At 35.5% G+C, this 69469-nt stretch overlaps 11 protein-coding genes and 1 pseudogene across 14 annotated transcripts; 9 read left to right on the forward strand and 3 right to left on the reverse strand.

The window, feature by feature from the left end:
* The first annotated feature begins 1182 nt into the window (after window positions 1-1182).
* On the forward strand, window positions 1183-2663 carry LOC110696514. Its single transcript, XM_021873858.1, has one exon. The coding sequence runs from the start codon at window positions 1291-1293 to the stop codon at window positions 2299-2301; it is 1011 nt and encodes a 336-aa protein (XP_021729550.1). The 5' UTR covers window positions 1183-1290; the 3' UTR covers window positions 2302-2663.
* A 2442-nt stretch (window positions 2664-5105) lies between these two features.
* Window positions 5106-8070, forward strand: LOC110722368. Of its 4 annotated transcripts, none has more exons than XM_021901640.1 (3): window positions 5106-5382; window positions 6083-6127; window positions 6812-8070. In XM_021901640.1, the coding sequence occupies exon 3, from the start codon at window positions 7325-7327 to the stop codon at window positions 7802-7804; it is 480 nt and encodes a 159-aa protein (XP_021757332.1). In that variant the 5' UTR covers window positions 5106-5382; window positions 6083-6127; window positions 6812-7324; the 3' UTR covers window positions 7805-8070. The 4 variants fall into 4 exon arrangements, with proteins under 4 accessions (XP_021757332.1, XP_021757341.1, XP_021757338.1 ...); XM_021901646.1 differs by lacking the exon at window positions 5106-5382 and adding an exon at window positions 5390-5653; XM_021901649.1 differs by lacking the exon at window positions 6083-6127.
* Window positions 8071-9254: 1184 nt separating this feature from the next.
* Window positions 9255-12680, forward strand: LOC110684972. Its single transcript, XM_021861451.1, has 7 exons — window positions 9255-9366; window positions 9462-10343; window positions 10516-10609; window positions 10673-11289; window positions 11476-11687; window positions 12046-12255; window positions 12354-12680. The coding sequence occupies exons 1-7, from the start codon at window positions 9255-9257 to the stop codon at window positions 12678-12680; spliced, it is 2454 nt and encodes an 817-aa protein (XP_021717143.1).
* LOC110722397 lies at window positions 11645-19419 on the forward strand. The gene is made up of 11 exons (XM_021901667.1): window positions 11645-13928; window positions 14012-14057; window positions 16095-16265; window positions 16585-16852; window positions 16958-17060; window positions 17156-17283; window positions 17365-17443; window positions 17535-17646; window positions 17763-17941; window positions 18032-18152; window positions 18414-19419. The coding sequence occupies exons 3-10, from the start codon at window positions 16098-16100 to the stop codon at window positions 18114-18116; spliced, it is 1122 nt and encodes a 373-aa protein (XP_021757359.1). The 5' UTR covers window positions 11645-13928; window positions 14012-14057; window positions 16095-16097; the 3' UTR covers window positions 18117-18152; window positions 18414-19419.
* On the forward strand, window positions 12775-14244 carry LOC110685062 (ATP-dependent DNA helicase PIF1-like). The gene is made up of 3 exons (XM_021861556.1): window positions 12775-13843; window positions 14012-14057; window positions 14157-14244. The coding sequence occupies exons 1-3, from the start codon at window positions 12775-12777 to the stop codon at window positions 14242-14244; spliced, it is 1203 nt and encodes a 400-aa protein (XP_021717248.1).
* A 3129-nt stretch (window positions 19420-22548) lies between the features above and the next one.
* LOC110685138 (clumping factor B-like) lies at window positions 22549-23160 on the reverse strand. The gene has a single exon (XM_021861628.1). It carries the CDS (start codon window positions 23158-23160, stop codon window positions 22549-22551), a length of 612 nt encoding a protein of 203 aa, XP_021717320.1.
* A 728-nt stretch (window positions 23161-23888) lies between these two features.
* Window positions 23889-27228, forward strand: LOC110722407 (cytochrome c oxidase subunit 6a, mitochondrial-like). The gene is made up of 4 exons (XM_021901675.1): window positions 23889-24095; window positions 24386-24501; window positions 25401-25443; window positions 26948-27228. The coding sequence occupies exons 1-4, from the start codon at window positions 23981-23983 to the stop codon at window positions 26983-26985; spliced, it is 312 nt and encodes a 103-aa protein (XP_021757367.1). The 5' UTR covers window positions 23889-23980; the 3' UTR covers window positions 26986-27228.
* A 1655-nt stretch (window positions 27229-28883) lies between these two features.
* Window positions 28884-34391, forward strand: LOC110722416 (disease resistance protein RGA2-like). Its single transcript, XM_021901684.1, is given in 1 exon segment — window positions 28884-34391. A coding segment is annotated over 1 exon segment (3666 nt). The 5' UTR covers window positions 28884-29079; the 3' UTR covers window positions 32746-34391.
* A 2373-nt stretch (window positions 34392-36764) lies between these two features.
* On the forward strand, window positions 36765-38832 carry LOC110722424 (cysteine desulfurase, mitochondrial-like). The gene is made up of 2 exons (XM_021901696.1): window positions 36765-37048; window positions 37162-38832. The coding sequence occupies exon 2, from the start codon at window positions 37163-37165 to the stop codon at window positions 38522-38524; it is 1362 nt and encodes a 453-aa protein (XP_021757388.1). The 5' UTR covers window positions 36765-37048; window position 37162; the 3' UTR covers window positions 38525-38832.
* An 8734-nt stretch (window positions 38833-47566) lies between these two features.
* Window positions 47567-49201, reverse strand: LOC110696587 (EPIDERMAL PATTERNING FACTOR-like protein 2). Its single transcript, XM_021873956.1, has 3 exons — window positions 48206-49201; window positions 48063-48121; window positions 47567-47913 (listed from the first exon to the last, which is right to left on the reverse strand). Exons 1-3 carry the CDS (start codon window positions 48270-48272, stop codon window positions 47704-47706), a joined length of 336 nt encoding a protein of 111 aa, XP_021729648.1. The 5' UTR covers window positions 48273-49201; the 3' UTR covers window positions 47567-47703.
* Window positions 49202-51721: 2520 nt separating this feature from the next.
* LOC110722433 (ubiquitin-conjugating enzyme E2 2-like) lies at window positions 51722-54171 on the forward strand. Its single transcript, XM_021901707.1, has 6 exons — window positions 51722-52155; window positions 52250-52334; window positions 52483-52575; window positions 53388-53476; window positions 53621-53706; window positions 53824-54171. Exons 1-6 carry the CDS (start codon window positions 52081-52083, stop codon window positions 53864-53866), a joined length of 471 nt encoding a protein of 156 aa, XP_021757399.1. The 5' UTR covers window positions 51722-52080; the 3' UTR covers window positions 53867-54171.
* A 1063-nt stretch (window positions 54172-55234) lies between these two features.
* LOC110685216 lies at window positions 55235-57192 on the reverse strand (annotated as a pseudogene).
* Between the last annotated feature and the right edge of the window lie 12277 nt (window positions 57193-69469).

Raw genomic sequence — 69469 nt, forward strand, 5'->3', positions numbered from 1 at the left:
AAGAATCTACATGGATAAACATGAAAAAAGAAGAACCCAAATTAATTAGTACGGAGTACATAACTAAAGCTAAATAGATCAACAATTTGTTTTTCAAGATTGAGCTTTCACCTTTTATGCCATCCACCAATCCAGTTCAATCCGTTGACTACACTGCCACACAAAGAAGAAATTAAAATAACTATAACTCAACTTTTTCTATGACCATCCCCCACTCATTTCACTAATATTTAGTTCTTTGGTTTAGACTTCTGCGACACCAAGATGAACATTTCAAAAACAGATTGACAACAATACAGGAATTGAAACAAATCAACACGAAATTCTACATATTTTTCAGATTTTTCCTATATTTACAAATTAAAAATCTTGAACTTTATTTTATACGAGCATATATGTAAATAATAAAATGACACCAAAAATGCTTATAAAATAGCAACATCTCGAAAGAAAATCAACAGCGATCATATGGAGCCAATAGGCAACAATATTTAATTTTTTTTTTTTTTTTAGAAACACAACAATATTTGTATTAGTTGCACATAACACAATTTGATCACTTTTTATGGCTTTAGCTTACAATTTCAATACTCCCTCTCATAAGTCACACACACATTAAGTTTAGACCAAAAAAACAAACACACATCAAGTACTTTTTACTCTAGAAGAACATGAAAACGAGTACATTCTAACGTTTTCACTTTTCTTCACTTATAATTTTTTTTTTTAACAGAATAAAAATGATAGATTAAACTAAAAGAAATTCCCGTATTTAAAAATAAAAAAAATAAAAAATAAAAAATAAAAATAAAAAAAGCATACTACAAATAATGTTCAAATAAAAAGGTTGCAATCTAAAGAAAAAAATGTTAAATTTCTATAATTATACGGAGTATTAATAAGAAAATGGCCGGGTTGCAAACTAGCAACATGGGAGAATAACTTTCCTCCATTTTCCATCACCCATTTCCCACATTTTTATGTTTTAAACTTGCATCCATAATTCAATTAAAATCACCTAAGAAATAAATATATAAATCTTTTTTTTTTTTCTGTCAAAAAAAAAAAAAAAAAAAAAATCTCTTCTATTTTTCAAGTGGGAAATAAATCACCTTTTTTTGGATTTTCTTCCAAATAACTCCACTCCAAACAAATTAAAAACCCCCCAAATTTTTAGTCAATTTCATTTTAGCCACCCCAATAATCCTACCAACAAATCCCCCACAACTCCATTAAAAAATAAAAATCTCCTCATTTTCTCTCTCCTCCCTTTAAATAAAATCCCCATCAATGGCCACAAACCACCACACCAACCACCGTCCACCACCACCAACACGGCAGCACAAAGTCTGCTTCTCGGTCGCCGCCTACGCGAAAACCGTAATCACCTCCCTCAAAACCTCCAACATCCACGTGGCAGCCGGACTCACCAACGACGAAATCACCACCGTAGAATCCGCCGGACATTTAACATTCCCCTCCGACCTCCGATCAATACTCTCCGAAGGCCTTCCTGTGGGCCCAGGCTTCCCCAACTGGCGCTCCTCCTCAACCTACCAGCTCCGCCTCCTCACCGCCCTCCCTATCATCTCTCTCTCCCAAGAAGTTTCTAGAAACAACTTCTGGGTCCCATCTTGGGGCCCTCGGCCCACTAACGAGGATCAGGCCCAGTCATTGGCCCAACATTTCCTCTCCAAGGCCCCGTCCCTTGTCCCCGTGTTTCGGCACTGTTATATTCCGGCTGAGCCCAATTTGGCGGGAAACCCCGTGTTTTACGTGCATGGGAGTGACGTCAGATTATTGAGTGCTGACGTGGGCGGGTTTTTTAAGGAAACGGAGTTTTGGAGAAAAGACTGCGTTTGGAGGACACGGAGGAGTAACAATAAAAATAATACGACCCCAGCGTGGGCCCAAGAAGCAAGACGTGTGGAGTTTTGGACCGAGGCAGCAGCGCGTGAGATCGCGTGTAGTAAATGGTGGACCGACGAGCTGAATGGTTGTATCGATGAGGTGATGTGGCGGTTGAGGGATGGAGGGTGGGCCGAGGATGACGTGAGGGAGATGATGATGATGGACGGTAAAGGTCATGGTCGCGATGAAGGGGTGGTGTCCACGTGCGTGAAAGCAAGTGGGGTGAGTGGTAAGGAGGGTGCTGTGAAGCACGTGAGGAAAATGTCGCGGGAGTTGCTGAGAGGTGGTTGGAGTATAGACGACGTCGTTTATTCGTTGAGTGATGAGTGTGGAGAAATAGAGAGTGGGATACTTGATGATGAAGCTTGGGTTGAGTTGATAACTCCGTGATTTCATGCAAAAAATGATTAGCAAATCATAGAAAAGAATTTGGGGAAAATGTTTGCTTTTTGGTGGGATTTTATTGGGATACAATTTTGTAATATTCTAGGATCGATCATATCATAGGTTATAAAAATATATGGACCCACATGTAGATATAATAAGTCACATAGATTTTTGATGTTTGTTGATTTCGTCTTTCTCTTTTTGTTTTATTTTGTTTTTAAAATTAGATGTAGCTTGTTTCATTGTATCTTTGATATCTTATGAAGTGGCCACTATTACAACTACTGTATAAGCTATCTCATGAGATTTACATGTAGAACAATATCATGATTTTGTAAAATAGAAGATAGTAATCAATAGCATATTGTCTTACAATCTTATTATGACTTCATGATTCATGAATCACATCTCTTTTACTATGGCTGATTTGCAACAGCACACACAACAAACAAATATGGCAATGCAACTAACAAGATTGTATCTAATCTCATATTCTCATCATATATTTGTTACTCTCATAAGTTTACAAGTCATATCTATTCTCATATCTCGTCACAACCTTCCGTGATATTTTGGACTCAAAAGGGCCAGTTGTTTTTCGCAGTTCAACTTAATTATATGGACCATGAATCCATGATCAACTTTACATGTATTTTTGTGGAATAATATATCATGATTTTTTTTTTATATATATATATATTTACTTTTTTTTTGTAAAATGTAAGTAAAAGTTATACTTCTCTCGTTTCTTTTTAGTTGACACGTTTCTTTAGATTAGATTTGAACTGAACTAAATTGAACTGATTGGAGCTGAACTAAACTGAACTGAGCTGAAATGAATATTTTATGAGAGAGGGAAATTAAGAGCTGAACTAAACTGAACTGAACTGATTGGAGCTGAACAGAACTGAAATTAAGTAAATGTGAATAGACCCTTAGTCACGTTTGCCAATGCACAAATTAAATCATTAATATCTTTAATTACCGATAAACAAAAATTATAAAAAGTGAAATTATGAAAGTATACATTATTGTTAGATAATAGGTTAATATTATCTTGTTAATATTCTGTAAAGATATATCTTGTGTAATTAGGTTTCTCATGACTAGATTATTGTAAATCAATATATATTGAATTAATGAGAATGTCTCCGATAAGGAGAATTACACTATTCTACATGGTATCAGAGCCCTACTAGGGTTTACATTTGATTATATTATGATGAATCTAACAATATCTCACTTGATTATATTTTTCCTTACATATAAATCACAAAACATGGTCAAAGAAATGTGTATGAATAGTGCAAAAGTCAAAACGTGTCAACTAATATAAAACAGAGGTAGTTTGTGATTATGTGTTGATGAGTGATGTTTGTTGATTGATTCGTGGCTCACTTTTGATGGTTGATTTGCACAAGAATATTTAAAGGTGGCAATACAATTTACAAGATTCTATTAAAAATTCAAAATAGCTTATCTCATAATTGTAACATCTTACTCGAATAATTAAGTTTATAAATCATGATGCAAACATACAATATATTGTTACTCTAATAATTAAGTTTATAAGTCATGATGCAAACATACAATATATTGTTAAAATGTCGAATAACATATTAACTTCACAATGAAGTAAGGTTGAACTCCATGAAGGCATGAAGAATGTACATATGCTCAGCAAATCAATGTGGAGCACTAAAATCTACAATTTCTCATCCTTCTTTAAAAAAATAAAAATAAACATTGCTTTGATTACTCACTTTACTCTTCTTCTCAACAAAATTAGGTGATAAATACAGATAAGGCCTAATAACTCAACTTAATCTAAGCACGACATAAAAATAATTAGCAAGTTTAAATCAAGGTTCCAACTTGTTTAAAATATTATTAAAATTGAAATGACAACTTCACACAACCTTAAATTAAAACACGACACGAATACAAAACGACACAATTTTTTGCCAGGTATAAAGGTTGACAAGGGTGCCTTAGGGCAAAGGTAAGAACACAAACTTTTAGTTGGACTCGCGACTGGTGGCTGCGCTACAAAAATGAATATTTATTAGGAAAAAAATGAATATTTATTAGAAAAAAAAATGAACATTTAGTAATTGAACATTTACTAGAAAAAAAATGAACATTTCCTAGCTTGGATCGTGAGAGGGGGAGGAACAACCAGCTTTTTCTGAACCAGAGTACTGTAGATTGCATCATAGCTTAGCGAGTTTATAGGCTTGTAGAAGAGCATGACAATGCAAGTATAACAAGCTCATCTATGGGTTCCTTCATAAATCCCAACAGTTAAGTCCGAGAAGATGGGGTCATCAAATTGAAAACAAATGCTACTTTGTCTAATGATGGTTGGGTGGGATTGGGAGGCGTTATTCGTGATCATGATGGTAATAATGTCTTGTTTGCTAACACAAGAAGAGTTAAGGTGTGGTGGTCGATTGAAAATGCAGAAGGAAAGACAATGCCAATGGCTATTCGATTGGGCAAGCAACAAGGTCTCCACATAATAATTTTAGATTCTATTAAAATAAGAAAATAAATATTTATTTTATTACAATGAACATCATACGACATGAAAGATGAACATTAATTTTATAAGAATTCGAGATCTATCGCTTTGTCGAGGTAATGGATACCACTCCTGGCTTTCGCTTTAACCAATGAATATCATACGGTATGAAAATGAACATTTAATTATTGAAATATACAAATCTATAACCATTATAAAACATGAAAAAGTATTCACTGTAGCTGGTGAATAGTTCTTTTGCGTGTTATTACCTAGACGCCCCTAGATTAAATAGAATGTCGAGTTTTCCCTTGCTGTCAATTGCTTTATGTGTTGCCATGTGTGATGAAAAATCCAGCTGTTCTTCATGCCTTTGTTTGCCTGACAGCTAAGGTGCTGGTTGCTTGTACAGGTAGCTTTGTGTGTTGAATTCTTGATTTAGTCTTGCTTACTTGCTTTGGTTTGGGTGTTTTTGCTGGTTTGTTTGGCGAGCTTTTCTGCTTGATGGCTAGGTCTGGAATGGAGTTTTCTTGCTGTGGTTGGAAGTTTCAGAATGGCTGGTATGTTTCCGTTGCTCTTTTTACTATCTAGCCTTTCAGTATTTGGTTTGTTTCTTGCGTTGGAATGCCTTACTTGGGCGCCACTGCAGTGTCTGTGTCAAAGGGAAAAAAATTAATGACTTTGATGTCGGTGAGCTTGTTGACCATAGTCTATATATATAGCTTGAGGGTGTTCTTTTCTTTGGACATGGCAAGCGATCCATGCCCAGTAACAATTTCTTTTTGGCGGTGGGCGATCTGAGTTCCCTGTGCGGAATTGTTTGTGTGAAAGGTGGTACTTTGTTATGGATGATATTATATTACTTATAGTACAGGCTTCATTTGTCCATATGGTTTCTGCTTCGGATTCTCTAGCAAATTGAGCCTTAATTTACCAATAGATTATTATATGTACTGTGATACAATGACTAATATTGAATATACAATTCTACAATGTGTTGGATGTCTGTTATAATTCCCTATACTTATGTGTCTATGCTCATTGAATGTTCATGATAGTGGTGTCAGGTTTGTTGCTGTTCTGCACTCTCTGAGAAATGGTGATAAAATTGTCTTTATCAAGTGGTTTATATAGTGTTAGTAGTGTGGATATCAATACATTAGGTGGATGAATTAGATTGCTGTGGTAATAAGAATATTGACAAATAAATTGATTGATTTGCATGTTCTTATTTTGCTTTTTTTTCCTTTGGCCTTACAGGTTTGCTGCTATTGTTGTTTGTGGTGTTGTTGGACATTTGTTAAGGTACTTTTTCTGCTTCTTTTTATGTGTTTGATGTTGGATAGTTAAGACCCTTTTTAAAGATGTGGTCCTTTACTGGTTGGTTAGCTGCATATAATAGTTTTGGGGTTTGTTAATTAAGTGGTTATGTAGTCTATTTTATGTTCGATTTAAGTAGAAATAGTACTTGTTACCTATTGTATGTAGAGCCAAGGTAATATTTGTTTGGTTGTTTTTATATGGCATAGCTCTTCAGTGTCAGCTACTGTTAGAGTATGAATTAGTGTTCACAGTATCTTTAATGGAGTACACATGGGAGGGGATTAGACATGGACTGGAACAAAGTTGTACATTTTGTTGGACTAATCGAGCTGCTTTCTATATACGCCTCTTCAGATTTAGAGTTCCTTTTTGTTATAGAGCACCAATGGCATGATTGTTCTGTGGTGGAGTGTTTGTGATTTTAAGAATACTTATTTACCTGTGTGTGTGTTTAGTACAAGATATCTGTCCTCTGCTTCTAGATTCCTTATATGATTTGTCTTTGTTTCCATTATAGCTTTCCTATTCTGATTAGATTCTTATTAGTGGAATTAAGTTATATTTTAACAGTCTGGTGTGCGTACGGTTTAGTAGTCTTGTTTAGGAGAGAAAGCCCTTTTCTCTTGTTAGATGATTTGTAGCTGAATATCGTTTTTGCCATTACAGGTTATGGCTAGACGGTCAAACAGAGTTTTTGTCCCTTTTCAGCCTCTTTTGGAAAAGGTTGTTGCTTGGTTGCAGTTCCCTTCGCCCGTTTATGGATTTATAGATGCTGCTAAGAATAATGTCTTTGTGCGAGTTAGTAAGCCAAACTCTCGTGCAAGGTTCATTTTCTACGGTGGAGATGCCAGTTCAGTTGAAGAATCTCGTGAAAGAGCGGCCCACAAAGCAGTGAAGAGATTGATGTGTCGGTTTAGTGTGCGCGTATCTGATTTTACTTATGAGCGCATTAAGATGTATCGCTTGTGTGTGAAATTGTATAAGAATAGATGTGCTGAGTTAGTGCAGGACAGAGAAGATTTAAGTCGTATACGTGCAGAATGTAGTACAAGGGAGGATGCGCTGTTTCATGATGTTCATGTGTCATTGGATTATGCATAGTTTTTGGGAGTTTTAGTTAGGAAGACTGGTGTTTCTGTGACTGGCATTGAAACCACTAGATTAGAAGGACATGGTTATATGTCTTGGTTAATGGTGACCTGCCCTCGTAACAGTATTTCCATGGAGTGCATTTTCAGTGACCCCTGTCCTGAAGTGTACATTGCTGAGCAGCGAGTTGCGAAGAAAGCATGTTTCTTTATAGCTTCTGTTTGCAATGTAGAAATAGTTGATGCTAATTATGGTGCTGCAGCAAAGATTAGTGGAGAATGTTATTTGATAAGGGAGAAGTATATGGTTTTGAAGGGTCATCTTGAATGCTTGGAGAGTAGTTCAAAGCAAATTGATTCTGTTAATGGATTAGGTACTGCTGTATGTGTGACGCCGACTGATGAAGAAAATCAGATTCCAGTTTTAGCCCACCCACCAAGTCTTCCGTCTAAGCGCAGAATTGATAGGAGCGAGCCATCTACCAGTGGTGTGGGAATGCAGATTCCTGACAGTCTTGTTGCTGGTCTGTCTGATTTAGAGACTGTCTATAAGTGTGCTAGGGTTGAATAGCTATGTTTAGTATGGCTACCTGCCTTTTGGATTTAGGTGATTAAGAGTGTGTGAGCAGATGGTGGTCTTTTGTTTAGGATATGCTAGACTAATTAGGCAGCTTTTGTTGATTACCAGTAGACATGAAAAACATATGTAATAGATGGTATCTTGCTGTTGAAATTCTGTACTTGAATATTTGTGTTGTAATGGTGTTCTTACTTAGACTGTAATGCCACTATGGCCTCTTTTTAATGAATGCAGTTCATTTGTGCTTCTTATTTTAAGTATGCCCTCTTTGCCTATGGTCTCTTTAACATGAACTTTTTTGGGTTTTGGAATTTCCTGATTCAGTATTTAAAGTGTTGTTGTTCTTGCCTTTATAGCCCCTTTTACAGAGGCTACCTGTGTTCCTTATTGTCCTACAGTTTATGGTTTTTCGTTTTTACGGGTATTGCAGATATTGTCAAGAGAAGGTTTTGGAGAGTCCTATTACGTTCCAATTCTTCGAGCTTGCTCTGCAGTGGTGGCAATGGGTACTGCCTTAGCTAAACTTACTTCCACTTTGTCTTAGTTAATAGATCTATGTTTTTGTGCCATTTGCTACCCTGCAGTAATTGGTATATGTTGTATGTTAGATTGTCGTCATGGCATTCCTCGTCTGTCTCGGCAAAGCTGTAGCAGATTGAATAGGGCAGCACAAAGAACATCGCAGTCAGCGTTTGCTAGGTATACAGCTTCATCGGATGTTAGACTATTTATCATATGTATTATTGTGTTTGTAAAAGAGACAGCTTTACCTTGATTTGCAGTCCCTCTTTACCAGACACTCAGTGTGCTGCTAAACGCCCTCGACAAAGTTGCACCTCAAATCAACAAAAATGCATGCAGGAACTTAGTGCTCCACATCTACATAGGTACACTATATCCATTGAAGTAGCCATTTTTGTGGTTAGCTGTGCTATGATGCATATAGTAGTATTTTAGTAATTAGTTCAGAATCATTTGTAGGTGTGTTATCATCTTTATGCTAGGCATGTGTGCCCATCAAATGTTAAGAGTAGTTAGGATAGCCAATATTGTGCCTGTGAAAAAAATAACTTGGCCTTTATTAGCAGCCCGTCTTTACTGGACGTTCAGTGTGTTGCTAGACGCTCTCGACAAGGTCATACGTCAAAGCGGCAAAAATGTATACATGAGCTAGCACCGCCGCAGCTAAACATGTATACTGGATTTATTCAAGTAGCTTTCTTTATGCTCATCAGTGTTGTTCTATGTGTGTTGTCATCTTGCTGATTAGTCCAGCATCATTTCTTGTCTTCATATTGGTCATCCGTTGCTGTTTGATTGTGTTAGATATGGCGCTTGTTGATGCTTATAATGGCTATACTGTATAACAGTGGTTAACGCTAGGCATTCTGTAGGTGCCAGAATGCATGTCTGATCTAAGTGGCTGCTACTAGCTGTACAGATGGCATTGTTGTACAGATGCTATAGTAAGACACTATTTGTTCTATGCAGTGGTGCAGCTTCAAAAGTACCTCTCTCATCTAAAAAGAAGGCTAAACAAAGTCATGTAGAAGGTAAATTGGTATACTTATTATGCACCTTGATTTGTTTACTATCGTGATTCATACCGCATTACCTATATGCTTGCATTTTCTTGTGTTCATGTTAGATATTCTTGGTGCTGTTACAGATCGAAAGCTTCCAATTGAACCTTTTAGACTTTCTTTGCCTGATTTTTGTGGCAAGTGTGGTGCAAAGAAATTTATGTTCGAATCTTTGCATTTCTGTTGTGGGAATGGAGATATTACGATAGCTGCAACTGATTATCCTCATGAGCTTGTTTACTTGTTTACTTCAAGAGATGAAAGTGTTGTGCATTTTCGAAAGTATGCTAGATTATACAGCAATCTGTTTGCATTTAGTTCGTTAGGGGGGCATTATTATGCAAGTACTTACAAAGGGATGTATCTATTCAAGCTGCAAGGCCAAATGTATCATTTTGTGCCAGATTTATTTCCTGATGATAGCAATCCCAAGTACCTACAGTTATACTTCTATGATGGTCAGCATGAAGCAGAAAATAGAGTAGGCTGTTTCCCTGAAATAAGAGAAGATATAGTTAGAATTCTTATGCAGGTATCTGAAAAGAATCCATATGCTACCTTCTTTCGATCTTTGCGAGACAGGGCTATTCATGCAGATACAAAAATTGTTCTTAATCGAAGTTCAGTACTTGATCAGCGAGTTTATAATGTTCCTGCTGTTGATGATGTAGCTGTGATCTGGCCAGAAACTTATTCATCGAGCGAAGGCTTGGGCCCTCATATATTAGTCACTGGAAGATCTGATGAATCTCACCGAATTTATCATAGTTATGGTTGTTATGATCCCCTTCAGTATCCACTGTTATTCCCTCGAGGAGAATGTGGGTGGACTCAAGGCCTTAAAAAAAATTCTCATCCAAGTAGGAGGGCAGCAGATTCGATTCCAGATCCTATAATGTCCTGTGCTGTGCATAGTGCAGAAGATTTATTAAGTCAGGAAGAAGCCCGTAAGTGCCTTGGGTTTTATATGTTTTGTTGCATTTCTTTAGCATGAGCTCGGTCTTGATTTTGTTTTCTGTTTTTTTTTTTTTTGATATTCTGTATATCCTGCTGCATATTTGTAATATGTTGTTGCTGTTGCTGGCTCTTGTAACTTTTATTTCGAATTTTTAAGTACAGGTTCAAAGCGGAAAAATACCAAAGCAGATAAGTTCATTTCTGCTAGGGAATACTATGCATACAGATTGCAAATCCGCCCGAACAACATGCTGCTGTGAGCAGGTAGATGCTTTCAATAGTACATAGTCGATATGTATGTGAAAATTGAAAATACCAGGCTTGATTACTTCAGAAACAACCAAGAAACAATAAGGGCTGATTTGTATAAAGGTATATTGGATTCACTGGATTCTGGGGAAACTCTTGGTCATAATGTTGGACGGCGAGTTATATTACCTCCTACTTATATTGGGGGTCCTCGGGATATGAAAAAGAGGTACTTAAGTGCTATGGCTTTAGTACAGCGTTTTGGTAAACCGGATCTTTTTGTGACGATTACATGTAATGTTAATTGGCCTGAAATTAAGGCCGAGCTTGCGGCTGGTGAGACGGCACAGGATAGGCCAGACTTGGTAGCTAGAATTTTTAGGGCGAAGTTGCTTGCGCTTAAAAAGGAAATTATGGAGAAGAAAGTATTTGGAGAGGTTACTGCAATGGTATATGTCGTCGAGTTCCAAAAAAGAGGTTTGCCGCACGCTCATTTTTTAATTGTTCTGAAACCTGAATATAAGCTGAAGTCTCCTGCTGATTATGATAGATTTGTTTGTGCTGAAATACCCATTGAGACAAATCTTACTTTGAGAAGAATTGTGTTGGCGCATATGATGCATGGCCCTTGTGGTGTGTTGAATCCTGAATGCCCCTGTATGCGGAAGAATGGCCTAAAGCTCAGCTGTAAGAACAAGTATCCTAAATAGTTTTGCAATGAAACAACTAACAATAAGGATGGTTATCCTATCTATCGTAGGAGAGAAACCGGGGAAAAGGTTATGATAAGAAATGTAGAGCTAGATAACCAGTGGGTTATCCCTTATAATCCTTATTTGTCTATGCTATTTGATTGTCACTTGAACGTTGAAGTTTGTTCGACAATTAAAGCAGTAAAGTACCTGTACAAGTATGTTCATAAAGGTCATGATCGGATTTCGTACAATGTTGTTGCTTCTGACAGCAATTTTGTAGATGAGATTAAGCAATATCAATCAGGTAGATGGGTATCTCCTTGTGAAGCTGCATGGAGAATATTCAGTTTTGATTTGTTCGAAATGCACCCTGCAGTTTTTCCTCTACAGGTACACTTGCCTGACATGCAGACGGTTCATGTTTTCCCTCATGAAAGGCTCCGTGCAGTTGTTTCAGATTCAAAGCGGTCAAGAACTCAATTAACAGAATTTTTTGCAATGAATGTTGCATCCGAACTTGGGCTGGGGTATTTGTATGGCGAGTTTTGTGAACACTACACATGGCATCAAGGTGACAAAAAATGGAAGCAAAGAGTTCAGAAACCGAATTTCAGTTGGTAGATTAGCGTTTGTCTTTCCTGCAGAAGGTGAACGGTTTTTCCTTAGACTTTTATTGTTAAATGTAAGGAGTCCTAAATCGTTTGAGGATTTACATACTGTCAATGGTTGTCTCCTTCCAAATTTTCAGGAAGCTGCTCTAAAGCTTGGTCTTATAGAGGATGATGATGCAGCTAATTCAACCATGTCTGAGGCATGCGAAACTCATATGCCTGCTGCTTTACGGCATCTTTTTGCTACAGTCTTGATGTTTTGTCAGCCACGCGATCCTCTTGCTTTATGGAATGCCTACTACACTTTTCTTGCTGAAGATTTTTCTCACAGATTTCCGAATCAGATGGTGAAAATACAGCAACTTATTGTTAGATCAATAGAACAGCATCTGAAGCAATGGGCAAATCTCTTTCTTTTTTTGGTTTGGACCAACTAATTTCTCAGGTCAGTGATGAGTTCGGACGTACCAAAGATATTGTTGATGCTCTTGATGCACCCATTCCAGAGGAATGCTTAAGCTGTCGTTCAAAGCTCAACTTTGCACAGAATAGTGCTTTTGAGTGTATTATGGATCATGTCAAGCAGCACAAAGGGGGCGCGTTCTTTGTTGATGGCCCTGGAGGTACAGGTAAAACTTTTCTTTACAATGCTCTATATACAGAAATACGACAAATGAACAAGATTGTATTACCGACAGCTACATCAGGCATTGCTGCAACAAATATTCCTTCTGGTCGAACTGCTCATTCTCGATTCAAAAATTTCGATTGATAGTGAAAATTCATTGATTTGTGATGTCCCAAAGCAAGGTAGCTTAGCAGCAGTTTTGAAGGAAACAACATTGATTATATGGGATGAGGCTTCTATGGCTAAAAAGCAAAATCTAGAATCCTTAGACCTTTTGCTGCAGGATGTATGTGGGAATAAGGTCATATTTGGAGGAAAAGTTGTCGTCTTTGGAGGGGATTTTAGGCAAGTCTTGCCAGTAGTTCCACAAAAAACTATGAAGGAAACAGTAGAAGCAAGCATTGTAACTTCTTATTTGTGGCCCAAACTAACCAAATTTAGGTTAACAGAAAATATAAGAGCAAGAGAGGATCCAACCTATGCTGCTTTTCTGCTTGCTTTAGGCAATGGCAAGTTGCAACAAACAGAGAATGCTTTCATTCAGTTACCACAACAGATTGTGGAATCTACCAGCGATGCCACGGAGTTAGTGAGTACTGTTGTAAAAACAACATTCCCAGAAATGGTCCATGGCCACTTTGATAGTCAGGTTTTCACTCAAAAGGCAATATTGACACCCATGAATGAAGATGTGGATGCGGTTAATACATTCATGATAGATAAATTTCCTGGTCAGGATGTTACGTACAAGAGTTTTGATGTCGTTCTGAATGACACCTGCAGTGTATATCCTACAGAATTTATCAATAAATTATGTCCCGGAGGAATGAGTCCACATGAGCTCGTACTAAAGGAAAATTGTCCTGTAATATTGTTACGGAATTTGCTGCCGTCTTCGGGTCTATGCAATGGTACGAGGCTTATCTGCAAAAAAAATTTCCCTAACGTGATTCAGTGTGCTATAGCAGTTGGCCATTACAAAGGAGAAGAGATATTCATACATAGAATTAATTTAAGGCCCTCTAGCTCTACGAACTATCCATTTTTGTTTGAAAGGAAGCAGTTCCCTATAAAGTTAAGTTTTGCAATGACGATTAATAAGTCACAGGGGCAGACTCTCAGTCAAGTATCCATTTACCTTCCACGACCATGTTTTTCCCATGGCCAACTCTATGTTGCACTATCACGGACTAAGAAATCAAAAGATGTTCGTGTCTTTACAGCAGGCACTACATCTCAGTGTTCTGCAAATGAAGTGAAGAATGTAGTGTCTTATGATCTTTTACATCTAGCAGGCATAACTGAAAGTGAGGCTCAACAATATACCTAATTTGCTCCCTTGCTGAAGACAAACCTAAAGCAATCTAGGCTGCTATTAGTGACTTCTTATAGGTAAGCTGGTCTTCTCTTTTATGTGACTATAGAGTTAGCTATTAGATGTTGCATTACTGAAACCTGTATTTGCTTATCTGCAGATTGGACCAGTTTCCAGTTCATGGTTGCCCTTGATAGCAGGACAATGTAAGTCATCCATCTTCTGTTTATTGAAGCACCTAAACAGTATCTCTCATGCAATTACTTATTTACAGTATGTTATACTCGGTATGCTATAAGATGCAGATGTACTTACATACTGCTGTATTACAGTAATCGCAAGCATTTGGTGTACATGTCAATCAGTGATCTATTTTCACAATCTAACTTGTAATTTTATGATGCCTTTAGATGATAAAGTATTTAAAATTTTACTTGAACGACTCTATTTCTTAGAGTCAAGTTCTACTTACTCCTATATGCTAACTGAGTGAGCTCTTTTCATGGGTGAGGTGTACAATACAGTCTGCATTATGGTTTAAAATTTCTATGATTTGTAGGGTTAAGCAAGAATGGATTGTCTATTACTAGGTTTATGCCTATTTTACTATAGATGTTTTGTACTAATCGTAATTAGAATGCTGCTCTCAAGCTACAGATTTGAATTCTCCTTTTTTTTTAAAAAAAAAGGAAAAATAATGAGTAAAGTTTTTAAGACGGGAAAAAATTAGCTGACATTGCAAAGGATGTGTTTAGTATGCCGTGGTATGTTGCATTACTTAGTGATGATTTTAGTATCCTCCTTTGATTTTGTAGTTCTTTTGTGGCTTTAATAAAACATACATGGGCTTAGTTGACTCTAGCCCACAACAAATCAATAAAGAAGCCCTATAAATTATACTTATTGATTACTTAGGTTCAAAATTCAAATGTACTTTGTATTATATTTTAAAGTAAGTGGCAAGTACAAGTCAAAGTTACTATTTGAGTAAACTAATTGTTTTATAATAGCAACCAGTTGTACTCCTCTTTCATTTTCACCACAAAAAATCAGAAATTCAGCATTATAAGTACTTCAATATTATCCTAACCATAATAATTAATCCCTTTTAACTTAATGAATAAGGAAAAATTGTACTTAACAAGAGTCCTATGCTTGCTAGCTGTACCCAATCAGCTTAATGAACAGTATCTCTACAATCTAAACCGTTGCTTGCTAGAAAGATGCAGGTTAACTTCTTCCCTAACTGCACCTATAAATACCAAAGGAGTTCTCACTTTTTTGAGCAAACTTTTTTATTCTCTGCCTTATCTTCCTTAGTCATGGTATATTCTTCTGCTTTTATGGGAATTCTTTGTAGTACCTTTGTGTCAAGAATATTTACTATCACTTAAATCTTGAACTATATTTCAACGCATGCAAATCTATCCTAATAAAGCCACGTTTTTCCTTTTTTTTTTGTATCTGCTTTACTGCTTTGTTATACTAAATATTTGTAATAGTTGAGACCTTATTTAGTGTAACTACATGTATATTTTGCTGGCTTCCTTTTAGACATACATTAGTTTCTGGAGAGAATTCATGCCTTTGGATTCATTGGCCTTATAAACTGTTACTAAGCTATATATATATTTTGCAGAAACCACAAAAATAATGCATGCCAAAACAAACTTTAAGATGTGATCATTTGTAATTATATATATATATATATATATATATATATATATATATATATATATATATATATATATATATATATATATATATATATATTGGTAGCTTCCTTTTATACATACACTAATTTTCTGGAAACAATTCATGCTCCTGCATGTATTAGTCTTATTGATTGTTGCTAAACTATTTATATTTTGCTGAAAAAACAAAAATAATGCATGCCAAAATAACCTTTTAGATTTGATCATTGCAAACCACATCATTGTTTGTTACCGCTTTTTTTTTATTGTTTTTACATGCACTTGTTTCCTGTTTAGATCTTTCAGTTCTTGGAGGACAGCATGTTTTGCTGCTGGATTTGCATGTAAATTATACTACATGTCTTCTCTTGCTATACTTACTTACTACTTTGCATCTTATATATTGTAGGCAATGAATACACCTCCAACCTGTTTAGATCTTTCAGTTTTTGGAGGACAGCATGTTTTGCTGCTGGATCTGCATGTAAATTATATTACATGTCTTCTCTTGCTATACTTACTTACTAATTTGCATCTTATATATTGTAGACAATGAATACACCTCCAAAAATGAAGCTGGAACCAGTGTACTTGGACGAGCTAACTACTCAAAGTAAGGACTACAAGGTGAAAGTCACGGTCACTGAAAAAAGAAGAGCTCAGCCTTCACCTAAAAAACCTGGTGTGATCTTTCAGACCATCATCTTAGAGGATGAGAAGGTGTGCTCTTTCATACTTTGCTATATATATGTCAGTTCTTGAAAAAAAAAAATAGAATCAGTTTGCATAAAAAGTTAGTGCATACATTCTTCAACTGGATAATGTACAGATTTTGATATACATGAGTATATGGAATTTGCTTACCATAAAGATGTATACCGTTTGTGCATTTCCAATCATTTTTTACGTTGTTGGCCATATCTTATGTACTATGTGTTTACCAGTATACATATTTGTGCTTGTTTCTTTTGCTTTTATGCATTTATGTATTTTCATAATAGAACCCTACCACTGATTAGTATTCTATCTCTTTAACCAGAAAAACAGAATGCGATGTGCTCTATTTGGAGATCAAATTGAAGCATACGAAGAGGTCTTTAAGCCGTCTGGTCAGTACGAAATTTCTAAGGCTCCTATAACTGCTGTAGATGATCAGTACAAATTCAATCTGGAAGAACTTCCATACCAGATGACCGTTGGACACCAAACTATTATTCAGCGTCTCAATCCTGAAAGCGGACCAATTGAACCGAAGTATCAGCCTCTCTCAACTATTCCTAGATCACCTGATCCAAATGGCAGATATGGTATTTACTCTTTTACATATTCAGTGCAATTTATACTTTAATTTTCATCTTACACCCTTGCGCTGCTTTTCATACTTTTTACTATTGTCCCTTTGCCAAAATCAGATGTAGTTGGTGTAGTTCTTTTCGTTGAAGAAGCACCAAGGATGATACCTAATGCAAGGGGTCGTGACAGTCCAGTTCGAGAAGTATCTCTCACTGACACAAGGTAAATATACATCTGTACAAGATTAGTTGTATTTTATCCCTTACCATACTCAACTGTGCTAGATAACTTACACAATACAATATATTGCCAACCAGCCAAGACCATGCTATGACAATCTCAACATGGAACGATCTCACTGGGAAACCTTGTGATGCTATGAACAACTGGGCTGAGAAATTCAATGTTGTAGGCTTTACTGCACTCAAAACCCGTCACACAAGAGGTACAATTAGTAACATTAGTTTTAATATCACACTCATCATCACTTACCAGATTATCGAATTAATTTACTGCTTGTTCACAGGGTTCACTTTGAATACAACCATGTCAACTAGAATAATCATGAATCCTAAGGGAGCAAGGGTAGATATGCTTCGAGAATGGTACTTAGCATATTTTAGTTATGTTTATTTAAAATGTAAAATTAAGTCACAAACAGATAGTCGCATAGCTGAGTCCATTTCCCTATTCCAGGGTTAAATTGTATCAGCATGTTCTACTAGACAGACAGGAAAGAATTTTGAATGTAAGATATCCAAGCGCAGAAAAGAAAGTAGTGACGATAGCTGAACTAAGAAGCAAAAAGGTAAAGGCTTTTAAAATCCACTTCTAATTTTACATTTTCTAGCTTTCCAATGCATTATTCTTTTTAAGTATAGTAGTTAGTTGCTAGCTAATGTATGATTACTTACATTAATGCAGGCAGCTAATGCAACTCCTGATGAAGTTGCTTGGATCAGAGTTACAATACCAGAGGTTGATCTGCAGCGAGTGAATGCCTATATAGGCTGCCTTGGCTGTGGAAAATGGATACATCTTGCACTTGGGACTCGGTTCCCTTGCATTTCTTGCAAGAAAGCAGACACCGTAGCTGTACACAAGTATAGTGTTAACACCTTGCCTTGTATTACTTTTTCTTACAGTAAAATATAATGCAAGACTTAGCTTATTTTTCCTGTATGCACCTGCAGAGTTACATTTAAGTTTGAAGTTGTTGATGACAGTGGGACAATGTCGTTTACTACTTTTAGTGATGATACGGAGAAGATTTTTTGAAAGACAGCAGCAGAAATCTGGGATATCAAAGCCACTGTAAGCAATTTTGCTATCTTCTTTGCGTTTTTGCAAGTTCAGTTCAAGTGTGTCTACACTCATATGCAAGATTATGGCTAAATACGCTGTACATTTTGCATTCAATACACTTATCTGTATCAGGCAAAACCTACAGTGCTCATCACAGTTGCTTATGAAATATGTACATTTTTATTGGTTCATATTTTGATCATTAGATTACATAATGTTTACATTGCTCATAGTATACCTAATACTTACATAATACCTTTACTTTTCTAGGGGAATGTCGAAGCTTTTAAGGTTGTTCAGGGCATACTAGCAACAAAGCCTTTCTTCATTCAGGTAACTCCGACTCTGGAGTTAGCCAGGAACAACGTTCTCTTGTGGACTCTGAAGACTGTTGAAATAGATGATGCAGAACCACAGGCCCATGTTCTAGACTCATCGTCTTCGCAGCTTAACAAAGAACAGCCAGCCTTCAGAACAGAAAAAAGGCACACAGCAGCCCGACCACTGATGCACGAGAGTCCAGCTTCTGCCTGTACTAAGGCTCTTGCCAAAGGAGTTGCTGTTTCAGACCCACAGGTAGTTGTTGATTACAGTCAGGACAACACAGAGGCAAGTGATGAGGTCCTTGCTGAAATTGCTCAGTTCCATGAATTCAGACTAGCTTCTCAAGCATTCGATGCAGACTGCTTTGATGTTCCAGTGTAGCCACCAAGCAAAGGGATTACAATTTTAGAACCAGTGGCATCAAATGCTGAGCTCCCTACATGGAACACCCTTGCTCGCACCCGCAGTAATGTCAAGAACAAACAACCAGCGCCTGTTGAAGAGATGTTAGAATCAGATGATGAAGATCAGGTTCCGAGAAAGAAACTCAGAACAACCCTTTTCAAAGACACTTGAGAAAAGGACAAGGCAGAGAACAAAGAAACTCCTTGAAACCTCTTTGATGAACCATGAACTAAGTTAACTTTAAAAATATTAGAGTATATTAGTTGTTGCTATTTAAATAGTAGTATTAATCAAGTATTATGGTATCATGCTTTACTTAGTCTGAAGTACCTTTTGAGTGTTTAGAAGGAACATTTTGGGCATCTTTTGTTCCCTATAAACATCAAGTATTGTATATAGTGCTAGAAATATGCAGTGATGTCTACTTTATGATAATATCTAAGGAATAGTCCTATAGTAGAACTGGAATCTTTTGGTGTGTATATAGAAATGCTAAGGTATCTATGATGTATCACATTGTATCCTTAAATCAGGAAACTTATCTATAATATAACCTATGGTATTATAACTTCTTGCTTTAATTGTTGCAAAATTTACTCTTTAATATAGCTAAAAGCTTTGCAAAAATGATTGTTCCCCTTTAAAACATCTGAACACCTACCAAATTATATACACTCTTTGAATTTTAACTTGAGGTTTTAGGGAAAAAAAATACATAATGTTCTGCTTCTGTTCATCAGAGGCAGTTCTGTTTATATATTATTATAGCCTTGATTGTTATATTATCCATGGTCCTTTTGGTAAAAGAGTAACCCTGCACATGTAAATTCAGCTTCGTGCAAAAATGGCAGTATCAAGCAGCTAGAATAAACCAAAAACAAGGAAGCTATTACTTCTCTGCAGGACATGAAATCAGTTGTATTCGCCTTTCTTCTACATGAACCAATTTCCACTCTGAAACTACTATGCTTATATATTTGCAGTTTTTTTGGCATACATACTTACCAATAACTATATGACCTTATAGTGCTGCTTGAATGCATGCCCTCTCTAATGATATAAGTCTCATTTACAATGCAAAACCGACACGCAAACCAGGCTCTGCAATTACTAGACACACATAAATTATCTTAGACACACTAGATCATGATAGTATAAATTCCTAAACGACCAACTAAGTCAGCTGTAGAAACATCGAAGATGAACATATTTTCCTGTCTATACTAAGCTAAAATGCTATCCCTTGCTTACTATAAAATATATTAATATGATATCAAACTGCAAGCCCTTCTCCCTATCGCTCTATTGGCAATGAATTCTCATATAGTAAGGCACATACACTAGACTATACAATAACAGAGTGACAGTCTCAATCAAAGAGCATAAGACAGTTAAGGGGGAAACAATTCACCTTCAACTTATGACTGAACAGAAAAGTTTCTATGATGGATAGTGTATTAAGGCTGACAAATTCATATAAAAAACATCTACAAAACCAATCCAATATACCATAAGTTAAATAAGCTACCGATGCTTTATATAAGAGTTCAGCGAAGCCTAATAACCTACTACATACTATATAAGCAACACAAAATACATCAATACAACATTGATTAGCTACGCTTTACTACACCTAGAACAGCTTCATTACGGGCTAGATAACCAGCAACGCTTAATTTGGTGCAAGAAGAAATTCAAATAAAAGAGGATATCCTTGACGATAAACAACTAATGCCCCTACACCATTGATAATACACTGATCCTCATAAAACATACTAACACCATTTCTCAACGAGCAAACAACAATTACATTCCCTTGCTTGGCTATATGCAATTCTGCACACCATTGCTTCAGTCGATGGCGAATCAAAACAACACTGCAAGGTTGCATCTGTTGCAGATAAATACTTGCAAACGACACAGGGACAATCTGCACAGAATATAATTTACAGGAAAGTAAGCCTCATACAAAGTATATACAACTATACCTATAAAGTAAGGAAATGGGAAAAATCACATACAAGACTTCCTTCCCTAATATATGGTGTACGAAATCTACATTTAAATGCTGGGTATGAACATCTTTGCTGCATTAGAGATAAATGAACATCAAGCTCTGAATTGCTCAATGGGAGAATCCTCTCAGATCTAGCAGCCCTTGTAATTACTTCATGTGGATGTGTTTTTTCATGACCATGAGGAGCAAATATTCTGGTATGAAATATACCATGTCCTTTGAAGTATATTATTACTGTATCTCCAACCACAATATCATTATCAGATATAAAGTTTCCCCAACCTCTATCCATACGCATAACAGTAATTCCATTACTATTAGTAAACCTCATAATACTGATCTTCCATGATAGCCCTTTCGTACCACGAAATACTATGCATTCTTCACCTTCATTTACCAGAACATGATTGAATCAATCAGGGATTTCCTAAACATACAAAGCCAACATGATAATCATATAAGAATCAACATAACAGTATAACAACAACACTTAACAATACAAAGCGCACATACCACTGATGTCAGATGATCTTCCTCAATACAGAGAATCCATTTCAATAAAGCATTGTTAGTTTCCTAATATAGCAGCAAAACATGTTTAGTTATAAAGCGAAAAAAAGCATAGAACAATAGCAAAGCTAACGTGTAAAACACACTCCTGTCAACTTACCATAGCAAATGAATGGATACTACCATTTACAATAAACCACAACCTATTTTATACACATTTTACCCAAGCACAGGCACCATATAATAAGCACTACCTCCATAGTAACTGTATGCATGTGAACCACTGTATGCTATAATTATACTCAGATTCCTTCCAACCTTTAGATTCCCAATCATTACAAAATGCAGAAGCATTACTCAACAATGCACAACAAGACAACAAGAGCTATTGTAGATTCTTTATCCATGCAGCCTATTGCATTAAATTTCCACATCCTCATAATCACACATAGAATTTAACTATTCATAGAGTTCTACAACCATTGAATAAATAAAAAAACCAAATATAAATATGAAAACATTGCAAACCCTTTAAAGTAGTCTTGCTTATAGGTGCAAATAGCACTTGTGTTAAGACCTTATAAATACATGTTCACAATAGACACAAGCATTACATTGTTAGCTACATTACAATTTAATTACATGATTAGACACAAGCATTACATATATACTGCATGGCTTCATACAGCTTAACCAATTATAGCCATAAGCTAAATTCTATGTGTGCTTATGAGTATGTGGCTTCATACAACATAGTCAATTATAGTCATGAGTTAAATTCTCATAAGACAACATTAGTCATTCTCCTAAACCACTTATCAATACCAACCAAGTATACAGCATAGCCAATTATAGTCATAAGCAATAAACAACATATTCAACAGAAAAAACGGCAAAAAATTATAATTCAAAATACCAAAAGAAACTCAAGCATTATATATATACTTCATGGCTTGATACATTGTTTAATTACAATTTAGCAGACTATCTTTATACCTACAAATACCTTAGCATTCTACCATAATAGTTTACTTCTTAGGTTTAACATCAAAAGAACCCTAAATACAAAGCCCTACCCACATATTATCACTTCAAAAGTAAAAGACAAAAAGCACCTATAAAAGCAAAAGGCACTCTACTACTAGCCAATTATGGACTTCTCCTTCGACACATGTCGGAATCTTCACTTGACTCCTGATCTCCAGCATAATAATTGCCAGAATCAGAATCAAAACCGCTATCATTATCAGCATCAGAGTAATCACTGCGATCATGACCACTATCTGATTCAAGTAGTTCAGATGATTCCGGAACATAATCTTCGTCATCTTCGTTATTTGAGTCAGAAATCAAACTACTTTTTGACTCTTCATCACTCTCATCATCTTCGTCGGTCTCATCCTCTTCACCACTACCACGATCTTCCTCAGTCTTATCCTCTTCAGAAGGCTCAGCTACTCCCTGAATTTCATCTTTGTCTTGCTCACTGTCAATTTCAATAACAATCACTTTCGATTGTTGCCCATCATGCTCCACTTCCCTCTTCCTCTTATTGTTGTGTTCGCCTTCTTGCACCTTCCCCCTTCTGTTTCGTCTCCCTTGCTGTAATAATTCAAGGTACCTGTTCATTTTCTCTTTAACATCCGCACAGTAAGAAAGAAAACTAGCAATATTTTCATCTTCTGACTTATTAGAGATCGGCTTCCAGACAGGTGGTGTAAAACCTTTGCCGGAGCTAGCAGTACTATTCAAACTTCCCATTCCCTTCAACCAAGACAGAGACAGAGTATAGAAGGAACAAAGGGCAGAAGATGAACAGGACTGAACAGTACCGTTCAAGATTTGACTCTCCCAAAAAAAAAAAATATACTTTGTATTACATACCCACAGTCAAATGTCCCTTTTCATATTCCACTAATAAGTATAATTAGCTATAAATAATTCTTTATTGTAAGTATAATTACCTATTCATATAGTACTTTCTTTTCAGCATGAAATCTAACTACACGTGTGCTAGATACGGCTAGAAGCTTTTTCTTGTCTATTTTAGACACAATATAACTATAACGCACCAAATCCCTTACGTTAAATCAGAAACGTATAATTTAGATATACAAAAATAGCCAAAAAAAACCATACTTGTACATAGTGTTACGCGGTACAAAATTTGCAGTAGGAACACTAACACTAATGACTAAAATTATATAATCTCATACTATAAAAGAACCACAAATATCGCAATTGAAATACAAGTCAACAAATATTGCTTATCTTGTTATTGTAAAATATGTGAAGTTAGAAAATCTTCATTTTTTTATAGTAAATGTTCATTTTTGAACAAGGTACCATAAATATATACCTGGTGTCGAGGCCACCTTTCAACAACTAAAATAAGAAGCTTGCTAAACTATTTAGCCCAGCCCATATTCACCAAAAGATAGAACACCCGAACAGATTCGGATCCTTCAACCTGGAATTCTGGAAATTACAATTAGGTTCGCAAACTCCAATTTCATTTTCCCAGTTTTATTCATAAGAAGAAAAAGGAAAATTTAGAGAGAGAAAGTAGAGAGAAGCAACCATGGCGATGACTCTTGCTAAACTCAGATCCGGCGTTCAATCCGCCATCCGTGCTGGTCGTTCCTCCGATCTTTCCAAGCGCCCCTTCTCTTCTTCTGCCCACCACGATGTTGCCTGTAAATTTCTCTCTCTTAATCTTTTTTCCCTTACAGATTTGACCCTGAAATTCACAAATTTTTTGCTTTGATTTAAATACCCTTTTATGATTTTACGATATACATAAATCTGAATTACGATTTTCTCATGTTCGATTATTTAATTTAATCAATTAGGGTTTCATTTTGTTTTGGGCATTGAAGTTTTATAATTTCAATAGAATTGGGGGTATTTGATTTTCGTTTGCATGTGTTTTATTTTCTGGAAAATGGGTGTTGATTGTGTTTGTTTTGTATGTATTTATTTGAAGACGAGGCTAAAGAGGCATCAAAATGGGAGAAAATTACTTACCTTGGAATAATTAGTTGCACAACCTTGGCAATCTACCAACTTTCCAAGCCTCATCATCACTTCCCAGAGCCTCCTGTAAGTTCTATTTAAGTTTTACATTACTTATTTTTCCCTGTTGTTTTGCTCATTTGTCCCATTTGTTGTCAATTGCATTGGATTGAGTGTTGTTTTTTTGGCTATGATGCTAAATTATGCATCTGTTAAATTGATCGTATGAATTTTCGATCATTCCGTGATGGTTGGTGTCTATGCTCATTAGTACTTTAGGTTTCTTGTTTTTAAAAGCACAAGTAAAGGAAATGCTTCTATGTTTATTGCACTTTTTGGCTAATGCTAACCACTAGCTTTTTATTTAAATGTGTTTCATTTGTCAATAAATAATTCATAGTTTGTTATGGAATATCATTTTTCATCCTTTTATCAGCTAAATTAGCTTGTTTGAGCGGATTAATTCTTAATCTTAATTCCCATCCAATGGTCAAGATATTAGCTTGAGACTTTTAGAAATTACTTGCTCCTTAGCTAACTATGACCAGTGGAGATTTGATACACAATTCTAAATTTAGCCTAGTGGAAAGGAGAGCACCATATATCTACTAAGAGCACTTTGGGGGAGGGGATCGTTGCATTTCCCCCACTTTCTGTTGTTTATGTTTGTGTTTTCGTCATAAGTAATTGAGTTGATGTGGCGGATCATACGAGATCATGAAGATGATGTGCTTGGTGTGTGCATCTTTTTTAATTATATGCATTGTTTTACTTCATTTGTAAAATTTTATGCTACCTCCGTTACAAGTTATGTGCAACGATTTGACATAATGCAGAGAGGGAAAATGTGTAATCGTTGCACATAACTTGTAACGGAGGACACTAGTTGAAAAATGGCGTTTGCTTGATCATCTACATATCTTTATGTTGATACGAAGTACTTCATATATAGTATCTCATTTTTGTTTAATGTGAATTGTTTGCAGGCATACCCTTACATGCACATTCGCAACAAGGAGTTCCCATGGGGTATGGTTTCATTTAAATTATATTTCACTAATGATTTTTCGGTATTTTGTGCCATGTAAATTTGGCATTTTCATTTTGTTTCTTCTCTATAGGGTTTTGGGTTGCTTAAGATCTTTTGAAGGAATGTGAATTATTTTTTTTTTTTTGGGGGGGGGGATTTAGAAATACTCGTATGAAGCGGAGATAAATATAACGTCTATCATTGATTAGTATGATTCGAGAGGAATTGTTTATTTGGTTGTCAATTAGAGATGAACAAACTTAGAAGTAAAATTTTTGCAATTTCGATAGGAAAGTTGAATGACGCTTTTGTTGATTTGCTTTTCTTATTATCCCTTTTTTTTTTTGAAAAAAATTTCTAAACCTATCTTATGCATTAGTTAATACCCCATATCAAACATGAGTTTCCAACCTTTTTCATTTCAGTCTATTTTTCTTTACCCTATTAATTCCTCTTAACCAACTTGTTGGCGACCTTGTTAAGTCTGTCTCATGTATTTCGGTATACTGGCGTTTTTATTTGTACACAGGAGGTCTGTTTATGTTTGTTACATACATTGCCTTATTCTCATGTGGCATTACTTATTTGAAGACATTTTTCAATTGTTGGTTAACTCCATAAAGTCAACCCCTTTTCCTGGACAAACTACAATCAAATGGTTCACTCCTATCTCTGATATAGTACAGGAATATGCCCTGTATACTATATCAAGATTTAGAGACAACAGTTGTCGTATTGGTTATAATAAATTTACGAATCACTACTCTGATCATGGTTGATAGGTAATACTTGTTAGAGTCGTTACAAGGAATTATCTGGATCCAAGTCCACATGAATCTCTCATGGCTGTTTTATGGGTGAAGACTGGCTTATATTATTTATGTTATGATTTAGGATAGCCCCTGTTTATATTTTGCAGGGTTGACATATTTGATAGCTAATTATCACTATTATAATGTACAGCTATAGTTGTGTTAGGAAATCACCAATCCGAGCCAAGTCTACAACATCATTTTTTCATAATGATTTTTTTGTTTGTTTGTTACTGCATCCTTTATTGACATCTATGTGTGGTGAAGTTTTGTTTTTAGCAACCCTGAACCACGTAGTTTTGAAGTCTGATTTTATATCTGCCTTTAATTTTTTGTTTTGGTTACAGGCCTTTCTTTTCTTATCCTGAACTACCATGTCTTTTTGGCTCTAGCTCCACTTTCTTCAATGTCAATATTAGTTGCATTCTTTTTCTTTCTTTTTTTTTTGTTTCCTATTGATCATAAATAAAAAAAAGTTATAGATAGATATTATTTCATCTACTAAAATTTTTGAATTTATATACATTTGAATGGGAAACATTTAGTTATTGTAAACATACAAGTGAATTAGCATGGATTTGATCAATTGTCTTCACACTTGTGCATGCCCCTTGTGAAAATCTTTGCTATGCCATATACTTGATGTCTTTGCTCCTTATAAGCCTTTCTGACCGTCTTTTTTGGTTTTCAGGACCTGATGGGCTCTTTGAGGTGAAGGAACATCATTAATCATTCTGTTTTTCTCTTCCTGTTTCATGTTATTGTCATTGGATCAATCTCGTCTTTGGAAGACGAATTTCCTACTTCAATGTTTTTCATAGTGCTCAAGCACTCAAAATTCTTTGTCGAGATGAATGTACGGACAGTTTGTGGGTGGGTATTGGTCTTTTGTGATTTGGACATGCCTTTTGACTGTAATTCTTCAAATAAAATATGGTCAATACTTAATACGCATTCAGCATTCTTATCTTACCATAGTATTCATTGTTCTTGAATATATACCAGAATTGTCCCCTCTTGTTGGTTGACATTTTGTAAAGTTTGTCAAACCAAGGAGTGTATCTAAAAAAGAGTGAAGTTGTGATTACAAATTACAGCCGAAGTCCCATATGGAGCATTGATTCTTTTTTTTTTTTCCCTCTTAACCCCCTCTCCCCGAAACCCCTTCCCTCCCCCATGAAAACCCCACCTAAAACCAGCCCCTCTACCTTTGTAACCCCCACCATGACACCAGACCTCTTTCCATCCTTGTTAGGTCTGGTCTGGTTAGGGTTTTAAGGATGGGTGAGGGGTTGGGGATTGGTTTTAAGGTGTTTCGTGGGGGAGGTAGGGGGGTTTTGGGGAAGGGGGGTTGGGATAGGGAGAGAAGGGTTCAGTAGCGGCGCCGGGGGCAGGCTGGCAGGGGATGGGTGGTGCCTTGTGGGGGAAGGGTTTTTTTTTTTTTTTTTTTTTTTTATATATAGTAAGATTTTAATTAAAACGTATCATTAATATTCTAATAATTCACGATTACTAAAAGTTTTTTTTTAGTATCAAAGAGAATTTCCGATCTCTAAAAATTTTAAATTTGAATATCTTCATCGATGTTTAGATTTGGGTAATGTTTGCTCTAATATGTAAGTTGCGATTGAGATTATACAAAAATGTTTGAGGTGAGTCAACATCGAAAAATTTGGTCAATTATGGAAATCTGATTGTATTTTACAACATTTAATCTTGTACGAAGTATTATGTAATTTTTTATAATTTTTACTCGGTAGTTTCTCAATAATTTGGGTTTTATTAGATTATTTATGACAAAAAAGTCCTTTTAAATCGTGTTTAAAAAAAAAAATCCTTTTAAATATAATGAAAGACGAAACTATTATACTCCGTACTGTAGTAACCAAAGTAAGCAGTACTAATGTACTATGCTTACGGCTTACCCATGTCAAATTTTATGATGCATAAATTCGTAATTTAGAAGTTAATCCGACCACTATTAAACCCAATTATTAATTAATAAATTTTAATTTTACAAAAATGTTTAATTTGTAATTTTGTAGGGTTGGGTACTTGTCAACTTGGGTGACATCTCCATCAAACTCGTGGGTCACATTTTCTTCCTCTCACAGCATCTCCGCTACAGTCGTTGTTCCTTAAACATGCTCTCAAGGTGTTCGATCATATGTCTGTAAGAGATTTTTTTTGCCTTTTCCTTTTTTTTTTTTTTCAATTACAATATAAATTTTTGAAATAACGCATTTATTTTAGTATGTATATAATTATAATATGGAGGGAGTATTTGTGATATAATTATTTCCCCAGTAATAATAATCATCTTGCATACTTTTATCGGATTTTCCAATGACTGTAGTAGTAGTGTTTGTCTTGTACTTGGGATAGATGCTCTTTTGCTTCTCTTTCACTGTTGATCCTTTTTAATTAGCAATGACCCAAACCATTGTGGTGTTTTTTTGGGTGGTTTGATAACGTGATTAAGAGAATCTTGTTTTAATCGATGAAAATGCACGGTTTTCTATCGTTAATTGCCCTTTTAAGTATTAATAATTCCTGTTAATGGTGCTTGACTGCTAGCTGGCATATTAAGGATCCGATTGATTGACTAAGAGGAAACCAATAATCAAAGGTGTGAAAAATGATTAAAAAAAATTGATAATAAAATGTAGTAAAATGAAAGATGTCTCCAATCTTTACATAAAGTAATTTTGTTTTAATTACTCACTTGGCCAGTGTATCATTAACAGTAGTGGTATCATTAACAAAGTCACATCTTGCATTTTTTGGTAAGAGAAAACTACTTACAATTACAAAGAGAGAAATATGGCTGAAGCAGTATTGTTTGGCATTGCACAGGAAGTCCTGAAGAGTTTGGAATCTGAGGCCCTTGCAGAGATTGCCTCGGCTTGGGGCTTCAAGTCTCGGCTCGATAAGCTCAAGGATACCATCAACACCCTTAAGGATGTGCTGTTGGATGCTGAAGCGAGGCAAGCTGACAATCTCCCTGATAGCCATGCTGTTCGTGGTTGGCTTCAGAGGCTTACCACTGTTGTCTATGAAGCTGATGACTTGTTCGATGAGTTCCACACTATAGCATCCCGCAAGCAGCTCTTGGGTGGAAACAAAGTGACTCGAGAGGTACAAACTTTCTTATCCCGCTACAATCAGATGATATTTGCCTTTCGTGTTTCCAAAAAGATTAAATCAATTCGGGAAAAGCTTGCTGATATAGTCAGTGATGGTACACAGTTTAACTTTGTACCCTGCTCTCATGAGGGAGGAAGAGTAATGAACAGAACTATGAGAGTTCAGACAGATTCTTATGTTCATGTTGAAGAAGTTATTGGTAGAGATGATGATAAGAAACTCATCTTAGGTGTGCTGCTTGCTTCATCTTCCACTGGCGTCGACCACGAGCAGAGAGAAGAGATGCTTCCTGTCATCCCAATTGTGGGAATGGGTGGCATGGGGAAGACCACTTTAGCTCAACTCATATATAACGATCCTCAAGTTAAGGAGTACTTTGAGATGAGATTATGGGCCTGTGTTTCAGAGGACTTTGATATTCAGGAAATCACTAAGAAGATCCTCAGGTCTGCAACCAACACAGAGATACCGGAGTTAGATATGGAACAGCTACAAGGTCGATTGCGGGGAATTTTGGGTGAGAAAAAATACTTTCTTGTCCTAGATGACGTGTGGAATAATAATCGTGAGAAATGGCTCAAGCTAAGAGCTTATTTGAAGGTTGGTAGAAAGGGAAGTAAAATCGTGGTAACTACTCGATCAAGTGAGGTGGCTGAAATAATGAGCACTTTTCCTCCTCATGAATTACAAGGTCTATCAGAGGAAAGGTCTTGGGAATTATTTAAAAAGACGGCATACAATGAAGAATCTCAACAAAATCCACGATTAGTGGAGGTAGGCGAGGAGATTGTTGAGAAGTGTGGGAGACTCCCTTTGGCCATAAGAACCATAGGCAGTCTGCTTTATGGCAAGGAGGAGAGGAAGTGGTTGTCAATCAAGGATGTAAGTCTTGCAAAAATACCTGAGAGCCAATGTGATATTATGAGTATTCTTAGGCTCAGCTACCATCACTTATGGTCGCCATTGAAAAATTGTTTCGCTTATTGCTCTTTGTTTCCAAAAGATACTGAGTTGGACAAAGAATTGTTAATAGATCTTTGGATGGCAGAGGGTTTCATTACTCCAGAATTCAATGAAAACCAAAGTATAGATGAAGCTGCAGAGGACTATTTTCAAACTTTGCTACAAAGGGGCTTTTTTCAAGATATAACCAGAAATGAATGGGGGGCTATTACAAGCTGCAAAATGCACGACTTGATGCATGATCTTGCTCAAGAAGTGGCTGGAGTCAAGTGCAAGGTTGGAATGTTTGCAGAAAGTGACTTTGATGACAAAATCCTCCACTTGTCCTTAGCTTATCGTTTGACCTCGTTATGGAAAATTCCAATTCCAACTAACATGCTTAATTTGAAGCTGCTGCGTACGTTTCTTTTGCCTGAGCAATCAAGTGATGGGTCTCCCTTAAGCAAATCAGTTTGCCGACAGTTAATGAGAAGATTTAGTTGCTTGCGGGTGTTGGATCTACATCACCTGGACCTTAAGAGTTTGCCCAGTTCAATTGGTAAGCTTATTCACTTGAGATTCCTCAATTTATCAAGAACAGATATTGAAAAACACCCTGAAACTATCACAAACCTTCAGAATTTGGAAACACTAAATCTAAATTGTTGTTCTCAGCTTAGAACACTACCTAAAGATATTAGAAAACTTGCTAAGTTGAGGAGGCTTGATGTGGCTGAATGTGACAATTTGAATCACATGCCATCAGGGTTAGCAAGATTTACATTGCTGAATAGGCTTCCTTTTTTTATAGTAAATTATGAGCATTCTGCAGAGTTATGGAACAAGCCCAACAGTACGGCTAAATTGAGTGATCTAAAGGAACTCAATAACTTGAGAGGTGAGCTGTGCATAAAGATATGCAGAGATTTTGATATGAACATGCTACAAGAAGCAATGGAAGCAGACCTGACTAAGAAACAGGGGCTGATTAAATTGACAATAAGCTTTCAAGAAACATTCCGCATTCTAAAAGAAGCAGATAAATATTGTAATCATGATGAAGCTGTGCTGGAGGGCCTCAAACCGCATTCTAGTTTAAGGAGTCTGTGTTTTGAAAACTACAAGGGTCAGAAGCTCCCGAGCTGGGCAAGGAAAGGTGATTTGTGTATTAGTCTTCCAAATTTGGTTGAAATTGTACTCTATGAATGTAGTTGTCAACAGGTCCCTTTATTTAGTCAACTGCGTTTCTTGAAGCATCTTAGACTTATGTGTATGGATAGTGTTGAGTATATGGAGGATGGTGTATGTGACATTTCCTCATCATCATCAAAATCGCAAGGGATCAAAACTCCATTCTTCCCATCTCTTGAAGTACTGTGGTTGTATAAAATGAAAAATCTGAAAGGATGGTGGAAAGGACTCGGAGTAGAAGCACTTGGGAGTACAAATGATTCGGAAAATACATCGTCATCTGAATTAGTTGGGGCAGGCAAACAATATGATCATTCCATATAATTTTGTAATCTCTCAAAATTGTTTATAGAAAAATGTCCAGAAATGAAATTCCTGCCACTTTGTCCAAAAGTGGAGGTTTTGAATCTAAAAGCCTCCAATGAGAGGCTCTCAGTATTGAAGATTGCAACAATAACCGCATCTTGTTCTGGTTCGGGAAGGGCTGATTTGAAGTTGAAGGAGCTGAGGATCGATAATGTGGAAGACCAACTTATGCCCCTCCCTAAACAATGTCTGAACCAGCTTTCTTCGCTAGCTGTCCACAACGATCACAAGCTGGTGAACACTAAAAGTCTCATAGAAACGTTTGCAACTCTGTCTTATTCACTCCGACATTTGAGTTTCTGCGAATGTAATAACTTGAGAAGCATATCTCAAGGCCTAGAACATCTAACTGGATTGGAAAATTTGGCGTTTAGGAGTTGTTCAGAGCTTGATCTATTATCAGTAAATGAACTACAAACGCCAAGTGGAGAGGGAGATGAAGATGGCAGAAAGATGATGCCATGGAAAGCCTTCAAAACTAATCTTCGCTCTTTGGTTTTGGATGGACTTCCTAAAATGGTGGGTCTTCCGAGTGGTCTTCAACATTTGACGAACCTCCGTTATCTGGAACTAACAAGTAATGAAGAACTGAGGGAAATACCGGAATGGATAAGCTGTCTGTGCTCTCTTGAAGATTTTTCATTGTATAACTGTCCCAAATTGACATATCTACCAGAAGCCCTTCGCAAGATCACCTCCCTAAATAAACTCACTATCGGAGGATGTCCAGGGTTGAGAAAAAGATGTCAACGTCCAAATGGTCTTGATTGCCACAAGTTTCAGCATGTCCCTATTGCTATTGTTAGAGACGAATGGGATTTTTCTTGTGATGGTTTTTTTTAGTTGCATCTATTTCATCATAACATAAACATTTTAAATTGGTTGTATTACTTTTCTTTTTAGTTAATAAACTCTTTCTATTGATCTTGTGGGTCCATAGGTTTATTTTCTCTATCTTTTTCATGTCTCATCTCGAAAAATGCTTAAAAGTCCGCAATTTGCAAAGTGAGAAGTTATCTTTTTTAAATATTGTATGCTACTTAATTGTTTATCACTTGAATTTGATTTCATGCCGGAGAACTTTGCAATGTTCGTATATTTAAAAATTATGTTTAAGAAAATTTGAGTTTTAACTCCAAAAAAAACATCAAAATGATTTTTAACACTATTAACAAAATAAATTATTTTAACACCACTGAAATAGATTTTACCTCTACTTAATAGTTTCCGTCGGAAATTTAGTTAAGTTGAGTCCATTATGCCATGTGTCGCCATATTATTGGTTTAAAAAAAGAAAAATAAAAAAATCCCTAAAAACTAACCCCTCCACCCTACCCTTATCGCCGGCTAGCAGTCGCCACCACTGCCCCCCTCCGACACCCACGTTCCTAGCCCCAGCCACTGGAAACTTCGCCCCCTCCCTTTCTCCCATCCCAAAACCGACAACCCCTCCCCAACAGGCACCAAAAACTGCTAGTCATGTTTCAAACCCACCATAAACGATTGTTAGCGGTCAAAATTGACCATGGCCTAAGTGGTCAATTTCGTCTATAAGCCGTTCAATTTCTTCTGGTAGGTAGCTTAAAGTCCCGAAATATCATCTGGTAGGTGGCTTAGAGCCTCGGAAATTTCATCCGGTAGGAACCTTAGAGCCCGAAAATTTAATCTGATAGGCACCTTAGAGCCCTGGAATTTTCATCCAATAGTTAGCTTAGAGGCCCAGAAATCCCTACTTTATAAAAAGTAGAAAATGACTCTTATGAATAGTGAACGAACTATTATGCCCTTCAAAATATTTATTTACCTTTTTACCCTTATCGTTAATTCTTTCTAATCCTTCCTACACTTTTTCCTGCCACACGTTACATTTCCTTACTCGTTAATTAGTTAGAGCTTTCTTTCTTCTCCATCTCTGTTCATCTTCTCCATTGAAGTATGGTTACTCTTGAGCATTTTTTAAAACTTTTTCTCTCATCTCCATCTCCATTGAGGCATTGAAGTACGGGATACTCTTGAGCTTTTTCAATTTACCACGGCAGTTAAAAATGAAGCGGCGTCACAATTATGTTGGAGGTCCGGTTTATTTAAGAAGACCTAAAATAATGGAGGGTCTTCCATCCATGGCAGATGCAAATTGGTCTTTAGTTACTCAAACCTCCATATATATCCTACCTACGTTAGAAGTTAGAGTCTTCAATTATTACTCATTTGTTTAATAAGTTTCCAATTGGTCATATCTTTATAATATTATTATGCTATTTAATAATTTTAAGTTTTACCCCTACTATTGTAGTACGAATCATAGTGAGCATTCACATTTTTTGTGTAAAGATTGAGGTTATTATCAACAAGTTTCCAGTTGCTATTAATTACAAACTATAGTAGGTATTACCAAAATTAAGTGGTTTTGTTAGAGCTCATTTGCAATTGTATAATCCTCATGTATTGACTTAATTTTTGGGGTTCATTGGACATTAACAAGTTTTTGGTTTATGGTTGGACTAGACTTGGTGGGTGGATGTCCTATGGGCTGCTTTAATAAGTACATTTGAAATTTTTAAGTAGAATCCTTCTAGGTATTAATTTTATTTCTGTGTGAATTTATATGCTAAGAGAGATTTTATATGTGAATGAAAGCATACATGAATAAGAGTTGGATGAAGTCATAGTTGCCTGGAATGTCGCTGAAAATGTTAGCCTAATGTTCACAAGGCTACAATTCTGATCTATATCACTCACAACATTTTCTTATGTTGTCATATAATCAAAAGTAATAATTGACCGGCAATAAAGATGATAATTGATAAATGTGAAAAAGTTTTTCATATGCTCAATGGAGGCCATATTTAATTTATTACACAACATCTTATGTTATCAATATGTCATAGGAAGCTTAAAATACTACTTAAAAATAATTTACAATAATTATTCCCGTTAATGAAAAACAATAGTAATCGTCCACAACTAAAGTACTCGTTGATTCCGTGCAGTTAGTCTCCAAAATTAAGAAGAATTCCTTCTCATTTGCAGCAGTTGATGGTATTTTAGAAGACATTGTTGGGGTTAGTTCGAATTTTTCTTCCATTATTTGGTCCCATGTAAAGCGTGAGGGTAATTTTGTTGCCCATCACCTAGCTAGGTTAGTGCCGTGTGGTCGTGAGCAAGTGTGGGAAAATCTTGTTCCAAATGAGGTTTCCCCGTATGTACTCTTGGACAATATTTCGTTGAATTAATTGCACTGACTGCTTTCTTTCAAAAAAAAAAAAAAAAAAAAAAAAAAAGTACTTGCTGTTTCTAAATCCACCCAAACACTGCCAGATTTTAGCTACACTTGTGATAATTATGTACACATGTGATAAATGGATATTGTCATTCCTAAACACAAGTTGGCTGCCCTAGTTTCTTAAAAATATGTTCATAATGCAATTTTTTTACCTTCTGTTAATCTTTTAGAGAAAATCTTCCATCAATATCATAAATCAATATTAACGGTTTAACACTGTATTAAAGAAAGATGAAAGTAGTTGTAAAAAAAAAATGAAAATGCATACTTAATGATGATTAGAATAATTTTTGAGTCGAAACTCTTCAAAGAGTATAGTTAATTAAAAGGGTAAGATTGGAAATATATTTTTCCATAAAAAAGTTCTTTTGTTCTACGGAGTACATTTGAAATTTTTTATCATGGAGGCGAATGCACCATGCTCTGTGCATCCGATTTTCTTTAAAAAAAAAAGGCGGAATGAATATATAATTGTTCAGTAAAGAACATATAGTTGTTTTGTAAATAATATATAGTTATTTTATAAAGAACATCAAATATGGTTGTTTTGTAATAAACATATAATTGTTTTGTAACGAACATATAACTTTTTTTGTTAAAAAAAACATCCAGCTTTATGTTCTTTGTATATATTTAAAGAACATCCATTAATAAAGAGCATGATAATATAATGTAATGAATATTATTTTTATTCAATAATAATAATAATAAAAAAACATAATAGTATTTTTTAAAGAACATTTAGCTTTTCAATCTTTAAATGAATTATTTAACCCATAGATGAAGAGTTTTGGTAATTATCATTTGTTTGAATTTTTTAGAGAGAGGAATAAAAATTTTAGAGAGAGAAATAGAAAATTTATAGAGAAAAAGAAATTCTTCTAATAGAAGACGATGGCTGAGCATTTAGATCGAGTTTCGTGGTGTTTTTAATCATTGTTTGTTAATGGAGTGATTTTTAATGAATTGAAGGTGAATATGTGGATTTGTTAATCAAAGATTGAAGGTAATTTTGAATGAAATTTTGTATTTATTTTTCTTTAATTGTGTTACTTTAGATTTGAATTAGAATATTTTGTAATCATAAAATTCATTGTTTATTTTCTTTTTAAAATTTAATGAATCTGAATATAGATGTTGAATTTGAGAATAATGTGACAAAGGTTGAAGATGACGTTCTTTATAAGATAGTGTTATGTTCATTTTTTTAATTTTTACAATTCTATAATATGTTCTTTTCACCTTAACTAAAATGTTCTTCATAGAAGGTGGCTAGGAGAGGAGATAAGGTCTGTTACTGATTCCTCTAGTGAATCCTTCCTAGAAGGTGGCACATAGGTTTTGGGTTTACAGCTTAGCCTTTGTAAGTTGTAATTTTTCACCTTTTTGGTAAAAAAATCTTTATTTGCCAAAAAAAAAAAAGTTCTTTTTATCTAGCTAAATGTTTTTTACATCTATATATAATATTCTTTTTGTGCTTTTTTGGGAGCGGATGTACAATATGCACCATGCTTATTGTACATCTGCCTCTACGAACCGCTAATTGACTTACATTTAGGTGATTAAAGTAAAAAATGTTTGATTTGTAGGGTTGGGTGGCATCCTCATCAAACTCGTGGTCACATTTCCTTCCTCTCACCACATCTCCCCAACAGTCGGTGTTTCCTTCCAAATCCCTCCCTTAAACCCCTCTCATCCTCATTTCTCTAATTCTCTCCATTTTCTCAACCCTACTATTATTCTTCCATTAATCAAAGGAAATTCCATTTTATCATTTTATCTCAATTACTTCCCAATTAACCCAATTTCAAAACCCTAATTTTACTTTCTCTCTCCTCTTTGCAATCCCCATTTCTCGCCCAGGTACTCTTCAATCCAATTTCCTGGATTTCTGTTCTTCATTTGTTTGAGATTCAATTGATTTTGAATTCCTGTTTTTCAATTTTATTTTGAGATTTCTCCTTTTCATTTCACAGAATGACTTTCTCGAAGCATCTAATCTCCAAACTCCGCAACCTCCAACCCATCTCTCAAACCCTAATCCGCCCCTTCTCCACCGCCGCCGCCGCCGCCACCGTCGATACACCGTCAGAAGACTCACCCATCTCCATGAAAGGGGTCAAAATCTCCGGTCGCCCACTCTACCTTGACATGCAAGCAACCTCTCCGGTTGACCCACGTGTCCTCGACGCCATGCTCCCCTTCTACATCTCCCAATACGGCAACCCCCATAGTCGGACCCACCTTTACGGTTGGGAATCCGAAGCTGCCGTCGAAACAGCACGCACCCAAGTGGCGCGTCTAATCAACGCGTCACCCAAGGAAATCATCTTCACCTCCGGCGCAACAGAGTCCAACAACATATCCGTTAAAGGGCTTATGCACTTTCACCGGACAACCAAGCGCCACGTCATCACTACTCAGACGGAGCACAAGTGTGTATTGGATTCGTGCCGTCATCTCCAGCAAGAGGGGTATGAGGTTACTTATCTTCCTGTTGAGAAAGATGGGCTTATTGATTTGGGTAAGTTGAGGGATGCGATTCGACCCGATACTGGGTTGGTTTCGATTATGATGGTGAATAATGAGATTGGAGTGATTCAACCTGTTGATGAGATTGGGAAGATTTGTAAGGAGTTTAATGTTGCGTTTCATACGGATGCGGCGCAGGCGTTGGGGAAGGTGCCGATTGATGTGGAGAAGATGAATGTGAGTTTGATGAGTTTGAGTGGGCATAAGATTTATGGGCCTAAAGGGGTTGGGGCGTTGTATATTAGGAGGAGGCCTCGGGTTCGGGTTGAGCCGCAGATGAATGGGGGTGGGCAAGAGAGGGGGATAAGGAGTGGGACTGTGCCGACTCCGTTGGTTGTCGGTTTCGGGGCTGCTTGTGATGTGGCGTTGAGGGAGATGGAGTATGATGGGAAGAGGGCGAAAGTGTTGCAGGAGAGGTTGTTGAAGGGGATTAGAGATAAGGTGGATGCTGTGGTTGTGAATGGTAGTGCTGAGAGGCGGTACCCGGGGAATTTGAACTTGTCGTTTCGGTTTGTTGAAGGGGAGAGCTTGTTGATGGGGTTGAAGGAGGTGGCGGTTTCGAGTGGGAGTGCTTGTACTAGTGCTAGTTTGGAGCCTAGTTATGTGTTGAGGGCGCTTGGGGTGGATGAGGAGATGGCTCATACCTCGATTAGGTTCGGGATTGGGAGGTTTACCACGGAGGAAGAGGTTGATAAGGCGGTCGAGTTGACTGTGAAACAGGTTCAAAAGTTGAGAGAGATGAGCCCTCTTTATGAAATGTATCAGCAAGGGATTGATATTAAGAGCATTCAATGGTCTCAACACTGAGCTTTGAAGGGTTTGATCAATTGATTGGCTGAATGTGGGCATCTGTAATGTAGACATCCTGTATATTAGAAGAGCAGCTCAGAGCGCGAGTTCGGCTGTCTAAAAACAGGTTTATCTCTTATACCAATTCGAGCTTTGAATTGCTTTATAGACTTATTTTGAGTATGTATCAACTATATGAGCCAGGATTGTTGAGAGCTGATTGTCTTTAAACCAAACATTACCTAGGCTTATAATAGTATGTAAATTACTCTACGAGAAATCTTTTTGAACTTTGCAATGGTAATAAATGGCACGTGTTTGTTACATCTATTTTGCAAGTTCTTGTTATGTGTTGCCCTTTGTGAATATTGTGGTTTTGTAATTTTGTTGTTTGTAATCATTGAACAAGTATGGTTTGCCTGACAATGATAGGAGCTCGTGTAGGTTCGAATTGCTTAAATGCTACTCAGATACAGTGCTTAGTGTTCATCATATTTAGTTTACTTCTGCTCTGTATCTCAAGTAGAGTTGGGATGCTTTCTTAATCTGAGTACTGCAGTCCTTTACTACAATACTTGTTAAAACAGAAGTATACTTCACTACATCAGATAAATTGTCTGGAGTTCAATTTCACACCATTCTGTAAAGTTTAATTCAGTCAATGGTCCTATATTCCTGGTCGATACTGACTAGTCCAATGAACCAGAACTTTTGGTTTCCTTGTTTGTCTTCTGGATATAGCCTTTGCTTGGACTCGCTTTTGTAGTCGTCAACTCCCATGGTTATTGGGTTGATCCGTGATTATTTGTGCCTGTAGGCTGAGAATCATAATGTCACATTAGAATCAGTGTGTATACATCATACATATATCAATGTCGGTAATAACTCTTTTATGGTTTGTTGGATGGTACTTAATACAGTGACACATATGGTACATGATGATTATGATCCCAATTTTAAGTATTGTTCTGTGAAAATGTAATTGGTATTTGTAAAGAGGGGGACTTTGGTTTGCAAAATAATTTGATCTTTATTTTATGCGAAACCAAACACCCCATTAGCTAGGCTGCATAATATTAGGGCCTTCTAGTAGCTATAAGCCTCTAGGACACTAGAAGAAATGAAGGAAAGCAGCAGAAGCCTACTTTAGCATGAGTCATCGCAAGGTTTCTGCAATGGGCCCTGGGGTGATGGAAATGTAATGAGCTTAGGTCCTTTTGAGCTTCTCGTCAGGCTTAGTCATCCCATCACGAGAAACCATTGCAGGGAAAAATCAGAAAATAGCTAGATAGGATCATATGGTTGCATTATGAGACCAATTATCTACAAGGTGGGGGCTAATTCATTATCATCACTAGGGGTTATCTAACCAAAGATGAGAAGAAAATCTAATATGTTGTTGATTTCATGCAAGTGGTTTAAGTATAGCTTACTAGAAAGAAAAAAAAGGAACACTGTGTGCAAATTGAGGAGTACAACCAATGAATTTCCCCATGGTTTTGGGTTTGCTGATAGGGCTTCTATTTTCACTGCCTTATGCTCCAGCCACATCCTGACAACTAATTTTATATACTCTGAAGTAAGAAAGTTACCAGGCTTGACACTAGGCTAGTGCTGACCTAACCTGAACAGAAATTACTTACTGAAGTCTGTAAAATAATCAACGAATTTGACTAGTCTAGTTATGGTAATCTATCTCCTAGCCAGTAAAATTCTTTATTTAAAGTCAGGGTTAAACAATTGATTGTAAAGTACTCGTATTAGTTATAATGTACCCTGCTGTTGCTGAATAATTATTGGGCCCGGATCTTTTAACTTAGTTATGAACTTGCAGATGAGACTATAGGTCTATAGTTGGGTTAATTCCAAATCAGAGCAATAGAGGCAAAATTTAGAATCTTTGGGGTGTAAAACTCTAGATTGAATTGGAGCAAGATTGAGTACATGGAATGTAGTTTTAGCAAATTAGGTGGTCAAGTGAGGATATAGTAACATTGGATGTTAAGGAGGTGCCCGTAAGCGAGTTATTTATGTACCTTGGGTTGATTTTTGAGATAGTATTGAAATTGTTAAAAATATAGCCCGTTGGCTCAAATGAGAAGCAACGAATGGGGTATTGTGTGGTAGTAGCATATCTTTGATGTTAAAGGGAAATTTTTATATGGATTAGAATGTTGGGGGTGCTCGGGATGGATCATATTAAAAATATAAAGTAGCAAAGGTGTGTATGTTGGGATGGATATGTGGGAACACCTCTAAGGATTAAATTAGAAGTGAAGATATTAGGAGGAAAATTGGAGTTGTGGACATCTTGGATAAAATAATGGAGAATCGATTAGTAAGTATAGTAGAGGGTTGGGATCAAGGGGTTCTTATAAGAGGCATGGGAAGACCATTGATGACTTGGATGACATGAAGAAGTTGGGTTTGCAGGAGCATATAACATTGGATAGGTAGGAGTGGGAAGGAGAGGATCGTGGTTGGCGAGTACAAGAGATAAAATCTTTGGGATAAAAGCTTGATTGTTGTTTTGTTTATGAACTTGGTGGTTCTCTTTTGGGCATTTATTATTTAGTTACTGAGTATTCCAATAGGTATATTTTGAGTATATTTTGCTTTAGTAGTCATAATCTGACGCCTTGTATAACTTGTGAGTTGAAGGAGTGGAGGATTTTGCTGTCTTGTATTTTCACTTCAAATTCAGCATATTGCTGCTCTGTATCTTCTAAAGAGTTGGGAAACATGCTAATCAGACTTCTACTCTTCATATTTGTAAATTCATCTTCCACTATGTACTGTACTTTTTAACCTAAGTGGTGGTTATAAATGCTTTCAAGAGTTTATTATTCTCATTGGGTTGTTCCTTTTTGAGCCATTATGATAGAAGTGTCGCTGAGGACTTTACCTGATTTTTAACTAATAATTACAATGAGACTGGTATCGTGGAAGAATTCAGGAAAGAGACAAATAAGAGAGCTTCTCAGCATTTTCTAAAGTTTGCAAAAAGCTGGGGTCAAGGCTTGCTAATAAGATCCTGTGAATAATTAAGGAATTGGAAAATAGAGACAGATCTCAGAACATATCCTATACCATACATTTTAGTACCTCCTATTAGAGTGGTTTTATTCCCTGATCAACCATGGCTTGGGTCAAAATTTCTTTGGTTTCTGTCTACTATAGTTTTGGCTTGATAGAAGAGATGCTATAAATGTCATTCTTGTTTTGGATGTAAACCTGAGGCTGAAATAGTACAACCACTTGGAAGTGTGGATGGAAATGGTTGTTTGGGTAAAAAAATTTGATGTCTACATGAGATGACTTGCCTATTTTATCACTACCTCTTTGATTCTGCCACTATAGTGTTGTACTATAGTTGAGAGATCTGCTATTGATTAATTAATGTTTCGTAAGACCATGTTGTACCCTTTTAGTGCTAAATATATTTAGGGATACCCTCTGCTATCTTTGCTGTGGGTGTGGCTCCTTTCCCTCTGATATGTGCAGCCAAATGATGGTATGTAAAAATTCGGGTTATGATTTTTGAAACTTGAACTTGGTCCTTACTCCTTAGTAGATCCATATCGCAATTTTGTTTATGCTATCTAAAAGTGCAGGACTTGGCAAAGTTGAACAACTTGGTCCTTAGTAGATCCATATTGAAATTTGGGAATGTTCTATTGGATGTAAAATGTTTTCTAGGAAAATGATTTTTTCAATAGGCAGATATTAACTGGCAAAGGTGGGTAACATTTATACTTTATAAAAGATAGGGAACTTACCTTCTTTTTTCTTGCCTCCCAGCTATCCTCATCAGATAGCTCCCATTTTCCTTTTTACTAAGTATAAAGTTTTATTTACTGAAACAAAGGAAAATTTGTTTACAATAGTGTTTCCTTACAAAATATTTTCCATGAAAAACATGTTATTGATATTTGATAATGTTTTCAATCAAACCAAACGATGAAACGAATCCTTAATTATGCCCTTAAATGGCCTGCAGAAAAATTGTAGGAAACTTTTTTTTTTTCTGATTGGAATTCAGAAGTAATGTTTGGGGTTCTTGCATGTCTGGAGTTCTACTTAGTTTTCATGAAGAAAACAGAGGCTTTTTTTTTTTTTTTGTTAAAGGGGTAGAAACGGAGAGTTGAATAATTATCTGTGCTGGATCTATTAATTTGAGTGACTCATCTTCAAGAGTAACATTTGTTACATTTCTGTAAATTTAAATTCCGCAGTTTATAAATCAGATTTGCTGTTATCTGAAGATTAGTCCAGTATTCCGGCTAGCCGTAGAAACACATCCATTTTAATAGGACGACTAGAAGTGCTGAATTACTTTGGCCATATATGTGTGTTAACAAATGACTTGTTGAAGATTTTGTACTGTTGTCCAGTTTTATCTAGTCTTGATGATCTAGTTTACTCATTGACAATGGGTATGGGTCCAAATCTTTCTGAAGGTGGGTTGTATACCAACTTACCAAGTGCTAGTATTATGGTTTTTTTGCTTTCTCTCCCTTCGTAAATCACTTCCATAGAGACATGATTCATTGATTCTCATGAACATGAATCTGTTTTTCCTGTATCTCCTTCAGAGAGTTCATGATACTGACCTCTATTTGTAACTGGTTGAAGGAGCTATACTTGAATTATTTTGACTGTTCAGATGTTAGTCTTCTGAAACTGCTGCTTTTTTTGTTTAAGCTTAAAAGTAACTGCAGTCCACACAAGTTTGGTATATAAGGCGAAAATGTGATACCTGCAAGCTATTAAGATTTATGCTGCAGGATTTTAGTAAATCTCCATATATTTTGAGCAAGAAGCTGATTTCACATTGCTTCTTTACGTACGGAGTATTATGGGCTTATGGCTGAATGTTTGACATCTACACTTAAATATCCTTTTTTGTATTATAATTAATCTCCAAAGTTTCAACAGCTTTCGGCTTACCATTGTGGCGTACGAATGACTACTAAGACGTTTTATATTTCTAATATTACCCTAGTATTGGTGCTGAATCACAACTTGGGACCAATTTCTTAATCCAAGATACAATTATATAACTTGTGTATGGTTATTTTTGGGTAGATTAAAATGCATAAAAGTAGGTAGTAAAAGGTTTTAGGTGAAGTAGGTGCATTACTTGAAACAGAGTATTGTCAATTTGTGATTTTGATGGTCTCGTGAGCCTAATCAAAGATCACAAATTATCCCTTTGAGCTTTATCACGGTGCTTCGAATTCTACGGGCAAGCCGCCGGTGGTGAGTTGAGAAATCCAACATACCCTTGGGTTAATGGGTAATTCAGAGTAGTTGATATTCTATCTTAATTAGGATGTTTCTTTTTTATGATGATTATACGTCTTTTTCCTTCCCTTCATTTCCCTCTCCCTCTCTTTCCTTATCCCGACTTCTTATCCAAACGTAAACCTTGTCCCCATCCTTTCCCTTCCCTCTCTCCCTATTTTGACCTATCCTTTGTTTGGATAGCAATGAAGGAAACCAAGGGAATGTAAAGAGGAGGAAGGGGAAGAGAAGATGAGCTTCATTTTTCCAAGTCTTTAATTTGGCGGGATTATGCTTATTAAAGAGAGAGAAAATGGATTCCTTCCGTCTTGTAATCTATTTACTAATTCACACACTAACAATAATATAGATCTAAATTTTCATTCACAATATGAACCTGGATTAAATTTCAATGTAGCAGTGTAGTACATTTATTAAACTTGTCGTGGAACACTGCCAAATAAATGAGGGTTATAGGACAACTTGCATTGAATCATGTAAACACTGACATTTCCATTTTGCAGTTTACTAGATGACCAAATATTGCAGTATCTCAGGCTGTAACTTAACTTTCATACATTTATAAGAAATTCTTACCTTTTCTTTCTTTTGCTTTTCTATCAGAATATATCATATTCTCATTCACCCAAGACAAAATTTACGCTGTCTACATTTATTGTCACATTTTTTAGTTGTTTATAAAAAGTATTGAGTTGCAATATCTTCATTGGTTTTCAGAGCACAGAAAACTTGGGATAAGAGAGGGTAAGGGTTTAGTGGGGAATCACAAATCACAATCGATCCATGCGTATTGTTATATTCATTAAGATTTCTTGAATGAACATATGCTGAATTATCTTTAAAATATCTACTCATAAAAGTTATTTGCTCCATTCTTTAAAGATTGTCCCAATTCTCGCAAGTCATTTTATATTGAGTGAACCCTTTGATATGGACAATTAGTTAATCTTAAAGAGTGTTAGATATCAACCTCGTAAGCCTTCTCTATACATGTTTTTTTTTTTTTTTTTAAAAGAGTACTACCTTCATCTTAGATTAATTTCAACAAAATTTGACCTCCTAATTATCACGTGAGTTAAAATAAAAAAAATAAAAAAAAATTATAAATATGTAGTAAAAGTCTAAACCAAGACAAATTTAAAAGCATTGTACTATGTATATAGGTAAATATGAAAAATTAAATTGTTACATTTAATCTGAAACGGAGGGAATATAATTACGGAGTATTCTTCAAACTCCTTTGTCATTTTTACATTTATAAATCTATAATTATGGTGGTGCCCATGAAACATTCTCTGGGACTGAATTTGGATAAAAAGCTCTTATATTCCAAATGCACGTGAACATTTGTATTTATGAAGTGAAATGTTTCTTTCTAACCCCAGATTATCTGAATATATTGCAGTTCTTTGGTGAACTTTCTTTGGTAGCATAACTAGCTACACGACATATAAAACTACATGTGATAATTCCAAATTATTTAATTACATTCTGGATTTCCTTTTGAGCTTTATCGCAATGCTTTATTCTTATGATATCAAATAGCAATCTGTGAAAGTTCTTGATTAAAAACAGAATTAGGAGGTAGGTTGCCATTAGGAGATGTATCATAGATTGTAGATGGTCAAATTTGTCAATCTAATCCTAGGTACATGTTAATTTTAAAACGGAGCAATGGAGCAAGTATCTAAAAACGGAGAGAATATTTCACTTCTGTACGTATAATTTTTAGAGTTTTTGCGTATCTTACTTTGATTATTTTGGTGTATAGAGAGCCACAAGGGCGAGGGGTGAGAAACGATCCCAATATCTCTTGAAACCGGAAGAGAAGCTTTAACCACTTGAGCTATCCCTCACTCTCTCATCTTACTTTGATTATAATGCATCCACAAAGCAATTTTCTTTATATAAACAAAATTTATGTTCCTTAATTATAAACATGAAAATTATCAACACCGTGACAACGAAGTCTTATGTTAAATAATACAAAGTAAAGTAATAATCTTATTCTATCATTTTGATGTATATTTGAAGCAAGATTGAAACTATTCTATGGTGTTTGAACTTAATTTTCAAATTCAGTTTGAATAATTCAAAGCTATAAAAAATATGGAGTATGAACACGCATATTCGTAGTACATATATACTACCTAAGTTACATATTATTTGCAACGATTAGATATTTTTCCTCTCTACTTTATGTCAAATCGTTGCAAATAATATGTAACGGAAGTAGTACAATACATTATTATTGAAGCTTGCATGGCAATTTGATAAAAATACATTCGTTTTGCTTGAACTAAAAACTACCGTGGTTCAAATTAAGATTGACGTATAAAAACTTAACTAAACATCTTCCTACAAAACCAATAAACCTATGAATATGTTGTTCACATTGATCGACTCGAATTTAACACCATCACCTATTTGACACATGCAAACAAACTATACAAATATAATTTTGTTGAGGTGGTAATTATATACATTGAATAATTTTTTTTTTTTATTATACCTCGCCGTTTGTTTTCTCTCCGGGCACTTTTGTTAGTAATTTTCTGAATTATACAGTAGTTGCAGTAAAAAAAAAATAGATATCCTGACTTGATTTTACAGAAAAAATGTAAGTGTCTAATAGAAATAAGTGGAGTAAAAGACGTTACATGTTAACTCCGGTGTCCTGTCATTTCATGAGCTTCTTGAATGATTGATCTTATTTCTCTCATTTTTACTTTTTTTTTTTCTTTCTAAAATGAGTTCATCAATCTAATAATTACTGTATTTTTCCAATTATAAGGAGAGAAGAGAGAACTTTTCAAGATTCAACCTAGTACAGTCACATCTGTAAGACTGTAAAGCACTCTATAGACCCTGGAAAACGCAAAAATGAATGAATGAATGATTTATCAACTTTTCATGGAAATTTTCCTATGTAACATCAAAATCAATATTTTTGTGATTTTTTTCAAATGACATTTCCTTTTTTGACATACAAGTAATATTTGGTTTTCAATCTCAATTTCAATTCTATAATATTTCTGATAAATGAAATTAAATTTATGGTTAGACTGTTTGAGTATTGAAATAATTACATTGTCCAAATTTTGATATTCTTGAAAAAGTAAAATACATCCATATTTTGTTTTTTGAAGAATTATTACAAGTTTACAACCGGGGTTAAACTATTGCATGCGACCAACTTTTTTGATGAGCTAACCAATTGACTGAATTGGACTAAGTGTCCATATGACCATATCACATAACCTTTGTGGAAAACAGGAAATTGATTTCTATAAACTAAAATTTAACTGACACTCCTCTCTCTATATTACTTATTTGGTACCCCTATATGGCTATATTATACATATTTGAATCGAGTATAAACATAATATTAAGTACTCGTATTACTTTTAAAAAAATAAATACTCATACTATTTTAGACTTAATCATCGCTTAAATTGATCTAGTAGCATTAGTTTGACCTTCGTAAAATATTAGCCTCTACATTATTGGACTTGGGACAATAAGTAGTCCCAAATTAATTAAACAGAAGAGGGAATAGAATATTACTAAATTACTTCATAATTCTATGTTACTCTAGTGAACTACTCCACCTATAAATTGTTTATCAAATATAGCCGAGCTTACTAAATATTTCAGGTATGAATTCGTATACATACATGATAGTACATCCCAAATCCACAATGAAGGCTGATCACAATAATAACCAAAAGCTTTATAAATTATACTCCGTAATAGGATAATAGTTATAATGTTATCCTCTTAATTACATACATATATACCAAACTTTTATAGGTTTATACTTTTATGGTAACAAAAAATAAGACAGATAAAGCTAGTGAATAAATTAAGTTACAATTAGTAATAAGTAATTAAGGATTGAAGACAGAGCTGCCACATTTGCATTTCCAAGTGATAGGTTTATACTCAATATTGGAAACCGAAATCGAAATGGTAGTTGGCACTTGAACTGCTTCACAATGCCCGCACGATTTACACCTTCCTTCACATCTTGGTGGCCTTGATCCTATCTCTCGCCCTCGTAACGCTGCCGCCACCTCCGCCGCCGCTTCTTTTGATCTCTATTAGTTTGTACAACATTGAAATTAACATCCAAACTAGACAAAACTTTGAAATGAAGAATAATTGAACGAAGCTTGAAAGTACTGCATGTGTTACATATTAGTTGCAACTAATAACTAATATGTAACGGAGGTAATATAATTCTTACCTTGGAAAGACTAGAGATTGAGTTGTTGTTGTCATTTGTTGCCGTAAGAAGCTTTCTACCTGTACAAAAGAAAGACATTATTAGTCACGTTGATAATTTAACTTGAACTAGTAATGTGACAATTATTCAAACGGGGTATGTACCTTCAATAGTCGTCGAGAAAATTATTGACAATGTGAGAAATACAAGAACGATCAAACGGCCAACCATTCCTTAACAGAGGAAGAAAGAAAAAAAAAGGTGGTAGAAATGAACGCTTGAAGAAGGGTAAAATTAAGAACAAATTTAAAGCAATTTTGGAAAGTGGAAAAAAGAGGTATATTTATAGGAACAAGTAAACATGTGAAATGTTGTTAATCAGTGCCAAAATTTGGGGGAGGAGAGAGAAAGAAGAAGAAAAAATTATGAAAGTCTGAAAAATGGTAGCGTAAGAAGAAGAGGATATAAGTAGAAACAAGTAATGTAAAATTGATCAAAAATAGGAATAGTACTGTGTACTGTTTACTGTGCACAACTGATGCTAAAAACGACTACACAAAATAAAGATTTATTCTCAACTGCTAAAATCCATCTTACCAAAAGTTGGGAGAGATACTACACATCACACAAGGTTTTTGCTGCTAATTTTCTTACATCATACTCACTGCTTTTGCTAATGGTTTAATTATGGGACTGTAAATTTGTAAAATACTGCTGTACTTGTAATTTAATCACCTAAATAGGCAAGATTATTTTCCGATAAGAGGAGTAAGATTGGAAATTGGAATTTGTTCAAACAATTGATACTAGAGAAACAAAAAAAAAAAAAAAAAAATACTTGTAAAATTTATTTCTTCCTGTTTGGGCCAAGTCCATTGTCCAAAGCCCATTGACTTGGAACTACAAAAATACCCCTTCATGATCCAGCCCATCATTAGTCAGAGTAAAGTACAAATTTATACTTAATCTGTCCAATTAAGTACAACTCATGCCACCTTAAAGTACATCTATAAATAGCTCTCTAATCAATAATGATGGTAACTTTTTCCTAATTCTCTAACCTTATCTCCTTACTTTCTCTCTCTAAAGTACTCTTTATCTCTCTACTTTCTCTCTCTAGAAAGTACATTCGCTGACTTAAGAATCGGAGGGGCTTTCCCGGGTCACACCCCCAGGGCAGTTAACCTTCTCTTTCTTTTGCAGGCCTAGCTCTCGGACAGCAAGGCATAGCTGAGGGGAATTCGGACATACTCATTGGACCTAGCTCTAGGACATCTTGAGTTTATCACCTGAACACCGAGGGGTATTCTGTTTCCAGAAACACTTCCTTTTACTCCAAACATATACTTAACGTATGGTATATCATTTTAAAACTAAAGATTCATAAGATTTTGAGTTATTGTAATCGTCAGCCCTATAAACCTTATTAATTACGAAGTATAATTTAGTCTTGTGCAATGGAGGTCTCATTTTAATACAGTATATACTTTATTCATAAATATGTCTATATATATGTTGAGTATTCCTCACTTTCAACCAATTTCAACACTACACCCCTAATAAAGTCGTTGAAAGCCTCCCAAAATATGTGATATACAAAGTATTAAGGCCTATTCTCATTTATTGAAATGTGCTGAACTGAACTTAACTTAACTGAATTGTTTATGAGAAAATGAAATTAGAAACTGAACTGAGTTGAAATTAAGTTGGGGAGAACAGACCATTACTTATATTTTTTTCCCAAGTGAAGGAGTATCCATCATTCGGCCAGAAATGAAAAGTAGAGCAAGTATATAAAAACGGCAGGAGTACATATATAATAAGTGAATGGTACATTTGAATAATTGATTTTGCATCAAATATCATTGCATCAAGTAAGCATATAGTGGGAGAAGGAGACTTGACTCAGTTGGCCAAGTCTCTCAATTTTCAAGTGAGAGACTTGAGTTCGATTCTCATCAAACTCACCTCGAGAGAATTTCCCTTATTTTCCCCTCTCAAGTAGTGGGAATTTAGAAATTCCATCCACATTCTATTTATGTTGGATAAGAAAAAAGTTACATCTAAATTATGACTTCGCACACAAAATTAAGATTTAGGTGAGGAGGATTTACAATTAAAAGATATATATATATATATATATATATATATATATATATATATATATGCAGCTTACAAAATTGATACTCGTATTAAGTTAGAAATGTACAACACATAAATAAGCATAATTCATGTTATATTTTCATTTGGTTTTTTTCTTTTTAAACTCCTTATAAAAAATAATAAATAAATAAATAAAGAAGAAGAAGAACCATCACTTGTCTTATTAGGACAAATCTTATAAATGCATCATTTTCATTAATGGAAGCATCCTTTTATATTTTACTCTTTATTTTTCCACCCACTAACCCACTTTGCTATTATTTTATCATCATTTATAGAAAGACTTGAACTCAAGACCAACAAGTACTCCCTCCGTCCCCAATAGTTTGACCCTTTGACCTAATTTTAGTCCCAAAATGATCGACCTATTTGCATTAAAACATCCACTAATTTACAACAATATTTGTGCAAATTAGCTTCCCCATATAAAATTTTGTTTTTTAATGTATTTTTTTTAATATTTTCCATCTCTACTTTTTTACAAACCATATGTAAGGGCCTGTTCTCATTGACTGAATTGAACTGAACTAAACTGAGATGAACTGAACTGAACTGAAATGAATATTTTATAAGAGAAGGAAATTAGGAGCTGAACTGAAATGAACTAAGCTGAACTGAACTAAGCTGAATTTCAACGTATGAGAACAGGCCCTAAATTTATCTTTCCAAATACTTTTACTTTTTTATTTATTTATTTATTTAACTTTCTTAGTACTAAATTACAAGTCTTTTCACCTTTGCTATCTATTTATTGCAGTTCATTATCCAACAATTATAATTGACTTGGATAAAATGACGATGAAAAATAATTATTTTAATAGTTAATAGTTGTTGAATATCTTTAAATCATACCATACAAAAGATTGAATATGGTTTCTCTAATACAAATAATCTTTTTTCAAATTATGAAAATTTCAAGATACTTATCAAACCACTAAAAAAAAGTCCAACTCGATTATCAAAATAAACAAGTACTCCATCCGTTCCTTAATACAAAGTCTCTTTCTGACTAATTTCTAGTTATCTACTCTGTAATACAAAGCCTCTTTCTGACTAGTTTCTATTACAAATTAATAACTCGGGGCATTGCTTGAACCACACACTAGTTTCTAGTTATCTACTCGGTAATGTCTGCTAAAGGCTACACATACAATTGTTGTATGTGGTCTCTACATACAACTCTAATTTATCATGTTTTGATTGGCTAGAATAATGGGCCCAAGTTCCATTATATTCAATTTATATTTGACTTCTAATTTTCTTGGACAACACATAATGGTTGTATGTTGTATGTAGGGACAACATACAATGTATTGTAATGTGTATTATGGAATTTTGCTCCGTATTCCGCAAAATATAGTGATGCACTTAAATGAATACGATTTCGCAAATTAACATGGCATTGTTTATGAGAGTAAAAAAAAAAAAACAAAAAGATTTATGAGAGTTTCTGTGCATAGTATAATTATACATAAACTAATACGAGTAATAAATTAATAACAAAACAAACGTTACAAAACCACCTCTTGAAGGATATTTGACATTCGTCACAGAAGAGAAGGTGGAATTTTTGGAAGACGAGGAGAGAGAAAAAGAGGAACTTCAAAGAAAATCACTCTCTTTCTTTGATTCCTTCTCTTCTTCCTCTCCTTCTCCTTCTGAAACCCATCAATTCCATTGATTCTCTTCTTCCATTTTCAATCTTATCCTTTTTATTCAAAATTCCCATCTTTTTCCCTTTATTTCCTTGTCAAATTCCCTCTTTTTCTTCAAACAATTGCATTAGATCTCAATCTAACAAACACCCAAATAAAGTCAAGTCAATTGAGAGAGACTGAAGTTGTTCATTCATTCTTTCACTAAAAAAAACCCATTAATGGCATCTTCTTCCTCTTCATCTCAGCTTCGCCTCATGTCCGATCTCAAATCCATCATCAATGAACCTCCTGAAGTAATTGATTCACTTAATTTCAATCAAAAAATCAATTAGTCAATCAAATCTTAAGAATTAAATTAATGGGGTTGATTTTAAATTGATTTTACAGGGTTGTAGTGCAAGTCCTATGTCAGATGATAATCTGTTTGTTTGGAGTGCCACCATTTTTGGGCCTGATGAAACTCCATGGGAAGGTATTTACATCTTCATTTTTGTTTTTATATACAGTATCTAGATTCGAACCCCAGATCTGGGTTTACATTTTTGTTAATTTTCTGATTGATTTTGGAAATTTTCTGGTTTTTTTTGGTTGATCTTTGTTATACCAAGTATAATTTTCAGGTGGAGTTTTTAGTTTAAGGTTGACATTTACTGATAATTACCCAGAAAAGCCTCCTCGAGTTCGTTTTACTTCTGATATATTTCATCCTAATGGTAATAATTCACTTCCCTCTGAATTTCTTATTACTGGTTTGTAATTTGCAGGTTAATTTTGGCTATTGCATTATGACTTGACTAACTTATAACATTTCCTTCATCCCTGATATAAAAAGTTTTCTTCATATTAAGGATTAGGTTCGTCTTAATTATCAATGGACTATTACTTGTACGTTTTAGATGTTTCTCTAATACCGAGTACGATTATCACCTCTATATAAAGTGGTATATAGGAATAAGTGAATGCTGTTCTTGTCTCTATTACTCTTCCATAAAACTTTGATGATGAAAAATATGGGTTGTGCAAATGTGCATTGATGATGAAAAAAGCAAGTGTAATGGACTTAACAAGAAAAGTGAGGGAATAGAAGTTTAAGCTGGTAATTGTGCTAACTAATATCTGAAAATGATAAGCATAGCTGAAAATTATTTCTAATCTGGTCATGGCAACAAAATTCAGCTAATATCATTTTACCTGAAGTATTGCTGCTGGTTTCGTTATGTAGTGACGGATCATTCTTACAAGCAATGGGATTATATTCGCCTATTCGGGTTCTCAATGCTTGTTTGTCAATTAAGTCTTTAGAGTTTAGACCTCAGCTCTTCATGCTATGCACTGCTATAGGCTCTTTTTGTTATCTGGGGGTTGATTTTTCATTGTAGCTATATTTGCAAGTCATGTACATTGCTATGGGTGTATGAAGTAATTGTGATTTTTATCTTATAAAATCGCTTGTTGACGGACTTCTTTACTTAATAACCAACTGATTGTGCTGAAACTTTTTGCAATATTACTTTTTGGAATGCAGTTTATCATGACGGTACTTTGTGCATGGATATCATCCAAGAAGCTTGGTCACCCTGCCATAATGTAGCTACAATCTTAACATCTATCCAGGTACACTTGCTATTGTCTTGATTTTTTCTTAGTTCTGCTTCTGTATTTTGCTGTTTATTGCTTGGAGAACGATGTAAATGTAATGTTGAAAATTTAATTACGTAGTATAAAATTGGCAATTTATACCTATTGTGTTCTCTACAGTCCCTTCTAACTGACCCCAATCCTTCAAGTCCTGCAAATCCTGAGGCTGCTCAACTCTTCCAGCACGACAGCCAGGCTTATAACAAGTTTGTAACCTCGATCATATTCCCTTCTCTCTCACTTGAAATCCCTCTTTGACGACAGTTATTAGCTGAATTTACCTGGTTTAGTCAACTAACTCTAGATTATGGGATTTTAAACAGGAGGGTTCGTAGATGTGCTCGTAAATCCACTGAGTTTTCCTGAGGCAAAGGATATTTGTTAAACTACATTGTCTTTGACGGAATCTTGACTAAAAGCTCTGTGACTGTCGTATCATGTGTATCTCAACGACATGCCTTGACATGTTTGTTCCTGTCCAAGTTTCTGGAATAGTTGCACAATCCTGTCAATAACACACCATAATCTATTTTTCTTGCTTGTATCATCTGTTCAATTCATTTCAAAGATGCTAGTTGTAAAACAAGCATACTACTGTACTGTATGTTGGTTATACTGAAATAGTGAAAATTCAACAGAAATTCAGAACTCATATTTGCAGTCCCTTTAAATATTATGGGTGGAAGGGTGTGTTTTTATTTTGGAGTTCTTATTCAATTGAATTTCAGCGGGTAAGCAGGACTGAGCACAATCAACCAGGCCAAAACTTCAGGTTTCAAACCTTAAGAAACAAACAACCTCTGAAATAATGGGTCAATCCAAAGGTTAATTTTTAGTTGGCTCTTTGAGTCAAAATATTAAGAATCACTAATCTATAAACCAATTGTTTTGGAGTTTAGTGTCCATCTAAGAAATTAAAAAATGTCTTAATTTTTTTATGTACTATTATACCAATTCTGAAGGACTAAAGGAGTAATTATTTATACTAAGGGCATGTTCCGATTGACTGAACACAGCTGAACTGAACTGAACTGAACTTATTAATTAGTGATTTTTAACTACGGATTAGTGATCTTTGATTATTTATTGATTATTTATTACTATACATATGTGTATATACAAATGTACATATTATTATTATTATTATTAATATTATTATTATTATTAATTATTGATGATTATTATTTTTATTATTTATTGATTATTATTATTATTATTATTGTTATTATTATTATTATTATTATTATTATTTATTGGTGATTATTATTATTATTTATTGATTATTATTATTAGTATTATTATTTCAATTATTATTGTTATTATTATTATTATTATTATTATTTATTGATGATTATTATTATTATTTATTACTTATTGATTATTATTATTATTATTATTGTTGTTGTTGTTGTTATTATTATTATTATTATTATTATTATTATTTATTGATGATTATTATTATTATTATTATTATTATTATTTATTACTTATTGATTATTATTATTATTATTATTATTATTATTATTATTATTATTATTATTATTATTGTTGTTGTTGTTGTTGTTGTTGTTAATATTATTATTATTATTATTATTATTGTTGTTGTTGTTGTTGTTGTTGTCGTCGTCGTCGTTGTAATAAGAGCTTAAAAGAATGAAATTTGGCTTTATATCATTAGCAATATCATTAGACGTAAATTAAGAGTTGAACTGAACTGAACTGAAGTGAACTGAACTGAATTGAATTGAATTTCAACGGAAGAGAACAGGCCCTAATACATGTTTTGTAATTTGAAACACACATCATGTGCATTAAGATTTGATAAATTGAAATACTAAACCTTGAGTCTTGAAACTATTTTCCCTCGTAATTACCCTTTGTCTACTCTCACTTTTTTTTTTCCTTTTTTTCATAACATTTATTATTATTATATATTTCTGTTAATATTCTCTCATTTTAGCATACCTAATATTTACTTTTTTTTTTTTTTTTTTTTTTGTTGTTGTTGTTGTTGTTGTTGTAATTTATGCTCTCATCCTGTGGAATCAAACTGTTGCTGAAAGATATGTGTGATGAAAATCAAGATGTGCATAAACAAGTGTATTGTTTTCATGTATACCAACAACTAACAAGCTTAGCTTGGTATAAAACATTACAATTTTACTAGTGATAATGAGAACCAAACAATAGAATACCTAAAATGGCATTTGTTACATGCAAGTATTGTGTACATATGTGATCAGTTAAGAACTTATTTAAACATGAATTGTTAGTTGGTTACACTATTAGTAGCAAGCCGCTATTTGTAGCTGTTCCTCTTTGATCAGATCCATGTTTCTTCAAGTAAGGTTCAGAATTGGTGGAATACTTTGCTCATCCCTGAAGAAATTTAGAGGATCTACCTTAAGTTTCACCTTCAATAGCCTTTGAAAGTTGCCTCCATGGTACTTGTTTCCGAATTCAGCTCTAGTTTTCGCAAACCTACCAGTATTAGTTCCTAAATCGAGATCTCTATAGTTGTAGAATGCCTCTTTAGGAGAATTCGAAACATAAGGAGTCATGAACTTATACAACCTTCTTGATAATTCTATGTGGTGTTCCTCTGCTTCTTTCCCTTCTTCGTACCATTTAAAGTCATACTCGATTTTGAATAAGTTCCCTGCTCTATGATAAAACGCGATTTCATTAGCTGGGATCTCTCTCATTCTCCCACCATAAGGGTTCCATTCCATTACCAGTCCATCCATGTCTAGCACTTCTTTCCACATAAGCTGTAACCTTTCTTCCGGTATTGGTTTCGTGACATAGTCTGATTTCACTTTCCTAGATAGCCTTTCATATTCCCTACTAAGAAGGATTTCAGTGGAGGTTCCACTTGGAATGTCATCCCAAAAAAGAGTAGAGTTAATCCATGGCATTTCCTGGCAATACTTCGCGGATATTCCTAGCTCAGGAAAGCTCTTTGCTAACAGGTCTTGAAGTTCCTTGGATTCTCCAAGAAACAGGGCAATGAATGTAAATGCCAATCTGTTTTTTGAGTCTTCTTTTTGATCCTTGATCACGGACACTCGAGCTCTTAAGAAGAGATCTTTGGGTAGATTTGGTGCCACCTCTTGCCACCGGTACATAGTTCTTGAGGCGCCTTGGTCAAGAGACCGTGCCACTTGAAAGACAGTCACAACAGGAGGAACGAACAAGTTGTACTTTGAATGCAAGGATTACCCCAAATGAAGCTGCACCGCCTCCTCGAAGAGCCCAAAACATATCTTCCCCCATAGCCTTTCTATCAAGAACCCTGCCATTGGCATCCACAACTGTTGCATCAATTATGTGGTCAGTTGAGAGTATATTTCCTCATCAAGTTTCCGTACCCACCACCAGACAAGTGCCCTGCGACCCTTTGGTGTGACAATAAAGGATGGCTTTCGTGTTTCAGGTTTCAGGAACCTGATGTTTCGAGCATATGCCTGAAGCATGGATGTAAATGAGGAGTTGTGTTGGCTGTATGTAACTTCTGATGTAGGATACTGAGGATTAGAATGGAGGTCAAGACACTCGGTAAAAGGGGCTTCATTACCTAATGCACCAAATGATGAAGTTGGTAACAACAACAATAAGAATGCTGATTGCACCAGGAAAAACATCAGTCTAGCAATTCTAGCAGCTTGAAAGAGGCTGAAGTTGTTATTCATTGTTAGTTAATTACAGGTTTACTTCAAATATTATCATCTTGCTGGCTTTTTATACTGCTTATTGGGGATCATTCCAACATTTTTTTGTGGTTGATTAATCTTGTTATTAACATGTAATGGTCAGAATGCGTAGTTAAACCAAAAACGTATAACTGATTTGTTTTACATGTGTTATGTGATTTATATTACTTGCATTAGCAACTACTATATTAGTGACTATTTAAGATCGATCACAAGGAAATTTTATGGCAGCTAGAGTAAGACAGAACAACCTAAAATTTGTTGGTATTGAACGAAGGTTGGTAACCTAATTAAACTGCTAGCTTAGATTAGTCCCTTCCAAACTTAAATTTAACTTTACTTGAGTTCACCCTCTATAATCTTGGCCACAAGTATTTAAAATTCATCGTATTAATAGTCATAACACATTAATTAACATACACTGCACACGCGAGCATGTGAGGTACAAGTACCTAAAAAGGACATAGACTAAATCCGGTTTGAGTATTACATGCTAACATTTTTTAAAATCTGTCATCATCTACGGTACATCACTCATTAGTGTCATGATTTGAGAACCGGCCATAATATATTTGCATGTAAAAATAAGGCCAAAGGGAAGAAAACACATCCTTTTGTCACAAAATTAAGCAAGACACCCCCAAATTACCATCACAAATAATACTATGCTATGTTTATTTCATCTAAAAAAATAAAATAAAAATCACACAACACTTGCCATTAAAAAAAAAAAAAAAAAAAAAAACCAATCCCTACCAATTCCCGGGCAATTTTTGACACAAAATAAAATTACTTTTTGATAAGCCCAAATTATACAAAGAAAGAAAAAAAAAATATGAGAAATGATGTGATACATTCAGAAACTCATTTTCTAAATTATTTTGATGTTACTATTTTTTTTTAATTTATTTCTAAAAAAGGCATTATAGCTCGAGTACAAAAATCATCATGTTGTTTAATGTTTGTGCAATATGCAATATATTATAATAGAATGGTTTGGAATTACAGATTATGTCTTTAATTGATGTATGTCTTCAACTTCATTTTATAACTAACCATGATTTGCTAGATAATCAACTGTTTTTTTTTAGTATTGGATCATCGAAGGTGAAGAGGTTGCATCAAACTAATTAAGCATGTTGAAAGCATGCATTTTTTCTCGTAGAGTTTGAATACAATGAGGCAGAAAATCCCTTGTGGAGTTGTGGTATAGTAGAAAGTTCGTGCCAAGAAGGAACAACGTGTCTTCTTATTATTCATCTAATAAATTTATGCCTTATATTACGTATATTAATTTATTGCATGTATTGAAATGTATTCACAAAATAGGGACAAAATGTAGGGATGGAAGTAGAGCTATCAATTCGGGTAAACGTGTTGGGTTTGGTTCGGGTCAACTCGGGTCGGGTCAATTCATATTAATTTCATAACCTATGTGATTTGGGTTGGGTCATGCTTGAGTCGGGTCACGTCGGGTCATATTTCTTATCAGGTTTGGGTCGGTTAATAACAGGTCGGGTGAACAATAAGTCGGGTTTAATTCGAGTTTTCACGGGTTAAAATGGGTTAGGGTAATTCTCGGGTTCGGTTCAAGTCAATAATTTGTGGGTTAGAATCAGGTCGGGTCATTCTCGGGTTTGAGCCGGGTTTGGTTCAAGTCAATAATTTGCGAATTATATTCAGGGGTCATTTTCAAGTCGGGTCATTTTCAAGTTGGGTCATTCTCGAGTTCAAGTCGGGTTCGGTTCAAGTCAATAATTTGCAGGTTAAAATTAGGTTGGGTCATTTCCAAGTCAGGTCATTCTCGGATTCAAGTCGGGTTATGTTCAAGTCAATAATTTGCAGGTTACAATCAGGTCGGACATTTCCAAGTCAGGTCATATTCAGGTTCAACTAACTATAAATAGATAATTATCATTTTTATCAAGCTAATTATTTCCTTTGACTATGATATATTGGCAATATACTAGGGAAGTAGGGAACTATAGTCTATAATTTAGGAAGATAATTATCTCCTTTGACCATACAACAAATATATACTATATTTAACTCTTAAATTTGAGGATGATGCTCCTTCTTTTTGCTGGCCTGGACCGACTTGGTCTCCCAAGACAAAAGGCTTTGATCAATCAACAATAATAAGGTGGTCTAAATTGCATTTAAGGTGATTTGAAATCGGGTCAGGAACAATTTGAGTTGAATTTAGGTGGGGTCAATAACAAATCGTGTTAATTTCGAGTCGGGGTAGTAACATATCGGGTTGAATTTTTGGGTTGGGTAAGTAATAGGTATGGAAAAATTCCGGTCGAGTCAATAACAAGTCGGGTTGAATTTGGGTCAGATCAATAACCAGTCGGATTGATGTCCAGTCAGGTTTATAACAGGTTGGGTTAAATTCGGGTCGGGTTAGGAACGGGTCGGGTTGAATTCAGGTCTGATTAGTAAAAAGTCATGTTAAATTTGGGTTTTGACAGGTTAAAACGGGTTTGGGTCAATTACGCTTCAAGTCGGGTTCGGTGCAAGTTAATTAAATTGGTTGTTGTAAACCGGTAAATCGGTGCAAGTAATAAACAGGTAAATTGGCCGTTTAAAAGCAAATTGAATGGTTTCACACACCCAATTAGACTCCCGGAGGATATTAGGGATCATGGTTAACATTTCGGCAATTTTTATTTCCAGGCAAAAAAAAGTCAAAAAATTCCAAAATTGAACGCTAATATCCACGTTTTTTGAGAAATTTTGGAGGTTTCGAGGCCCGGTGTCGAAAAGTCTTGAAATTTTATGGGATACATCTCGAGGTCATATAATGCCGTTTGGGACCATATCTAATCATTATTTGTTGTCATAAATGTTCATGGTAGGCTTGAATTAATGAAATCAGTGCAAGTTGTAAACCGATAAATTAGTCGTTTAAAGGCAAATTGGATGGTTCCACCCACCCAATTAGACTCCCGGAGGACATTAGGGACCATGGCAAACATTTCGGCAATTTTTATTTCCGGAGGAAAAAAAGTCAAAAAATTCCAAAATTGAAGCCTAATATCCACGCTTTTTAAGAGATTTTGGAGGTTTCAGGGCCCAGTGTCTAAAAGTATTGAAATTATAGGAAATACATCTCGGGGTCATATAATGATGTTTGGAACCATATATGATCATTATTTGTTGTCATAAATGTTCGTGATAAGCTTGAGTTAATGAAATCGGTGCAAGTTGTAAACCGGTAAATTGGTCGTTTAAAGGCAAATTGGATGGTTCCACACACCCAATGGGACTCCCGGACAGTGTTAGGGACCATGGTAAACATTTTGACAATTTTTATTTCCTAGCGAAAAAAAGTCAAAAATTTCAAAATTAAAGGCTAATATCCACGCTTTTTGAGAAATTTTGGATGATTCGGGGCCCGGTGTCAAAAAGTCTTGAAATTCTAGGGGATGCATCTTGAGGTCATTTAATGCCGTTTGGAACCAAATATGATCATTATTTGTTGTCATAAATGTTCGTGGTAGGCTTGAGTTTATGAAATCGGTGCAAGTTATAAACCGGTAAATAGGCCGTTTAAAGGCAAATTGGATGGTTCCATCCACACAATTAGACTCGCGAAGGGTATTAGGGACCATGGTAAACATTTCGGCAATTATTATTTTCGGACGAATAAAAGTCTAGAAATTCCAAAATTAAAGGCTTAATATCCACGCTTTTTGAGAAATTTTGAAGATTTCGAGGCCCGGTATCGAAAAGGTTTGAGATATTAGGGAATACATCTCGGGGTCATATAATGTCGTTTGGAACCATATATGATCACTATTTATTGTCATAAATGTTCGTGGTAGGCTTGAGTTGATGAAATCTGTGCAAGTTTTTAACTAGTAAATAGGTTGTTTAAAGGAAAATTGGATGGTTCCACCCACCCAATTAGACTACCGGAGGGTATTAGGGACCATGGTAAACAATTCAGCAATTTTTTTTTCTGGCGAAAAAAAGTCAAAAATTTCCAAAATTAAAGGCTAATGTCCACGCTTTTTGAGAAATTTTGGAGGTTTCGGGGCCCGATATTGCATAGTCTTGAGAATTTAGGGAATACATCTAGGGGTTATATAACGCCGTTTGTAACCATATATGATCATTATATAATATCATAAATGTTAGTAGTTGGCTTGAGTTAATGAAATCGATGCAAGTATTAAACAGGTAAATTGACCATTTTAAAGGCAAATTGGATGGTTCCACCCACCCAATTGGACTTCCGGAGAATATTAGGGACCATGGTAAACATTTCGGAAATTTTAATTTTCGAGCGAAAAAAGTCAAAAATTCCAAAATTAAAAGCTAATATTCATGCTTTTTGATAAATTTTGTAGGTTTTGAGGCCCGGTGTCGAAAAACCTTGTAATTTTAGGGGATACATCTCAGGGTCATGTAATGTCGTTTAGAACCATATATATGTTGTCATAAATGTTCGTGGTAAGCTTGAGTTAATGAAATCACTGCAAGTAAAAGAGAAGATGAAATACACTACTAGAAAACAGTCAAATACCGACGGAAAATTTCCGTCGGAAACACCCTGTTTTTCGTCGGAAAACACGTTTCCAACGGAAATTCCGTCGGAACTAGTTGTCGGAATATCATTTGTAGGAAAATGGCCTTTTCCGACGGAATTTCAGTCAGAAACACTGTTCTGACGGAATTCAGTCCGCCGGAAAATATTTTCAGGCCCAAGAAAGTCCGTCGCAAGTGTCCGACGGACTGTATTCTGTCAGTATGTTGCGACGGAAAGTCCGTCGGAAAATTATTTTAAAAAACAAAAAAAAAAAAGCCTCCCCACCCCACCACCAACCCACATCAACAGCAACCACCCCGCACCACTACACCGCGACACCAACCACAACCACACACTAGCCCCTATCCCACCTTCAAACACCACCACCGACACCCACACCAGCCCCTATCCCACCTTCAAACACCGCCACCGCCACCGGCACCCACACCAACCCCTATAACACCTTTGAACACCGCCACCGACACCCACACCAACCCCTATTCCACCTTCGAACATCGCCACCGACACCCACACGGCCACACCAGCCCCTTCCCACCTTCAAACACCACCACCGACACCACCACACCAAAAATAAACCCCAAAAACACAAAACTTAGAAAAAAACCCGAAAATAACCCAGATAATCGAAAGTCAACCCAAAAATGCGAAAATTGAGACAATAAAATCGAAAAACGCCACACAAATAAATCAAAACCAATAGATCTACATATTTAACAAGAATTTCATAAAGAAAATTCACAAAAACAATAATTAAACACAAAAATTAAAGGAAATATATAATTATACAATTATTTAATTAAATTTATAAATTAACATTACAATTACATAGAAAATTAACTAGATCTATGCGCAGTGGTAGTCCTTCTTTTGGTCGCCGTTGTTTTTGTGGTCGGCTGGTCGCCGTTGTTGTTGTAGTCGTCGTTGTATGTTGTGACGGTGGTTATGGTGTTGTTGTTGTTGATGGTGGTAGGGGGTGAAAGAGGAGTTGCGATGGTGATTATGGTGTTGTTGTTCGTTGTTGATGGTGGTAGGGGGTGAAAGAGGAAAGGAGGTATGAGGAGAGAGAAAGAGAAGAAAGGAAAGGAGGAAGGTTGAGGAGAGAGAAAGAAGAGGAAACAGAAGTAAGGGGAAAAAAGGGGTGGAAAGGAGTAAGGTGTTTAGGGTTAGAATTAAATATATATTTTGCTTTTCCTTTTTTTTTTTTTTTTAAATTACATGTTCCGACGGAATAGTTTTCCGTCGGAAATGACCTTCTCCGACGGAATATTCCGTTGGAATGTCCACTTTTTTCGACGTATTAATTTTCCGTCGGAAAATTCCGACGGATTTCCGACGGAATTTTTTAATTCGTCGGAATTATCCGACGGAAATATCAATTTTTCCGACGGAATTTCGGGTCCGTCGGAACTAGTCCGTCGTTATTTGACCTGATTCTTGTAGTGATAGAAGAACGACCCTGATGATGGAGAAGAGAAGGAGAACGAAGAGGAAAGAGGAGAGAGAAGGAGAGGGAAGAGGAGAGAGAAGAAAGAAAGAGAAATGGAGAAGGGGAAAGAAAGAGCAGCGACGGAAAGGGGAAATACGGTTTCTTTAAATAATTTTTTTTTAAAATTATATTCCGTTAGATAATTCCGACGGAATATTTATCCATCGATTTTCCGACGGAAAAATCCGTCGAAAAGTACATAATTTTTCGATGGAATTTTATTCCGTCGAAAATTTCCGACGGAATAGTTTAATTCGTTGGAAATATCGGACATAATGGAAATCCGTCAGAAAATTCGACGTTTCCGACAGATTTTTGGGTCCGTCAAAACCAGTCCGTTGTTATTTGCCTGTTTTCTAGTAGTAGAGTCGGGTTAGTAACATATCAGGTTGAATTTATTGGTCGGGTTAGTAACATATCAAGTTGAATTTATTGGTCGGGTTAGTAACATATCAAGTTGAATTTATTGGTCGGGTTAGTAATAGGTCTGGTAAAATTCGGGTCGGGTCAATAACAAGTCGGGTTGAATTTGGGTCGGGTCAATAACCAGTCGGGTTGATTTCGGGTCTAGTTTGTAACAGGTTGGGTTAAATTTGGGTCAGGTTAGGAACGAGTCGGGTTGAATTCAGGTCAAGTTAGTAACAAGTCGGGTTAAAATCGGGTTTTGACGGGTTAAAACGGGTTTGGGTCAATTTCGGTTCAAGTCGGGTGTGGTTCAGGTCAATAATTTACGGGGTACATTCTGGTCGGGTCATCTCCAGGTTAGTTCATGTTCGGGTCTCACATATTCTGGTCAACTCGGGTCTAGGGTTGGTTTCGGGTTGGGTCTGGTCGGGTTTGGTTCACCATTTTTTCGGGTTCAGATGGGTCGGTTAATAATCAGGTTTAAGTCGGTATTTCGGGTCGGATCAACTTTTGACAGCTCTAGATTGGAGTATTATTTACCATTAATGTAATAGAGTAAAAGTCAAAGCTTGACAACTAAAAAACGGAGAAAGTATAAGTTACACGATAATATATGGAGTACTTGTACATGCATACATACCCTTGTTTGAGTGGGTTTATAGTCTTCAAGTGATATGCTTAAATGATTCTTCTACCTTGCTCTCAACTTATGTACCTCGTGTTTGTTTTCTCCTTGATTTTTAAATTTCTCGATAATACAGTAATACATTGTATATTTTGTTTTCTCTTTCTATATAATCACTTAATATCAATTATTGTTAGAGGACCAACTCGACCAAAAATTTAGGCTAGAATTGTGGATGCAGTATGGGCCCTCCTCATACCAAGCACGCTGGCTCCGATACCATGTTAGAAGACCAACTCAACAAAAAGTTTAAGCTAATCGTTAAGGCCTAGAAATATGTTTTATAGTCTATCAATTACTCTAACAATGTCAATGCATGCCATTTAAGAGAATAGCCTTAATCTAAAGTCCTCTCATTTTTAAAATTGCCGACACTCGTGCAATTTGCCACCTTAATAATGTGTTGGAGTACTATTCTACGAAACCCACTAGAGTAACTACTAGATACATGATGTACCCCATTGCATGTGTATCTGTCGCCTTGTAGAGCTGGTTAATGACTTTGGACAGTTGCCATTTAATTTGAAAATAATCTTAAACTTTACAACCTAATTATAATAGTTAATTTTTATTTCTCATCAAATGACATATACAATTCCCTCAAAAAAAAAAAATAAAAAAAAATGACATATACAATGTATTCCAACTCATTTTCATCTTTGAATCACATGAATGAATATGTATTAATGAAAAGTTACAAAAGAAAGCAGCCAAAGCAAGAAAATAATGAAGTACTAGTAATTTTATCTCAAAGTACGCAAATTGAGCTCGATTCTTATTATAGTGGTTGAGAGTATGAGCTAAGAAGTGACATACTTTTCAAGCATCAACATCATACTTTAGTTTTCACTCAATTAAATTAAATGAATAACTCCTAAGAGGCTATTTGGTAATGTCAATGAGATAAGGATAATGAAATAATAAAGTAATACGAAGTACGGAGTAAAAGATTGAGAAATTGAAGAAATTAAATCAGAATCAATATAAGAGGGATACATGCAGGCCCATGATGGGTTGCCGCTAGCTGGATCAGCCTGGATGAAAGGAAAGGCCGGGTAATTAGTTCATTAATTATGTAGTTTTCGTCCGTTCGTCTTAATTTGTTAGCCGCATATTTAATTTTGTGTTGTTCTTTAAAAATAATCCTGGGCACCGTGCCGTGCCGGGCCACCGCGGGCCGTGCCTGGCGGGCCACGGGCTGGTTCGTGCCGTGCCGGTCGTGCCGGCGGGCCCAGGATTTCGTGCCGTGCCGTGCCGGCCATTTTCACAGGCCAGCTCACGGCACGGCACGGCCCTCGTGCCTGGCGGGCTCGTGTCGTGCCGGCCTGCGGGCTGGCCTACGCGGGCTGGTGCAGTTTTCATTTTTTTTTTTTTTTTTTTTTTAATGACAACATTATAAATTAATAAGTTTATAATGTATATAAGTTATAAAATTATAATTATAAGTTTTATAAGGTAACTTATAAGTTTATAACTTATAAGTTATAAGTTATTAAGTTATGAATTTTATAATTATAAGTTGAATATTTATGTTTTATAATTTTTATATTCAATATTTATATTTATATATTTACTTTATACTATTACTTTAAAATTTAATGTTTATGATTTATTAGTAATTGGTATAATTTTATTTTTTTTTAATATGAATTTACAAATTGTAACAAAACGGGGAAAAAAGGCAAATTGGTCTTTGGATGTGAATAATGCGTACTTTATATTATTATTACTTGAGTTGAGAAAATTGTACAATGATAACAATGATAAAAATCATACAATGATGGTATTAAACAAAAATTGGAAAATGATAAAATTGATATTTTTAAAATCGTACAATATACAATAATTGTCTATTCTTCTTCTCCTTCTTCTTGCTCGTCTTCGTCTTCGTCTTCGTCTTCGCCTTCGCCTTCAAGGTCATCGGCTAGTTGCATAGATTGGGAACTAGCCGAACCCGAACCGGAAGCGGAGGTTCCTTCTTCGTTGTCGTTGTGGTCGTAAGAACGGTCTTGTGAGCGATTTTCCGCATCCAACCAATCTTTGAAACACACGCACATTTCTAGTGTTTCGGGTTTTAGACTTGTTCTTCTATCGTCTAAAACCCTTCCGGATGCGCTGAAAGCTCGTTCGGAGGCGACGGAGGAAACTTGGATAGCAAGAATGTCTCGTGCCATTGCCGCCAAAGTTGGATGCTTCGAGCTTTGTTGTTTCCACCATGCAAGGAGGTCGAGGCTGTTTATCTCATCGTCGTCCATGCCTTTGGTGAAGTCGTAACTCAGGTACATCTGCAACTCCGAGACGTCGCTTTGCGTTCTCCTGATTGATGAATCACCTGAAAACCTTGAAATCAAGTTAGTAGCTTGTGAAAATAAATGTTTGGCCTTCTTACTTACGTTTTTGGATGGTTGGGAAGGCCCTGAGCGAGGAACGGTGCCATATTTGGCTTCATAGACTCTATATAAAGCAAAAAACTGATCCTTCACATTAGTCTTATAGTTTTCTACATCATCGTCAAGAAACATGCATTGAAAGTAAATGTCAACTAACATAAATGTGTTTTCATACTTTTGCCTAGGATCTAATATGGAAGCAAAAATATAAATCAAAGGAATCTCACTATAATATTTACGCCACTTTTTTTCCATTGCTGGAAGATACTGATCATAATCACTTTGATCGCGATGATCAGCGAAAAGTTGGGCGAGTAAGCATGCATTAGAAAGAAAGTTTTGAGCACAAGGATTGTAAACAGTAGAAAAAAAATACGTCATGTTATATAATAACTGTAAAAATTGCATATATCTTTCACAGTTATTCCAATCATCATCATACAAAGCATTTTGTGGAAATTTTTGGTTGTAAAATAATGTTAACGGGCCCTTGTACTCAATTGCCTTTGTTAACATGTCATAGGTGGAATTCCACCTAGTTGGGCAATCGGTTCTAATTTTTATTACCCTTATCTTTTGTTGTTTTAGAAAACTCTTCCATTCTTGGTATCTCATGTTAGAGCTATTAATAGACATAATAGCATCTCTGATTTTGCTGTAGTATGGGCCAATTGCCCGAACTCCATCCTGTACACATAAGTTAAGTACATGGCAAACACATCTAGTATGAAGAGCTTCACCGTCTAATAGTACATCGGTTAAGTTTTGTTTGATAAGATTAGCTGTGTATGTCATAGAGGTTGCATTATCAAAAGTCATAGACATCATTTTATCTCGAAGGTTGTATTCGTCTATTGCTTGCATTAAATGGTGAGCAATGTTAATGCCGGTGTGTGGGTATTCCAGCATTTTGAAATGTATTATTCTTTTTTGTAACATCCATTGATCATCTACCCAATGGCAAGTCACACATAAATAGTGATATTTATAACCACTATCCCAAGAATCGGCTGTTAAAGATACTCTACAGTTAAGGTTACTCAATTCGGCTTGTAACCGGACTTTGTACTCTAGGAAATTTTTCATTGCGGCGGAACAAACGGTTTTCCTAGAGATTCTTTTATGTTGGGGTTGTAGTGCTTTGTTAATGTAGGTGTTGAATGCGTCACTTTCCGAGAAAAGAAAAGGTTGTTCGGCGTGTACTATCATTTTTCCTAGTTCATCCCTATCCCTCTCATAGTTGTATGTAAAGCCGTATGGATGGAATTGGGAAATTTTGGGCTGGGTTGGATCACTAGCTGGTTTTGCACAAGCTTTCATGTGTCTAGATAAGTGTCCCGTCCCGTTTTTGGTAACTGCCGTGAATACACTATTACATGTTTTACATTTTGCCCATTGTTCACCATCTTTACTTAGGACAAAATAACGCCATACCTCACTCCTTCGGTTTTTCAAAAGTAGCATCTCAGTTTCGGTTAACCATTCATGATGTGTGTGATGGTTAGTAGGGGGACTAGTGGGAGTGGCAGTAGAAGGGGTAGAACCGGAGGGAATTCGGGTACTTTCTTGGCTACCTTGGCTAGAACAATAGTTTTGTTGATTACCGATATAATTAGGTGGAAATTGGTATGGTGGTAGTGGAAATTGGTTTAGTGGTGGTGCTGGAAATCCCGACGTATTATATGGCTCATAGCCCGGGGGGAAGTAAATGGGGTCATTGGTTTGACTCGTAATTTGGGGGCTCGTTGTATTTGGTGGTTCCCTAAAACTACTACTACGGATAAGTCGGCCTTTCCCCCTAGACCTAGATGATGGGTTGTTCGATGCCATAATTAACAATTAATTTTTTAATAAAAAGTGGTTAACTATAATAATAATAATTAATAACAACAATTTTAACAATAAAAATATCAATAATAATAATTAATAACAACAACTATAACAATAACAATAACAACAAAAATAAATAATAACAACAATTGTAACAATAATAATAATTAATAACAACAATTATAACAACAACAATAACAATTAACAACAATAATAATTAAACAAGATTATTCTAATAATAACAATAAAACAATAATAAATTTAAGATTAGTTTAGATCTTACAACCGTGCTTCAACGCTCCACTAATTACGATTACGAACTTTTTAATTTTTTCCGATATTAGGAAAATAATTAGAGAATTTAAGAGAATAATTAGAGAATTTAAGAAAATAAGGATTATTAGAGATTTAGAGAATATAAGAGATAAGAAGAAGAGATTGTGATTTTGTGATTTGGGAATGAAATGGAGGTGAGTATTTATAGAATTTTTGGCAAAAAACTAGCCGTTTTATAGCCGTTTTATAGCCGTTGGCCCGCGGGCCGTGCCTGCGGGCCAGCACGGCGGGCCATGCCCGTGCTCGTGCCGGGCCGTGCCTGGGAATTCTCCACCGTGTCCGTGGCACGGCCCGTGGCACGGAAGTTGAACTTCGTGCCGTGCCGTGCTTGACTTCGGGCCGTGCCGGGCTGCACCGAACGGCGGGCCGTGCCGGGCGGCACGCGGGCCAACCCGGCCCGTGCCCAGGTTTATTTAAAAATCATCTAATTTACCCCACTTCTATTCACTCGTAAAAAGTGAAAAAGACAAAGAAACATTTTAAACTTAATGGCTTAGGGTCTATTCTGTTCAACTTAATTTCAGTTCAGCTTAATTTCAGTTCAGCTCCAATCAGTTCAGTTCAGT

Source organism: Chenopodium quinoa, unplaced genomic scaffold, assembly GCF_001683475.1.
Source record: "Chenopodium quinoa cultivar QQ74 unplaced genomic scaffold, ASM168347v1, whole genome shotgun sequence".
NCBI lineage: Eukaryota > Viridiplantae > Streptophyta > Magnoliopsida > Caryophyllales > Amaranthaceae > Chenopodium > Chenopodium quinoa.

Excerpts from the sequence above, each read along its gene's own strand:
- LOC110685062 (XM_021861556.1), top strand. The coding sequence starts at position 12,775 with ATGGCTAAAAAGCAAAATCTAGAATCCTTAGACCTTTTGCTGCAGGAT. Across the intron at positions 13,844-14,011 it reads TCTAGCAGGCATAACTGAAA|ATTGGACCAGTTTCCAGTTC; the intron begins GTGAGGCTCAAC and ends GCTTATCTGCAG. Across the intron at positions 14,058-14,156 it reads GCCCTTGATAGCAGGACAAT|ATGTACTTACATACTGCTGT; the intron begins GTAAGTCATCCA and ends TATAAGATGCAG.
- LOC110722368 (XM_021901640.1), top strand. The coding sequence starts at position 7,325 with ATGTCTTGGTTAATGGTGACCTGCCCTCGTAACAGTATTTCCATGGAG.
- LOC110696587 (XM_021873956.1), bottom strand. The coding sequence starts at position 48,272 with ATGGTTGGCCGTTTGATCGTTCTTGTATTTCTCACATTGTCAATAATT. Across the intron at positions 48,122-48,205 it reads TTTCTCGACGACTATTGAAG|GTAGAAAGCTTCTTACGGCA; the intron begins GTACATACCCCG and ends TCTTTTGTACAG. Across the intron at positions 47,914-48,062 it reads CAATCTCTAGTCTTTCCAAG|AGATCAAAAGAAGCGGCGGC; the intron begins GTAAGAATTATA and ends ACAAACTAATAG.
- LOC110685138 (XM_021861628.1), bottom strand. The coding sequence starts at position 23,160 with ATGGGAAGTTTGAATAGTACTGCTAGCTCCGGCAAAGGTTTTACACCA.
- LOC110722407 (XM_021901675.1), top strand. The coding sequence starts at position 23,981 with ATGGCGATGACTCTTGCTAAACTCAGATCCGGCGTTCAATCCGCCATC. Across the intron at positions 24,096-24,385 it reads TGCCCACCACGATGTTGCCT|ACGAGGCTAAAGAGGCATCA; the intron begins GTAAATTTCTCT and ends ATTTATTTGAAG. Across the intron at positions 24,502-25,400 it reads ATCACTTCCCAGAGCCTCCT|GCATACCCTTACATGCACAT; the intron begins GTAAGTTCTATT and ends AATTGTTTGCAG.
- LOC110722397 (XM_021901667.1), top strand. The coding sequence starts at position 16,098 with ATGAATACACCTCCAAAAATGAAGCTGGAACCAGTGTACTTGGACGAG. Across the intron at positions 16,853-16,957 it reads TGATCCAAATGGCAGATATG|ATGTAGTTGGTGTAGTTCTT; the intron begins GTATTTACTCTT and ends TGCCAAAATCAG. Across the intron at positions 17,942-18,031 it reads GACACCGTAGCTGTACACAA|AGTTACATTTAAGTTTGAAG; the intron begins GTATAGTGTTAA and ends ATGCACCTGCAG.
- LOC110684972 (XM_021861451.1), top strand. The coding sequence starts at position 9,255 with ATGGCATTGTTGTACAGATGCTATAGTAAGACACTATTTGTTCTATGC. Across the intron at positions 9,367-9,461 it reads TAAACAAAGTCATGTAGAAG|ATATTCTTGGTGCTGTTACA; the intron begins GTAAATTGGTAT and ends TGTTCATGTTAG. Across the intron at positions 10,344-10,515 it reads ATTAAGTCAGGAAGAAGCCC|GTTCAAAGCGGAAAAATACC; the intron begins GTAAGTGCCTTG and ends TTTTAAGTACAG.
- LOC110722433 (XM_021901707.1), top strand. The coding sequence starts at position 52,081 with ATGGCATCTTCTTCCTCTTCATCTCAGCTTCGCCTCATGTCCGATCTC. Across the intron at positions 52,335-52,482 it reads TGATGAAACTCCATGGGAAG|GTGGAGTTTTTAGTTTAAGG; the intron begins GTATTTACATCT and ends TATAATTTTCAG. Across the intron at positions 53,707-53,823 it reads GACAGCCAGGCTTATAACAA|GAGGGTTCGTAGATGTGCTC; the intron begins GTTTGTAACCTC and ends GATTTTAAACAG.
- LOC110722424 (XM_021901696.1), top strand. The coding sequence starts at position 37,163 with ATGACTTTCTCGAAGCATCTAATCTCCAAACTCCGCAACCTCCAACCC.
- LOC110696514 (XM_021873858.1), top strand. The coding sequence starts at position 1,291 with ATGGCCACAAACCACCACACCAACCACCGTCCACCACCACCAACACGG.